The 72,089-nt window shown below is 39.5% G+C and overlaps 1 long non-coding RNA gene across 1 annotated transcript; it reads left to right on the top strand.

Moving 5' to 3' along the window:
- Positions 1-33,300: 33,300 nt before the first annotated feature.
- LOC114905281 lies at positions 33,301-45,513 on the top strand. The gene is made up of 3 exons (XR_003796141.1): positions 33,301-33,394; positions 44,648-44,722; positions 45,359-45,513. It is a non-coding gene; the product is annotated as an uncharacterized LOC114905281 (long non-coding RNA).
- Positions 45,514-72,089: the final 26,576 nt, after the last annotated feature.

Here is a 72,089-nt window from a genome sequence, read left to right as displayed (position 1 = left end):
GCTTGATGAATATTTCCTATTATTGTTTAATAATAATAATATAGCATTAATATTAGTAGGCTGTTTTCAATATAAGGTATATTTTTATATTTTCAACAAACAAAACTGATTTATTGAGTGTACATCAAGTAACTTTGGACAATGTCTGCAATTGTTGACTTCATTTGCAGTTTTTAATATTGACTAATATAATTTGATCATTATGGGTGATGTTGACACCAAAGTAGTAATTTTAAGTGTTTTTGATGGTAGATATTGATCTAATCATGTGAACAACACTGATAATAACCTGTCATTATGAGTACTGGATCGATATTTTAACCCATACTTAATAAGGAACAAATACTTTCTACTTCGCTTTTGTATCAATATCTGGAGTTCTTTTCTGTGTTTTCTAGGTTCTATAAAGGAGGCAAAGGTTTTGAAGACTATCAAAGACATCACAATGGTATCTTCCTAAGGGATTTAGAGGCTCTTCATCAACCAAAGGAAAAGCACCAGTGAGAGTCAGGATGTGATTCCAGGCAGGTGCCACTACTTATTTAAAATGTGTCAAGGTAAGATGCCTATATATGTTCAGATCTGTGCCAGCAACCATGAAGACGCAGAGACTGGAAAGAAGAAACACAGCAGTTTAGCGAGTACTAAGTGTTGTCACATAGGCCATAGCATTTAATCCTGACAATAACCCTGTAAGGCAAGGCTTATTAGGCCCAATAAATGCCAGAAATATGGGTCAAATCCAGGTTCAAAGTTGATACTCTTTTCACAATACATACTTCTCCTCATAACAGGCATACCAATGAGTGCCTTCCTGGAGGGTATTGTTGCTACATGACCTATTCTCTCAGACCTGCCAGATTTTCATCTACATGCATGTTATTTCTCACCAAAATAAACATGATTTACAGAGAACTGAGCCTAAGTAATTTTGCTCAGTTACTCTGTATCAGGAGTCGGCAAACTGTTTCTGTAGACAGATGGCCAGTAGGTTAAGCTTGGGGACCAAACAGTCTCTATTGCAACCACATAATTCTGACAGCCATAGATAATATGTAAATGATTGGGTGGGCATGGCTACATTCCATAAAACTTCATTTACAAAAACTGACAGTAAGCCATATTTGGCACATAGGCTGTAGTTTGGCCAATCCTTGCTCTATACCAAAGGTAGCCATTTTTTACATCATTCAGTCTATATAGTTTCAGAGTGTCAGAGTGTTCTGTCTCCTATACTCAAAATCTCCTTAGTACTATATGCAGCCATGATTCCCCAGTGTCCCTCACCATAGAAGCCCTCATGTTTTATTACAATTCATCCTTGGAGAAGGGTGTGAAACAAGGACCCAAGCCTGTGCCCATCACAGTGAAATTTGTGTCATTAGAAGAATATTTATAAAGGCTCTCAGAGAACTCAGAGTTGGTGCCCCACTGCCAGTATCAGAGCTGGCCCCGTGGTAGAAAATCTCATGCAGAGGGTGGGCTCTAATTTCAGAGGATAAGAACCTGGCCTCCCATGGATGTCTCCATTGGAACTATTGATTATGTAGTAGAACAAGATGAGATTGACAACACTTGAGCCACCAGCATCTAAATTCTGTGTAGGAAATTGTGTGCCAGTCAACTACACTGATATACCTTCCCATGCTAGCGTGTGTCTTTAACTTTTTTTTCAATTTTTTTGCGGTACGCGTCCCTCTCACTGTTGTGGCCTCTCCCGTTGCGGAGCACAGGCTCTGGATGCGTAGGTTCAGCAGCCATGGCTCACGGGCCTAGCCGCTCCGTGGCATGTGGGATCTCTCCGGACCAGGGCACGAACCCGTGTCCCCTGCATCGGCAGGCGGACTCTCAACCACTGCGCCACCAGGGAAGCCCTAGCATGTGTCTTTAAACACCCCACAACTCTACCAAATTATTCATGTTGACCTGATTTTTCCACTCTTCCTCCTTTTCTAGCACTTTTTTATTTTATATGTATGCCTAGTTGCTTTAGATATATTCTGCTATGTTTCTGAACTTGGCTTGATCAGGGGTAGTAGGCAGGCTGTGATTGGAATCTTAATAACCTGTCAAAACAGAGCATTTAAATCCTGTTCATGTTATTTTCTTTCCTTCCCATGGAGCACAGATAGCCAGAAAGACAAATAGGAGAGGCCCCTTGGTATTTTTCCCTTGTTTGTGTGATCCTAAGGGTTTTGATGAACTGGCCTTTGCAGGTGCGTTGAGACTGTTCAAGCCAGTTTCAGCTGGATGTGACTTGCTTAATGATTTGGCAAGGATCTGAGGCACTGGTAATCAAAACAAAACAAAAAAGAAAAAAAAACTCAGATCAGATCAGCATACATCATAACAATAGAATCATTCAGCATCTTATCTGGTTACTTATTATAGGTTGTGCAGTGATAGAAATGGAAATAATTTACTCTGGCCACTCTGTGTTACTGTTAAATCATTTATGTGCTATGAAAAGGTTTGCAAACTGCCAAGACTCAAAGATTCCTTAACTGCATTCTCCCGAGGAGTTCTCCAACACCATCCCTGGTTCTGTTTCATATTTTAAAGATTTTCTTAGAATGTGAGCTTTATCATCCGTGTTCAAGTTCAGCAAGGCCTACTTTTCCAGATAGATCACCATCAAGAGATACGGAAATATAAAATAAAGCTACTTCTGACGTTTTGATGGTGAATGATATATGATATAACATGATATATTATGCTCCTTGTAATAATTTTTAATTTTTGAAATAGCTAATTCTTTGGGGGCCATGTCATATATAATTCCAGAGATTTTAGTGATATCAGGTATCTTTCAAGTATCATTTTAATTGAGCTCTGGGGCTTTTTGTCCCCATCAACTGTGAATCAGACAGGAGTCCATTAAACCCTATTGAGTGACAAATCATAGGCCAGGGAAAAATTGGTTCAGAAGTCATGCCTGAAGACAAATAAGATTCAGTCCCTGCCTTCAAGAAGCATGTGGTTAAATAGAGAGAGAGAGAAAGTATACAGAAAACTACAAAGTAAAAATGTTATGAATTTAGTAAGAGGCAAAATGTCATAGGAGTTAGAGAATGAGTACTAACAATTATTATTATAGCAGCTACATTTAGTGAGCCGTATTTATTTACTTACTATGTGCTAAGCACTCTTTTTTAAACTTACATATTTTTTTTTAACTTTGAGATATAATCCATTGTACAGATGAGAAAAAGAGGTCCAGAGAAGTTAAGCAACTTGGGCAAGGTTTATAGCTATTACGTGGTAGTCCTGGGTTCACTAAGCAAGACAGTGAAATGATGAAAGTGCATTCCAATACTGGAGAGATTGTATCAGGAGAGATTTAGAGAGGGAGTCTAGTTAATGGAATATTGAAACAATCCATGAGAAATTAAAAAGACAAGACCAGAGTAGTGACAATGGGGACACCAAGGGGTAGAGGATAAAAGAGGGTGGGATTTCTATAAGATTTTTGGAAGAAAGGATCACAAATGGGATTTGGTAACTAGTTTCACAATACGGAATATAGGAAAAGTGAGTCAAAGATGACTAAAGTGAGGGCTTCCCTGGTGGCGCAGTGGTTGAGACTCCGCCTGTCGATGCAGGGGATATGGGTTCAAGCCCCGGTGCGGAAAGATCCCACATGCCGCGGAGCGGCTGGGCCCGTGAGCCATGGCCGCTGGGCCTGCACGTCCGGAGCCTGTGCTCCGCAATGGGAGAGGCCACAACAGTGAGAGGCCCGCGTACCGCAAAAAAAAAAAAAAAAAAGGTTACTAAAGTGTTTTGAGCTCCAATGATTAGAAGTAGGGAGGGGAGATTTTAGGGGATTAACCAGATCACATTGTGCTCATTTCTCTTTTCCCAGCCCTCTTTGCATTGTATCTGTAACTATTTGTTTCTGGGTCTCTCTCCTCCATTAATTTTGAGCTCCTTATGCCTCATGATTTATATAGGCCCAGCACTCAGAACAGTGCTCCAGGCATAGTTAAGTCTTCCATAAACATTCCTTTGCAATAAACTTTGAACATAGTATTTAGAAGTCCTCATTGAATAGACAAATATGAGTGTTTAGTACGCAGTTGGAAATAAAGAAAGGACATTTTAAAATGGTATCAGAGCTGTAGAAGTAGATTTTGATTATCAGAAAGAGATAATATTTGAAATCCTGAAAACAGGTTAATACTTTGGATGAGAATATGAAAGAGACAGCAAACTGAGTAGAACTGAGGGTTAAAGAAAACAATAAGAGGCAAGAGGAAGACAGGAATCAAAACAGGATTCAAAAAGAGATTTTATTTAAAGGAATGGCTAATCATTAATGTCAAATGCTAAAGCTTCTGATGGTCTGTAAGAATCCAGAGGAAATTTCTGTTTTCTTATTACCCATTTTATACTTGCTGTAATGGAATATTATATTTGAAGAGGTAGTACAGATGCTATACTAATTAGAAGGCTTATTAGAAGGCTTATTGCTCCCTTTTAATAGATGTGTGTATACTCCTCAGGGGAAAGGAAAACATTTGCATAGATAATCAGTCAGATGAAAAATAATTAATACATTACATGAGCTCATCATAAGCTATCCCATTTCAAACCACCCTCATTTAATCACCGGATGTGAAATAACCATTAACTTAAACTTACTTGAAGTTTACCATTGTGACTTTTGTACTGCCTACTATATTACAATGCCAGGTATTCTCCATTAGAGATCTCTGTGTCTGATCTCTTAGCACTTCCTATACATTTTCCCTTTTAGAGAAAAGGATTATATGTTTTGGATGAGTTCTGAAGTCATTTATTTGGAAGAAATTCAGCAGAGTGACTATTTAAGTCTTGTATTTGCATTTGAAATACTTAAAATGTACTCATCATCCAGCCCTCCTTACTGTACTGAATTATGAAAACTGACTCCAAACGTCCTGCATATGTTATTTTGAAAATACAGTTGTTTTGTTGCTGTTCTTTTCAAACAATCACAAAATACCTCATCTTCTTAGTCAGCTGTGAACTCAGACCATTAATGAAAAAGAATAAGTAAAGTTATTAGCATTATAAGTATATTATTCTTATAATATATCATAAGAATAAACAGTAGAGGACTTTATTAGGTAAGATGTGACATATCCACTCAGCTATGTCTTGTCAGATAATTGATACATTATAAGAAATTATCTCTATCCCTGCATCCTGGAGTATACATTTCTCCTCAGACTCAGAATAGAAACCCTAGAATGATTATCTTTTAAAAATCTATTCTGCATTATAACTAAAATAACATATTAATAGCTATAGATGGAAATTTTAACAACTCAGTAGGTGGAGCAAAATCTAGGTTACACACTTCAAAGAAATAATTAGTGATATGGAGGACAGTGGTGAGATATTCACAGAAAAACAAGGAAATAACATATAGGTAAAAACAGTTAAGATATAGAGGATATATTGAGAGGCTCCAAGCCACATCTAAAAATAGATCCACAGGAAATGAATAAGAGGAAAGAAGGAAAAAACTATATTTGAAGAGGTAATAACTTGTAAATTTCCAGAATTCAAAAATCAGTGGCCTTCACATTTAAATGTACCTTGAGGGACTTCCCTGGTGGTGCAGTGGTTAAGAATCTGCCTGCCAAAGCAGGGGACACAGGGTTCAGTCCCTGGTCTGGGAAGATCCATGTGCCACAGAGCAGCTAAGCCCTTGCCACAACTACTGAGCCGGCACTCTAGAGCCTGTGAGCCACAACTACTGAGCCCGCGCACCACAACTACTGAAGCCCACACACTCTAGGGCCCACGCACTGCAACTATTGAAGCCCGTGCACCTAGAGCCCGTGCTCTGCAACAAGAGAAGCCACCGCAATGAGAAGCCGTGCACTGCAATGATGAGTAGCCCCCGCTCACTGCAACTAGAGAAAGCCCGCATGCAGCAACAAAGACTCGACACAGCCAAAAATAAATGTAAAAATTTTTTTAAAAATGTACCTTGAATAGAGAGCAGGATAAATAAGTGTAAAATCACATCAAGTCACATTATAATGGATCTGTAGAGCATAAAGGATAAAGAAGAATCTTAAAAGCTACCACAGAGAAAAGGTAGATTACCCTAAAAAGGAAAATCAGTTTAGACTTCCAGAAATCTTCTCAACAGAAACAATAAATGCTAGAATATAATGGTGCTGGGGAGAAATAATGTTCAATTTAGAATTTTATACTCATCTGTATCAACATTCAAAAAGGAGAGCAAAAGTACAGACATTCACTACACAACCATAAAAAGATACAAGTATATAAAAAACAAAACCCAGAGGGAAACATGAGATATACGAAAGTACAGCAAGCATAAAAATTGATAAATGTTATTAATGGCCAATCATAGAAAGACTTAGTAATTTTTTAGTTTCAAAAAGCTTCATCCAAAATTATAGACAATAATAACAAGATGGTGGGTGGTTATTGTTTAATGGGTAATTAAAGTACAAAAAGATCTATGTCCAGGACTTCCCTGGTGGCGCAGTGGTTGAGAGTCCGCCTGCCGATGCAGGGGACACGGGTTCGTGCCCTGGTCTGGGAAGATCCCACATGCCGCGGAGCGGCTAGGCCCGTGAGCCATGGCCGCTGAGCCTGCGCGTCCGGAGCCTGTGCTCCGCAACGGGAGAGGCCACAACAGTGAGAGGCCCGCGTACTGCAAAAAAAAAAAAAAAAGATCTATGTCCTATACAAGAGGAAGAGAAACACATCTAAGAACTTGATATTTTAGACCTTAAGAAACTTTATTTATAAATTAATGTTATAGTTTTCAAACCTAAAATGGAAAAAGGAGAATGAGGAAAAATTTATCAATATTGTACACAGATAAAAAGGAGAGAAAAGCAAGGCAAATAGAAAACACAAAATACTGCTCAGAAATGAGGTCAGATATATCAGTAATCACAATAAATATGTAACAGGTTTATTGAACATGCTGGACTCAGTAAAATGAAATCAAGAAATAGTCTTGTTTTCCTTTCACTAATTCATTTCAGACTTCTGTCTGATCTGCTTTCTCCTAGATAGATCTCATAGCTTTTTGTCACTTTCAGATATTAATAGATATGCTTCATTTTCAGTAGTAAAAAAGCCTAGTCTACTCTAAATAGAAACTTCAGTCTCTCATTCAACTTAAAGCTTCTGTCCCTCCGCTATCCCTTCTGCAGCTCAGACCTAACCAAGACATAGGAACTTGCAGTGGGGGAGTAGTCTCATATTTTGTTCTTTTATGATTCCCCTCTGCTCTTGTTCCCCTTCCTTTTCTCTGGGCTACCTTAGCCCCTCCAAGGCTGAAGTGGAAAGATATGGGGAAAGGTAACAGAGAATTCTATTATAGGTGTCATATGCCTGAGCATAAGAGATGTCGGAAGGCTGGCTGGTTGGCTGTCATAGAGTGCAAAACAGAAAACAATTAACAAAATGGCAATGGAAAGTATTTTATCCATCAATAATTCCTTTAAATGTAAATGGATTAAACTCCCCACTCAAAAGGTATAAAGTGGCTGAAAGGATTAAAAAACAAGATCCAGTGATATGCTATCTACAAGAGACTCACTTTAGATATAAAGACACACATAACCTGAAAGGGAAGGGATAAAAAGAGATGATTAAAAGCAAAACTACAAAGGAAATTTTAAAATATTTAAATATGAATGCAAATTAAAGTACCATATGTTAAAATTCATGTACTATAGGGACTTCTCTGGTGATTCAGTGGCTAAGACTCCTGGCTCCCAAGGCAGTGGGCCTGGGTTGAATCCCTGGTCAGAGGACTAGATCCCACATGCTGCAACTAAGAGTTCACATGCCACAACTAAAGATCCTGCATGCCGCAACTAAAGATCCTGCATGCTGTAACAAAGATCCAGCATGCCGCCCAGCACAGCCAAATAAATAAAATAAATAAATAAATATATTTTTAAAATTCATATACTATAACTAAATGGTAGTCAGATGGAAATGTATGGCTTTAGATGGATTTGTGAATAACAAGACAGATTGAAACTAAATGATTTAAGTGTTCCACTCATGAAGCTAGAACAGAATAAACTGAAAGAAAGTAGAAGGAAATAATATAATACAGATAAAAGCAGAAGTTAATAACATTAAAAACAGAGAAATAATAAGAGGATCAACAAACCAAAAAATAGTCTTAAAAATACTAAAACAGAAAAACTTATAGCAAGAATAATCAAGAAACCAATATAAAAAACATAGATTAATAAAAGGATAAAAATAGAACAAACGTATGGATATACAGAGAATTTTAAAAGCACTTATGAATAACTTTATGCCAGTAAATTTGGAAATATTTTGAAATGGACTTTTTTAGAAAATACAAATTATAAAAATGATTCAAGAAGAAATTAAAGTTCGCATAGACCAATAATCATTAAAGAAATTGAATTGGTAATCAAGGACTCCCCTACAAAAGACTTCAAGCCCTGACAGTTTTACCAAATATTTAAGGACAGTTAGTTCCTATTTCATACAAACTTGTCCAGAAAATAGTCAAAATTTAAGGTATACTAAATTCATCTTATGAAGCTAGAATAATTTCGGTACATAAATGAAAAAGACTGTGTAAGAAAAGAAACTGTTAGTCCAATTGCATTTATGAATATGAATCCAAATCCTAAATAAAACAAAAACAAATCAAATTCAGACAGGCAAAGTAAAGTTTATACCAGGAATACAAGGATTGTATAATATTTGAAAATACAGTGGTGGTGTTTATCATGTAAACCAAATAAAGGATAAAAGCCATACAGTCATCAAAATAAATGCAGGAGAAATGTCTATTTAGGTCTTCTGCCCATTTTAGGATTGGGTTGTTTGTTTTTTTGATATTGAGCTGCATGAGCTGCTTGTAAATTTTGGAGATTAATCCTTTGTCAGTTGCTTCATTTGCAAATATTTTCTCCCATTCTGAGGGCTGTCTTTTTGTCTTGTTTATGTTTTCCTTTGCTGTGTAAAAGCTTTTAAGTTTCATTAGGTCCCATTTGTTTATTTTTGTTTCCATTTCTCTAGCAGGTGGGTCCAAAATGATCTTGCTGTGATTTATGTCATAGAGTGTTCTGCCTATGTTTTCCTCTAAGAGTTTGATAGTGTCTGGCCTTACATTTAGGTCTTTAATCCATTTTGAGTTTATTTTTGTGTATGGTGTTAGGGAGTGTTCTAATTGCATTCTTTTACATGTAGCTGTCCAGTTTTCCCAGCACCACTTATTGAAGAGGCTGTCTTTTCTCCATTGTATATTCTTGCCTCCTTTATCAAAGATAAGGTGACCATATGTGCGTGGGTTTATCTTTGGGCTTTCTATCCTGTTCCATTGATCTATACTTCTGTTTTTGTGCCAGTACCATACAGTCTTGATTACTGTAGCCTTGTAGTATAGTCTGAAGTCTGGGAGCCTGATTCCTCCAGCTCCTTTTTTCTTTCTCAAAGATGCTCAACATCACTAATCATTAGAGAAATGCAAATCAAAACTACAATGAGGTATCACCTCACACCAGTCATAATGGCCATCATCAGAAAATCTACAAACCATAAATGCTGGAGAGGGTGTGGAGAAAAGGGAACCCTCCTGCACTGTTGGTGGGAATGTAAATTGATACAGCCACTATGGAGAACAGTATGGAGGTTCCTTAAAAAACTAAAAATAGAACTACCATACCACCCAGCAACCCCACTACTGGGCATATACCTTGAGAAAACCATAATTCAAAAAGAGTCATGGGCCTTCCCTGGTGGCGCAGTGGTTGAGAATCTGCCTGCCAATGCAGGGGACACGAGTTTGAGCCCTGGTCTGGGAAGATCCCACATGCCACAGAGCAACTAGGCCCGTGAGCCACAACTACTGAGCCTGCACGTCTGGAGCTTGTGCTGCGCAACAAGAGAGGCCACGACAGTGAGGGGCCCGCGCACCACGATGAAGAGTGGCCCCCACTAGCTGCAACTAGAGAAAGCCCTCGCACAGAAATGAAGACACAACACAGCCAAAAATAATTAATTAATTAATAATTTTTTAAAAAGTCATGTACCACAATGTTCATCGCAGCTCTATTTACAATAGCCAGGACATGGAAGCAACCTAAGTGTCCATTGACAGATGACTGGATAAAGAAGATGTGGCAGATATATACAATGGAATATTACTCAGCCATAAAAGGAAACGAAATTGAGTTATTTGTAGTGAGGTGGATGGACCTGGAGTCTGTCATACAGAGTGAAGTAAGTCAGAAAGAGAAAAACAAATACCATATGCTAACACATACGTATGGAATCTAAAAAAAAAAAAAAATGGCTCTGAGGAACCTAGGGGCAGGACAGGAATAAAGACGCAGACATAGAGAATGGACTTGAGGACACTGGGAGGAGGAAGGGTAAGCTGGGAGTGAAGTGAAAGACCGGCATGGACTATATACACTACCAAATGTAAATTAGATAGGTAGAGGGAAGCAGCCACATAGCACAGGAAGACCAGCTCAGTGCTTTGTGACCACCTAGAGGGGTGGGATAGAGAGGGTGGGAGGCAGACGCAAGAGGGAGGAGATATGGGGATATATGTATATGTATAGCTGATTCACTTTGTTATAAAGCAGAAACTAACACACCATTGTAAAGCAATTATACTCCAATAAAGATGTTTAAATAAATAAATTAATAAATGCAGGAAAAGCATTAAACAAAAATAAAACCCATTCAAATTTTTTAAAAATTAGAAGAGGATTTCCAGGAACGTCCTGAACCTGATAGATTATCTGTCAAAACTGGCAGTCAATCACCATGTAAAACAGATCTCCCACCCAAAAAATTATCTCAATACATGAAGAAAAAGTATTTAACGAAATTCACCTCATTCGTGATTTTTTTTAAAAAGCTCAACAAGTTAGGAATAAAAGGGAATTTCTTCAAACTAATAAAGGGCTCAACTAAAAGTTACAGCTAACCCTATTCTTAATGCTGAAAAACGGTGCTGTCCTCTTAAGATCTGTAGCAGGATAAGATAGTGCTGGAGGGATAGAAGCTAGAAGCAGGATAGTGCTAGAAAAATTAGACATCCATATGCCAAAAACCCTCCTCAGTCCTTACTTCATACCATATACAAAAACTCTTAGATTAAAAAAAGATTTCTAGATAGAGCACCAAAAGCATGAACCACAAAGGAAAAAAGTGATACATTGAACTTCATCAAAATTTTTAAAATTCTACTCTTTGAAAGACACTTTTGAAAAATGAAGACAAGCCACAGGCTGGTAGAAAATGTTTGAAGAACTTATATCTGATAAAGGACTTGTAACCAGAACATGTAAAGAACTTTCAAAACTGAATAATTTAAAAATAAGATTAAAATGGGCATGATTTGGACAGCCACTTTACCAAAGAAGATATACAGGTGGTTGATAAGCACAGGAAAAGATGTTCGACATCTTTAGTCATTAGAGAAATGCAAATTAAAACCACAGTGAGATGCCACCATACTCCTATTAAAATAGCTAAAATTAAAAATTGATTATATCTAGTGTTGGCAAGGATTTGCAATAACTGGAACTCTCATAAACTACTGGTTTGGAATATCTACTGCAAGAGTCACTTTGGAAGACAATCTGGCAGTTTCTTAAAAAAATCAAACATATATCTACCCTATGACCCAACCATTTTAGTCCTAGGTATTTATTCAAGAGAATGAAATAAAAGCATATATCAATATAAAGACTTTTACATGAATGTTAATGGTGGCTTTATTCATAATAGCCTAAACCTGGAAACAACTCAAAAGTCTATCAACAGGTGAATGGATAAACAGATTGTGGTATGTCTGTACAATAGAATACTACTCAAAAATAAAAGGGAATGTGTTATTGAAATGCAACAACATGCATGAATCTCAAAATAATTATGTTAAGTGAAAAAAAGCCAGACACTAAAGACTACATATAGTATAATTACATTTATACAAAATTCTAGAAACCACAAACTAGTCTATAGTGATAGAAAGCAGAGCCATTGTTGCCAGGGGCTGGAAGTAGGGAGAATGAATATACCACAAAAGGTCATGAGAGGGACTTCCCTGGTGGCACAGTGGTTAAGAATCCACCTGCCAATGCAAGGGACACGGGTTCAGTTGTGGTCCGGGAAGATCCCACATGCCGCGGAGCAACTAAGCCCGTGCACCACAACTACTGAGCCTGTGTGCCACAACTACTGAAGCCCACGCGCCTAGAGCCCGTGCTCCGCAGCAAGAGACGCCACCACAATGAGAAGCCTGCACACTACACTGAAGAGTAGCCCCTGCTCGCCGCAACTAGAAAAAGCCCGCGGGCAGCAACGAAAACCAAGTGCTGCAAAAAAAAATTAATTAATTAAATAAATAACTTTTTTAAAAAAGAAAAAGGTCATGAGAGAATTTTTTGTATGATGGAAATGTTCTGTATTTGATTTTGGTGGTGTTTATACTATTGTATACACTTACCAAAAGTGTATACTTAAATAGTGAAGTTTACTGTATATAAATTACATCTCAGTAAATCTGATTTAGGAAAAAAAACTATTGCAGATATACTGAATGGTTAAGTTTTAGAAGCAATCATATTAAAATTAATCTTTAAAAAGATATCCACTATCACTCTTAATATTCACCATTTACTAACTGATATTAGGACTTACTATAAAGGAATAAGATCACCAATGGGGGAGAGAGAAAGAGAAAGGGAGACAGAGGGAGAGAAGACATAGAACAAGAGACTAAAAGTACTTCATTTGAAAATGATATAATTATTTTAAAGATCCTATAAAATTTACAGACAAAAATACTGAAACAAAAAAAATTCAACAAGTTTGCTGAATACATATACACACAAAAATTAAGAACATTCCCTTTCTTCAGTATTAACTTAAGAAACTGAAAATTAAAGTACTACTTTATCAAATAGAATCAAAAAGAAGCTCAAATTATAAGGTGTCTATGAATAATTCTAGCAAGAAATCTCAAAACCTTTATGTATAAAAATGGCAAAGCATTATTGAAGGACATGAGAAGATTTGGATACATAGAGGAATATATCATGTTTATGGATGGAAAGTCCCACTATTATAAAGGTTAAATTGTTCTCCATATTAATGTACCCATTTGATGCAATTCCAAGCCAATTATAAAAAGACCTTTTCATGAAAATTGTCAAGCTGAACTTAAAATCTATGTAGAAGAATGCAGAGTCAAGAACAGATAATACTGTTCTGATGAACAAAGTTGTGAGAGTCTTGTCCTAACAGGTATCAGAAATTATTATAAAGCCATATTAATCAACCCAATGTGGTATTTGTACAGGATCATGGGAACATAATAGAAAGTCCTAAAACAGATTTATCCATACATAGAGACTTGCTATACAGGGAAGGGAAAATCATGGACATTTACATTAATGGTGCTGGAGCAATTAGTAACTCATATGGAAAATAAAACTTGATCTCCACCTCAAATGACAACAACAACAAAAATAATACAGAAAGGGAGCTCCCCTGGTGGCACAGTGGTTAAGAATCCGCCTGCCAATGCAGGGGACATGGGTTCGAGCCCTGGTCCAGGGAGATCCCACATGCCGTGGAGCAACTAAACCCGTGAGCCACAACTACTGAGCCTGTGCTCTAGAGCCCGTGAGCCATAACTACTGAGCTCGCGTGCCACAACTACTGAAGCCCGCGCACCTAGAGCCTGTGCTGTGCAACAAGAGAAGCCACAACAATGAGAAGCCTACGCACCGCAATGAAGAGTAGCCCCCGCTCGCCACAACTAGAGAAAGCCCGTGCGCAACAGCGAAGACCCAATGCGGCCAAAACTTAATTAATTAATTAATTAATTTAAAAATCCAGAAAGATTGATGACCTATATGTGGAAAGTGGGGTAAGCAAAGCATTAAATTTTATGAAGAAAATATAGGAGGGTAGTGTGGTAAGAAAGAACTTAATAACTAAAATGGAAAAAGCACAAACCAGAAAAGATGTTAATAAACTTGTCCACACTGAAACTTTTTAAATGTCCTGTTCAGCGAAAGATGCCACAAACAAAATTCAAAGATAAGACACAGATGGGGCATTTACAACATATACCATTGATGTATAGTCACAATATACGCAAAAGGATTCATAACCACTAAATTTAAAATGTAGTGAACAGTTATTCTTATAGATAAATAAGAAAAAAGACAATTAACAGAAAAGTAAATAAAGGATAGGAATAGACATTTCACAGAAGACTAGACTTAACAGAAGACTGAACTCAAATAGCCACATTAAAATATGTTCAGCCTCAACAAGTAAACCCAGAATTGCAAATTAAGACAATAATGAGAAAATTTTTATTAGATTTTCAAAATATATATAATTTGATAATCACAAGTGTTGGCAAGGATATGGAGTTAACAAATAGTGAGCTTATAAATTGGTTACATCAAGTGGAGGAGCCATCTGGTAACATCTAATAAAGATGAGGATTTGCATATCCTATGATACAGTTTTGTTACAAATGGGAATATATTTAGAGTGGTGTTTCTAGGAGTGGACTTATTTGATTTGGGATGGGACAATTCTTTATGTGTTGCCACCCAACACATTGAAGGACATTGAGCATCTCTGGTCCCCAGTACTCGTCCTTGTAATTTGACAATCCAGAATGTTCCTAAACATTTCCAGGCACTTTTTGGGGTGAGAGGGATACAATATCCTACCTAAGCTGAGAATCACTGCTCCATCAAAACTCCCTCTCACGTGCAGAAGGGAACATGTACAAGACTGTTTGTCTCAACATTGTTTATAATGGTAAAAACTGGGGAATAAATCAACAACTAATTGACAATAGAAGAATGAGTAGAAAGCGTGGTTTATTCATGTAATTAAAAACTTTTCAACTACAGGTATCTATAAGGATAAATCTCAAAAACATCACGTTGCATGAAAAAAGAAAGTTGCATAATTATATAGCTACTGTTATTCCACTCACTTAAAACTTATAAAATGCATAACAGCCCTGTATATAGTTTATATATATGCACACATATGTGAGCTACATATATGTGTAAAAAGTATAAAAACATGCTTTGAATGGTACACACCAGGGCAGTGGTCACCAGTGGAGATGGAAGAGGAGATGAATGAGGTCATGGAAGGGTACAGAGAAGGCCTCAACAGTATCTGTAATGTATTATTTATGTAAAAGAAAAGAAAAAATGAAATATAACAAAATATTGATTTGTTACGGTTGAGTGCTGAGTGGGCTACAGTTTCCCTCTGATTTCCTTGAGAAGTTATTTTTCCATAAACACTCTTCATTTTCAGCTATACCCCTTTGTTCTTTCTCAGTAGGAGAGAAAGTTACCTGATTGGTGTGTTTGGAGAGGAACTGGACATTCCCAACTTAGCACCTCTCTCCTCCTCTCTGCAGAGAGCTTGTGCCCTGGTCTGCTGTTGGCTACAAGGTAAGCATAGTGTTGGAAACCGGGGAAAACTGTGTCCACGTGGCTACAGGTGCCTAAGCCGATTGCTACTCCATACCCAAGCCATGTTTTCCAAACTTACCAGAAAGAAGCTGCAATTTAGAGCCCTATCTGCCTGTCTTTGTCTCTCTTACTTGTCATTTAGAAGTTAGAAGGGAAGGTGTGTTGTGTGTTTCTGCACATACCTAGGTCATATCCTCCAACATAGACTTTATTGGTTGTACAGCATGCTTTATTTCCATTTGCCTGACTTCTTTGTCTCTCTCAATTGAGTCAGAACTTGGATAGGGAGGATGAGGGATGAAATTTACTTGTCCTCTCAAACCTCAACGGTAAGTACAAAGATGTTTCTTATATTATTCTCTATATTTTAAAATAATGAACAAGTTTTTTAAAACATATATGTCAAGGTTCTAAATAATTGTGGAGATATATATGTATGTGTATACACACAGAGACACATACTCAATAATACACACACACACACCTCTCAATAGCTTGCTTTTCAGAATAGATTTCTCACAGTTATTTAAAATCAAGTAGTAATAGTTAATGAATTGGAAAGACCTGGCTGAACAAGTACTGTACTTAAAGCAAAATCAGAAATTCCATGCTGGAGAAATAAGTAAGTTCTGCTTTTCTATCCACATGAATCAAATAAAAAGAACACTCTGGAAGCAAAGGCACCCATGTTTTGAGCCAACAAGGACTATGTCTGTATCATTTCTATTGTAAAAATATAAAAGAGGGACTTCCCTGGTGGCGCAGTGGTTGGGAATCTGCCTGCCAATGCAGGGGACACGAGTTCGAGCCCTGGTCCGGGAAGATGCCACATCCCGCGGAGCAGCTAAGCCCGTGCGCCACATCTACTGAGCCTGCGCTCTAGAGCCTGGGAGCCACAACTACTGAGCCCACGTGCCACAACTACTGAAGCCCACGTGCCTAGAGCCCGTGCTCCGCAACAAGAGAAGCCACTGCAATAAGAAGCCTGCGCACCGCAACGGAAGAGTAGCCCCCGCTCACCGCAACTAAGAAAGCCCGCACGTAGCAACAAAGACCCAAGGCAGCCAAAAAAAAGAAAAAAAAGAAAATATATATATATATATAAAATAAATGGAAAATGGGTTTTAGAGGTAAAGATTTTAACTTTTTACGCATCAGAATTATGAAGTGTAAGAAATTAGTACAACAGGTATCAAAAGAGGTGCTTGGTTAACATAACATTATACTGGTTAAATTCACCAAACTTATTATCCCTTCAGGTTTGCTAACTCCTTAGCTTCAAGTCTCCTACTTTGTTGTTTTCCTTTTGACCACATTTCTATACTTTCAGGACAAGGGCTTGCCCTGCAGAAAAAGAACTTAGCTGAAATTAGAAGGTTTAATCAAAGCTTTTCTAGACAGCATGAACAATCAACAAACCCTGAACTGGGCAAAATGAAAAGCCATTCAAATGGAAACAGCTAGAGCTTGCAGATTTCCCCAACAAAGAACATGATTCCAATCCTAACTCCCCCTCATCTCTTCATTACATAATTTTTCCAGTGTTAGATGTGAATGAAATGTGGTTTGTTGGGAGAAAGGGGGTTGTGAGGGATGGGGGCTGAATAGGGAAGAGTCACACAACATTGCTTCCTTGTTGCTGCACAGAATGCAAGTCATTATTTTTCAATGACAGTATACAGAGACAATTTGAATTTGTAGAGGTGCCTCTCTCTTGTGTCTTTTTTTCTTTTTTTTGGCAACAGTTTTCAGTTCCTAGAAATTGGCCCATACTTCTTCAGCCTGTAGACATGTCTCAATGTGTCATTTTTTAACCACTATGAGAGAAACAAAATGTGCTTCTGACTTTAGAAAGGAAGTCAGAGAAGTAAGAGCATATGTCAGGTGGGCCTCTACATCTAGATGAAGAAATGAGCACAAACAGCTTTCTTTCCCAGCAGCTTGGTGTATTGTGTCATATTCTCAGCACTGTGGATTTATTAATTATGATTCATGGATAGGCATTCTATAGATTAAAAAGGCTGAAATATAATCAATTAAGATGGCCCAATTATATTGCTTCTAGAATAAACTACTTTCAAATAGCTTCTCAAATTTTATGGCCAGCAATGGGAAATCCAACAAGAGTGTAATAGATGTCAGATTATTTCAATAGTAAAACCACTAATTCTTCTTTTGCAGACGAATTTAGAAGAATAAATCTATATCCTTCCACCTGGACTTTAATGCCTGAATGCTCATTAAAATAGAAAATAATCTTTACTCCTGAAAAGGTAGGATATTGTGTTTTTTAGGGGTTTTTTTTTTGTTGTTGTTGTTAAATGAACTTAAACTCACATTTGCTTCCTTCTCAATCAAATATATTTCACACCATCTTTACTAAGTACAGCAAGGGAACAGGGGTTTATCTTAAAATAATGTAATCAATAGATTAGATGGAGAGGTATGTGCAGGGTTAAAGGAAGCAAGGAGGAATGGTGAGGTACTCAGAAACTAATTACAGTGGAAGCCATTTCCACCCACCCCCAAGCCTGAAGGCATCAAGGGAAGAATGGCGTTTACCAGAGCCCCTTGAGCACTGAACACAGAAGAAGGGTTGTCAGATGGGAGCTTTAGCCATGAAGGACCTAGCCCCTGCCAGAACACCAGAATGATGGCAAACAAAGATAGAGTAGGAGGAATAAATACCCAGATCTCCTCTTGCCCTTCCACCTCCTGCTGGTGCCTCCATTGCACAAGGAAGTCCAGATGATGCAGTCAATAGAGGTCAGCTTCTCAGACATAGAGATAGAGAAGAACAAAGAATGGATCTGAGAGTTACCAGAATAACCAGCACACCACTCTTAGACGGTTACATTCATCCATCCATACATTCACATCTTTGTTCATGCCAGCGATTGTCTCAAATATTATATGAGAACATCATAAACATAAATCCCATTTCTCATTCATTCTAAACACTATACTTCAGCCACACAGTACATCCCAACATCATACATTTTGGCCTCGACCTACCCATCCAATCTAACCCCTGCTAACAATTTTGAACTTCATTCTCTAGATAATAGACAAAGTCTTTAAAGAGACTTAGGGTTGTTTTTTTGTTTGTTTGGGAAAATGAATCTGGAAACAGTTGAAATATGGACTTGAGTGGAAAGACATTGGCGGCAGGGAGAGTATAGCTGACACTCAGGCAAGAAAGTTCATGAATTCTTCACTAAAGTGGGCTTAGACAGGATGAATAGATTCAGGAGTTGTTGAAATAGATTCTGTATAATTTGGTGACAGATTTGAAATGATGAGGGAGGAAGAAGCAAGAACTGAGAATCAAGCTGATGTTTCTAATTTTGGAGGCTAGATCAATTGTTATAACATTCATCAAGTTAAAATAAATATAGAAGAACAGGTTTTGGTGAGAGAAGATAATGAATTTAGTCCTAGACATGTTAAATTTGAGATGCCCGAAGGAAACCTCTGAAGACAAATTCAGTGAGAAGAATTCTGGTCAAGATGGCTCTATAGGGATTCCCCTGGTGGCATAGTGGTTAAGAATCTGCCAGCCAATGCAGGGGGCATGGGTTTGATCCATGGTCTGGGAAGATCCCACATGCTGCAGAGCAACTAAGCCCGTGTGCCCCAACTACTGAGCCTGTGCTCTAGAGCCCGTGCTCTAGAGCCCGTGAGCCACAACTACTGAGCCCACGTGCCACAACTACTGAAGCCTGTGCACCTAGAGTCTGTGCTCTGCAACAAGAGAAGCCACCACAATTAGAAGCCTGAGCACCAAAACAAAGAGTAGCCCCTGCTCACCACAACTAGAGAAAGCCCGCACGCAGCAACGGAGACCCAAAACACAGCCAAAAATAAATAAAATTTAAAAAAAAAAGATGGCTCTATAGTTTCTTTTTTTGAGCACCGCCCCCCAACCCCACTGCACACAAAAACAGCAATTAATCAGATATTAAAAGAAAATTAGGAACTTCCCTGGTGATCCAGTGGTAAAGAATCCACCTTCCAATGCAGGGGACGCATGTTCATCCCTGGTTGGGGAACTAAGATCCCATCTCAGCCCATGCGCCACAACTACTGAGCTTGTGCCCCTCAACGAGAGAGCCTGCGTGCCGCAAACTACAGAGCCCACGTGCTCTGGAGCCCACGCGCCACAACTAGGGAGAGAAAAACCCTCACGCCACAACTAGAGAGAAGCCCGTGCACTGCAACTAGAGAGAAACCCGAGCAGACCGTGCTCTGTAACGAAAAAGATCCCTCGTGCCTCAACAAAGATCCCATGTGCCACAACTAAGACCCAATGCAGCCAAAAAAATAAGGAAAATAAATGAAATAAAATAAATATTAAAAAAGAAAAGAAAATTAAGAGATATGGTGTATTCATAAATGAGATAAATACCCTTGAGACCAAAAAATGAAACAGAAACTTAAATTAGTGAGTGGCAAGAAGGGTTTGAATGCATGGATGAGGAGGGCTCTGGGAATGGAGACAATGATGACTGGAAGGCCAGCCCCTAAAATAGTTGTTCCTTGTTGTGGGAGGGAGTGGGAAACAGGAGCCAAACTGGATTTCTGAAACCAGGGACTAAGGTGGGGACTCCCCACAGCCCAAACTGAAGGAAGAGCTGCTGCCAAGTCTTGCCAGGGGCTTCAGGAGAAGCCAGACAACCTCAGTACCAGAAAATAAATGTCTTCTCACTAGCTCAGTGACTATATGGTGATGTGCCCAATACTGCGGTGGCACAGGGGTCCTCAATCCCAAATTTAAGTCTTGGTTTTGGACTTGGGGCCCTGAGAGCTTGCCTGAAGTCAATTACAAACCATTAGACAGGAAGGAGGGAGGGGAGAGAGAGAGAAGGAAAATAAAGCAGTTAAAACCCTCCCCACTGAAAGACCTGGCAAACTGAAGTTCAAAAACAAATCTGTGATAAAAAAAATAGAAATAAAATTTAATCAGAACACAAATTAATTCTAAATGATATTGATGTAATAGCCTAGTTGGACAAAGACTTTAAAATACCACTACGTTTATATATATATCCCACCCCCATAGGAAAATGTCCTTTAACGCATGACATAATACATCCATTCTTCTCCTGGTCAGGAATAAAAGGGTTTCCCTTTCTCAGGAGTTTGAAATCTGTTCAATCTAGTGACCTGTTGGAAGGGCCCTTTGGGAGGGGTATAACTGGGGTCCTGGATTTTTTTCTATGAGTCATAATTGTTGAACCCCTTAGGAGTAGGAGTCTGCTTCTTCATCTGTTGTTCTTTCCACCTTTGTTCCTGGCAAAGGAACTTCTGGGTCTCCAGCATCACCCTGGCGTTGAAGCCATGTACCATTGAAGCCAGGTAGCCATTTCTGGAGCTGGAGAACCTGGGGTTTCCTGTGACATTCTGGAAGCCTTCCCCAGGGGACTAATTGTGCTCCCAAGAATCCTGGGAGACAGAGCTGGCATTTCTCCTGCTTTGCTGAGGAAGAAAATGGATAAATTCCCTTATCCATTTATTGACTGTGTGGCCTTGGACAAGTTGTTTAATCTCTCTGATAATCCAGTTTTCTTAACTCTAAAATGGGAATACTACTACTTACTGTGGCTACTGCCTTCTGGCACATAGTAGGTTTTTCCTTAAAGCCTGCACCACATTTTTAAATTTCATCAGTGTTAAGGTTTTCTTTGAGGGAGGATTTGATATTTTTTAAATTGGTAAAATCCACTCATAGAGAAGTCTTGTAACATGGTGAGTGATTAAACTGAGTAATACTGTCTAGGATTTTAAAAAATGGGGTGTTAAGAGGCTTATTTTCTCATATATCTTGTGTGCTGACACTGAGAGCAATTCTGTAAGAGAAATTTCAAAAATGCTTTAGCAGTGATTAGTGCCGGTAAAGTTAGTGTATAATCTCCCAAGGTGACAACTTTGCCTTGTGGTGTGTAAATTCTGATCTCTTGTTCTACATCATGTATTTCACCAAATTTGTATATAGCCTCTAAGTTTATGCATGCCTACTTCTTTCTTTCTCTTACCAAATATTTTCCCTAATGGATTTTCGTTTGAGGTGGTAATTTTTTTTTCTAGCCTAGAAAAGCCACTATACCACTAAACCCAAGAGATAGGGATAGAGCAGCTATGTGCTCCTACACTCAGATTCGAAAAGTGTCAGTGGAGAAGGGAGGGGCAGGTCAGAAGACAGGTTGTTATTTCCATTGCTGGCAATTTAGATTCAGAGGCGTTTCATCTGCAGTCCCCTCAAGTGTTGAATTGAATAAAAGTAGTAGCAGAAACAGTGGGAAGGGTGGTTGGGGGAGGGGCTGTGAACACTTCTAGCTAAACGCAAGAGACAGGCAGCTCGTAAGCATGCATCCTCAGCTTGGAATAAGAGCCACAAGAAGCCTGAGAGCCAGCTTTTATTGAAACAAGATGCTGCTGTAGTGAAACAAAACACAGACTGAAATCCATCTACACTGGCAGAGTAGTATGGTTATTGAGTATTTGCTTCTCCAGCCAGAAGGGGCTGTGTAGACGACTGTGTGAATGAGAGGAAGAATAAAGCACTGAAGCATTTGCATCTTGCCTAACATGAATGATTTAAGAATAGACATATATCACATGCGTCTTTACTAAGAATATATGTGCCTATGAAGATTTACTGCTTATTTTACATTCAACTCAACCAGCGTTCTCATTCGCATTGAGCTAGACACCATGCAATACAGATTGTGTATGAGAAGCTTATTGTTTACAAAGATGTGATATCCCACATTCCATTTTTAAGCCAGTTTTAGAAATATTGTTAAGGATGGTGGGAAGCATCATAAGCTAGCCCTCAATTGTGTTTTTGACAAATAATATACCTAAAGTAAAAGACCAATACAAGGAAAATGAATTAAAAATAATGCTGCAGGAAAAGTAGAAATTTAAACAGGAAAAGAATAATTGGATATTGATTTATTTTTCTTGTTTGTAATCTTGAGAAAATGACTTAATTAGTAAAATGAGGAAAAAGATGAAGACTTGTAAGTCTATGAAGGACATTTTAATGTACTTCAGGGATTGTAGAGTTTCAATGCACTGATGCTTTATTATACCTAATTTACCTCAAAAATATGACTTTCTTTTTCATTGATATAAATTTCAGAGTCATATAATAGATATTGATTAAGCCTGTTATATACAAAAGCTACTGTATTATGTGCTGTAAGAGATACAAGAATTGTCCAAGACAAGTAACCCTTTATCAAGGTGCTGGCAGTTTATTTGGGGAGATAAAACATACATGGTACAAAAGTGTATATAATCAATACCATGTGCAGAAATACAGACCAACAGGGAGATACGTCATAGAAGCATGAACCTCAAAGACATAGAGCCTTGGTTTTTAATACAGACTCCACTGCCTCCAGCTAAATAACCATGAGCAAATTTCTTAATTTCTTAGAGCTTTGGTTTTCTTACCTATAGAAAGGGGACAAAGTGATTAGGAATGTTAAATGATATAAGGCAAATGGCATACCTAATAAAGACACAAGGTCAGTACTTAATTGGTGTTGGTTCTCACCCTTCCTGTGGTTAACAGAGGAGTGAAAAGACTCACTCTACCTCTACCTGATGGATTAGTGAGGAGTAGATATTTGAATAGGACCTTAAAAACCTGGTGGAATTACAGTTTATTTTATTTTATATTTATTTTATTTTTTAACTACCCAACACCTAAACTCCCTTCTGATAACTGGAGCATTCTCTTCCTTATGAGTTTTGTGGAAAACACCACACACTCATTTTTCAAATCTCTTTCCAGGTAGAGTTGGTCAATCAGCCATTGCAATTATTAACAACATTCTCATATTTCGATACTAATGTTTCAACTCTAGGTGATACCTAATAGACTCCAGGCTGAGGTTCTTTATCCATTCCCGCTATATTCCATCTTGTTATGTACGCCTCGTTCCCTACCCACAATTTTCTTTAGCTATATGTCTTAAATTCTTCTGGTGTTTGCCTTTATGATTTTAAATGATTATTTTTTAAAACTTATTCCTTGATTTATTATCCTATGAAAGTATTTAAAAAAAAGTTGTGAAAATACTGCATCAACCCCTTCTTCCACCACTTCTCTCCATTGTCCCATCAAATTTTTGGTAGTTGTGTAATTTTTATTTTGTCAATGTTTTAACATTTATAATCTTAGTCTTACAGGCATTGTGCATAAGGTGACTCTAAAGACACCGGATAAAATGCAGTTTTTACGTGATGATTGTATAGTCACCGTAGAACCATGCAGCATGATTGAATCAATAGAGAAAGACATTTAATCCTAGATCATTGAAAGTTTGTTATTCGAACGAGAAATATCTCAAGCACCAAGATCCCTACTCAGTATTTTTCACATATCTTTCTATCTCCCTTTACTTCTCACTGTCATACTTAGTTTCCATTGTGTGTGGCAGGGGTTTTATTGTATATAATCCTCCTCTTTGGGTTCCTTTGTCATTTACTCAGAATAATCTACTTAAGTAATTTTTAAATATAGGATATGTTGGTGTTAAACTCTCTGAGTGCTTACATGTCCAAAAATTTAATTCCACATTCATACTTAATTGATAGTTTGGCTAAGTACAGATTTTTTTTTCCTGCTAAGGACTTTGAAGGCTTTGCTTCAAAGTCTACTAACATCCAGTGTTGCTGCTGAGATATTTTATATCAGTCTGCTTTTCATTCTATTATAGCTAACCTTTCCTCCTTCACCAAAAGCTATCAGAGTTTTCTCTTAATTCTTCAAGTTCTGAAATTTTACAAGGATATGTCTAGGAAACAGAAAATAGCTCTGTTTCCTCTAGGATAAGGAGGAATATTTAGATATTTGCTACTTTCTCTTTTGTTAGATATTTGCTACTTTCTCTTTTGTTTTGTTGATTTTTTCAAATAGCTGTGTTGCTTTCTTGTCCATGCATCATTATGAATCAGGATCGTGGTTTCCTCTGTGGTTGATATATACGTTTGCCTGGTAGGCCTCACCAATGGAGAAAAAAAAAAAAAAGGCTGATTTCCAGTTTCATGTAAATGGCTGACTAGGTTTTGACTGACAGGTAGGGAGCAGGCAGGCTGGTTGGAAATTCCAGTGATTGTAAAAGGCAGGGAACCTTTCTACTGGAGGTAAGGCACTTTTGCATGCACCATTTCTGAGTGGAACTGTCCTTTTTTGTTTCCATGTCTTGCTTGGTAATACAGAGGTGCTCAGTCTCTGCTCTGCTTCTCTCTTAATCCCCAGTACCCTCCAAGGAATCATCTCTGAGCAGACAAATAACTTTATTCAGAGAGTAGATCTCAGGCTTTGACCACAGAGCAAAAACTTCTGCTAACAATTACTTGATTTGGACAGAGAAAAGAGAAAGGGCCCAACCAAGCTCAGAATGCTTTCTTTAGTAAATTATCCATCTCCTACTATCTGTAAATGTTCAAAAGAAGCCCACATGTCTCTGGAACTGTGGGACTTTTTTTTAATCTACCTATCCATCTATTTCTTTTTCTATTTACTTCCATATCTATCTATGTATATGTATATATATGTATATTCATATATATTTATAACTATTAGCATTGTGTACCTTTTTATTGTAAAATAAAGCTGAAATACAGAAAACTATATGGAACAAATGTATACCTTAGTGAATTATTCTAAGGCAAACACCACCTTTATCAAGAAATAGTACTTTTCCAGCCTCCCAGATGTCCCTCCATGTGCAATCACAATTGAAGCTTTCTTCCTCCCTCCTGACTGTGATATTAGACATTTGCATTTCTTTATGTTTTTATGACCCATGTATGCATCTCTAGACACTATTGTTTAGTCTGCTCCTTTTTTTACCTTGATATGTCATTGAAGTCTCTATAGATTACCCCTTCTTTCTTTAAAATCTATTTGTTGAAGAACCCGGGCTATTTGATCCATAAAATTTCTTCTTAGTCTGGATTTTGCTGATTTCAGACTCATGGTACAGCTCAATGTGTTCCTCTGTCCCTTGTATTTTCTGCAAGTTGGCAGTTGGATCCAGAGGCTGACCTCTGGAGATTCAAACCCTTTGACAAGAATTGTGTTCTTCCATCAGTAGACACATATGGCTGGCTATTTTTGCTTTTGTTTTTGTTTTGTTTTGTTTATAAATTTATTTATTTATTTGTTTTTGGCTGCATTGGGTCCTTGTTGCTGCATGCAGGCTTTCTCTAGTTGTGGTGAGCGGGTGCTACTCTTCGTTGCAGTGTGCGGACTTCTCATTGTGATGGCTTCTCTTTTTGCGGAGCACAGGCTGTAGGCACACGGGCTTCAGTAGTTGTGGTGCATGGGCTCAGTAGTTGTGGCTCGCAGGCTTTAGAGAGCAGGCTCAGTAGTTGTGGCACACGGGCTTAGTTGCTCTGTGGCATGTGGTATCTTCCCAGACCAGGGATCGAACCCGTGTACCCTGCATTGCAGGCAGATTCTTCACCACTGTGCCACCAGAGAAGTCCCCTTACTGTTTCTTAAATATGTCAAGCATGCTCCCATCTTTGGGCTTTGTATTTGCTGTTCTTTTAGCTAGTAATTTTTATTCTGTGAACTGTCTGGCCATGCACTTTGCCTAATTTTCTATTAGGTTGATGGTATTTTTCTTCTGAGTGTTCTATTATAATTGAAACTGCTATTCCAAAAGAAACATCATGAGTGGTGTGCTGGTAATCGACACTGGTGTGCTTTCACTTCTAACACTGGTAGAGAAAGGAGACAGTGAAAGGGACAAGGGCTTAAAGGAGAGATAGAAGAGCTCTCCAATTGCAATATCTTTGGGGACTTTTTTTTTTGCATCACTGATTTTCCTTATCCAGATCATTCTTTCAAGCCATTTTCCTGCCAATTCTAAAAGGCTTTGAATTTGTTGAGCAACTATTATGTGACCACCACTAGGACTTGATACATGTCTGACCTCATCTTCTGCTATTCTTTGTTGTTTTCCCACTCCAGTCACCTGACCTCCTTCTGTTCAATGAATAGAACTGTCCTCCCACAGAATCTTTGCATTTGCTGTTTCCTGTGCCTGGAATGCTCTTCCTCCGCCTATCTACATGGCTGTCCTCCATTTAGTCATCTTCCAGTGACATCTTCCCTGACCACCCTACCTAAAATTTCAGTACTTGTCCCCGAAGTTGTCTATTCTCCCTTGATTTATTTCTTCTCCTTAGCCCTTGTCATTATCTAACATTCTAAAATCTTAACCTACTTATTGTTATATCTTTTGTCACCTCCTTTAGAGTATAAGCTCAAAGGGGACAGGTATTTTTGTCTGTTATATTCACTGCTCTATCCCTGAAGCCAAGAACAGTGACTGATGCATACTTGGTACAAAAACTCTTTGTTGAATTAATTAATGAATCTAAAAGTGAAGGACAGAGTCTTTGACCTTCTATGAGTTTGTACTCTCACTGAAGAGAACACAAACACTAATCCATAAATAAAACACCTAAAGATATAAGTGTCTAGTGATGATGGAATGGAGTACCTAGAGTAATGTAAGAAGAGATCGCTAATTTTGCTTTGGAATTAGTAATGGGCAGGGGGAAGTGATGCCTGAGTTGTGTCATAAGATATTGATAAACCTGGATTGGAAGAGAGACATATGAAGGCATTCCAGAAAGAAAGAGTAATATGAGTTGGGTTAGGTATACAACCAGTTACGCTGTTCTGATTAGAAAGAGGAACCAGGTAGAAAGTAGTAAGAATTAAGTTTAGCTAATACCTGAGTATATCAGTCAGGGTCCCAGCAAGAAACAGCTGTTATACTCAGAGTGAGAATTCGAGAAGGGCGTACTGAAACAGCTACTTATAAAGGTTTAGGCAGGAGTGCAGGAAATAGCAAGGAATATTGCAGTATTCTGGAACTGGAGCTAGTAACAGAACAGGGTAGCTGTCACCACCCTAACGTTGAAGGTGAGGAAGGAGAGAGTTGTGTAGACAGGACATCTTGGGAGGTGTTGTGACATTCCATCAAAGGACATAGCTGCCCTCAAGTGATCTACAGAAAGGGAGCAGATCTCCTCCCTCCCACTGATGCCTTAATTGAACCAAGTGGAAGCCAGAGCAAGGGGCCAGTTGATGCATTCAGTTCACAGAAGTCAGGCTCCACAGCATGCAGCCGAGTGAAGAAGGACGCAGAGTAGATCTGGAGGGGCAAGTGGAAAGTATCCAGCACCCCGAGGTTAAGGTAACCTAAAAACCCTTGCTAGGAAGCCTTGAGAACCACTCACAGAGGTCATCATCCCTTTGGTTGAGAAATGTTGCAATTTTTTTCCTGACTGTATACAAATTATATCCTTCTTACAAGACTGTTTTAACCACATCTTCATAATGAAAACATTGCTCAATCTGGCATTTGATTAGTACAATACATAACACAAAATTACAGAAGTTCAAAGCATATGAATAGAGAAATGTTTTTAAAAAAAGAAATCAAAGCACCAGCCAATATATAGGTGACTCAATGACCAGTGAAACTCTATGAGGCAAAGCCATTTTTAAAAATTGAGTAATAGCCTCAGTAAAAATGAACTATATTCTCTTTTTTGAGCTCTGTTGTTTATATTCTACCTTCTAACGCTCTTCTATTCCAGTAGTCAGCTCTGCCTTTTCTTGTTTTACTTTTATTTCTTCAAATCTTCACCTATATTAGCCATTGGTATTTACCTATTTCTGTGTATATATTTATAGTTATATAAAATAAATATTGATTATGTACATGAAGAAAAAGTAGACTTTAGCTTTACCAAAAGAAACAGACCAGATACCTATAACTCCTTCCAGCCCATACCTATTGTGGAATTCTATGCCAGTTCTTGGTAACTGTTCCTTGACAAAACATTGTGTCACAGCTTCACTATCAGGGAACAGAGAAAAAAAAATTGGATACATGTGCAGACAACCACTGTCTTTGGCTCCATAGCTGTCTACCTTGAGTACTTGGAACAGGGTCTCTTTTCTAGCTACACGTCTATTATGACCTAGGCAATTGTTCAAAATTTATCTGTACTGAAAACATAATTAGGTTATTCACAATAGCAGCTGTAAGCCCTCTCATTATTTAGTGATTCTTAAATTGGCTTAATTCTTATTTTCAGTTTCTTTACTCCTGCAATATTATTTTATTCGTACTGTAGTGCAGGTTAGCCTCAAATAGTTCGGGACCTTAGTACAAATAGTAAATCTTACAGTTATTATATAATAACTGTAAGAATTCAAAATTCTTTCAGAATTCTGGCTCTACCCAGGACAGTATTCCGAACTTTCTAGGAGATACAGGTAATTCATGTAACCTTCAGCTCCTTTTTGAGATAAGCCATTTTCTATGGTTGTTTTATTTAAATTAATTTGAAGCTATTTATTGATGCCTCCGTATGCAAGCATCTGAATGTATCCAAAGATGAACTGTACCCACCCTCTACCCTTAAGGAGCTTACAGTCTAATAGACAGAAAAAATATCTTTAATACAAATAGTGAATTAGGTTACTCAGAGCTGAAACAGAGTGATGTGGAATTTCAAAGCCTGGGGAGATCACGTGGTTCAAGATTAGCTAAAGCGGTGAGTAGGATTTTAATAGGTAAGGACCAGCTATAGGCAAGAAAGTAACTGCTTTAAGCTCCTGTTTATTCATCTGTAAAACAAAAATAATATTATTTACCTCATTGAGTTTTTGTGAGGATTAAATGAAAGAATGAATATAAGGTACTTTGCAAAGCTCATGAAAAGAGCACAATAAATGTTAGCTTTAAAAATACCCCTCTCATAAAATAGCTAGCTAATGAGAAGCAGCTACATAGCACAGGGAGATCAACTCAGTGCTTTGTGACCACCTAGAGGGGTGGGATAGGGAGGGTGGGAGGGAGTTGCAAGAGGGAGGAGATATGTGGATATATGTATATGTATAGCTGATTCACTTTGTTTTAAAGCAGAAACTAACACACCATTGTAAAACAATTATACTCCAATAAAGATGTTAAAAAAGAATACGCCTCTCAAAGTTCTAGCAGCAGGAATAGACAGGTGGTGTTGGGAGAGTCTGACACTACACCTGAGCATAGGGTTAGTGGAGAGGAGTAAGGAGAGATAAGGCAGCAGAAGAAATTTGAGTGAGAACTCTCATTCAGCAAACATTTATTAAATACATTTTGCTTCCTGGAAAAATAGGGGGAAATGGGAAAATGGTATTAGAAACTAAAGCCGACCTGTTAGGGTGAAGACTCTCTTCGCTTGTTTCCCACTGTGTCCCCAGTGCCTACAAAACAGAGCCAGGCACACATTTGATGTGGAATGACTATTTGTGGGATAACTTTACCTTGTTGGAGAGATGATGAGAAGAGATTCCATAATCCTCAGCATGAGGAAATGAGACTCCACAGAGACAAGTGGAGGAAGAAGAAGGAACATACTCAAATCTCAAAGCCTCTGCTAGGAGAGAGAGAGAGTGAGAGAGAGAGAGAGAGAGAGAGAGAGAGAGAGAGAGAGTGTGTGTGTGTGTGTGTGTGTGTGTGTACATATGTAAGTGCATTTCTAAGGACGGTAGATGTGCACAATGGGTATGTGGAGGCCGGCTGGAGCAGTGGAGGGGGTAGAGAATGCTATTGCTTTCCGTAATGAAGTAAGCGGAGCTAAGTTGATAGGGGAGCCAGATGAGTGGGGGAGCTGCAGAAATGATAGGGAAGGAATTTTGGAAAACCGAGAAAGGGCCAGGAATATGGTGATGTAAAACCCCTATCTCTCCAAAATTCAAGGTGTTCACACGCACACCCTGTGTGGGTGTTTCATACAAACCAAGTGCCAAGTACTTGTGTAGTACCAAGTACCACACCTGGATTGGTACAGACCAGGGGGAACGGACAGGCCAAAAGAAGTTCAATACCAGTGATGTGTGGTAGGAGCTGGACTTCAAGCCCCTCGAACCCAGGAATTTACAAAAATCTGGAGGAGGGCATTGGACTTCCCATCAAATGAGGGTTAGGGAGATCAAATCATTTGAAAAATTAATGTCAAATGTAAGGTAACTTTGGCTGCTTTGGTCATTGTAACTGATAACCTGCTGGCTAATTTTGGCCCAGGAATCATCAGCTCCAGAACAGGATCCATGTGATTTCCTCCCAGGTTTTGTGCTCCTCCTGGGTATTCCTCCGTCACCTTTATTATGGTCTTTCTCCTGTATTGTAATTATTTATGTTTCTGCCTCCCCTATTAGATTGAACATTCAAGACTGGGCAGTGTCCAAGCTCATCAGCATCAGTGCAGCTGGGAGGCTACAGCTGGAGTTACACATGTTTGTAAAGAGACACTGAGGCCCATTAGAGAAGGGAGTCAGAAATATAAAATCCAAGCCCAGAATCCACCAGTTAGGAACCAGAACAACCAAAACAAATAAACAAAAACATCAGAGACAAGGCTTCCCTGGTGGCACAATGGTTGAGAGTCTGCCTGCCGATGTGGGGGACGCGGGTTCGTGCCCCGGTCCAGGAAGATCCCACATGCGTGGAGCGGCTAGGCCCATGAGCCATGGCCACTGAGCCTGCGCGTCCGGAGCCTGTGCTCCGCAACCGGAGAGGCCACAACAGTGAGAGGCCCACATACTGCAAAAAAAAAAAAAAAAAAAAAACCATCAGAGACATTATCAGGGGCTCAGTTGTAAAATTTTGACATAGCCATCCACGTAGCCACTTTTATCTCCAAATCTTTTTTTTTCATTCAATCATTTATTCAACAATATGTAGGTTAAAATTTTCTTTCAAGTCATGAAGGATTCCCCCACCCTTCCCCAATAAGTATTTATAGAGCAAAAAAAAAAAAAACATGAAGGATTCACTTTTATAAGAATTGTCCTCCCACTGTAAACAACTAGAAAATAAGATAAAACATATAAAACAACTGTTTTCAGACATTCTACTTAGGTAGTACAGGAATGTGATCTCTGAGAGACAAAAAACAAAAGAGGTGAGCCCTGTGATTGGTCCAGATAACTGGCTGGAGTCAGTTTCCAAGACACAGTCTGGGAAAAGAGAACCCACAGAGAGGATGGTAGTCTTGCTGAGCTGAGAAGCCTGAGATTGATCTCTCCAAATCTTTAAAATAAGGTGCTTTGGGATCTTTTTTGGTTTGCACTTGGTTTATCTACCACCACCATTTTCTGAAATTTTCAGAAAAAAAAATTTTTTTAATTTCAACAATCACAACAGTGGAAAAAATTGGTATTCCTTTTTCTGAAAGGCTGTATTTATTCTTAACTGTCCTAGAAAGGATGGATGTGAGCTTCATGCACACAGTTAACTACTTAATCCACAAAAAGAAAAAGAAAAACTTCTAGTGATTGTTAACACAAAGCCAAGTGTCTGTGCTCTGCCTTTGTGTGGATGACAGGGTTTGTGAGGGTATTTTTCCCTGTCTTTACTCTCTTGCCATCAAAGGAGGAACCAATTAGGCCAAATAATAATATTTAAAATCTGACAGCCCTTGGGAGCCTGAAATGAAAACCTGAATCTGCCATGTGGATGCTTTAGAGCCTGTGTTCTAAGTGTGACCAGGGACTCACCCCAGCCTGAAGCCACACATACTCCCAGTGCCTGGACATAGCAGAACTAATTAGAGAGCTAGGATTCTCTGCATCTGAATGTCACTCTTTATATTTGTTGATGCAAGTTAGAATCCCTCTTCATGTCATATAAGAACAAAAACAGAATAGCCTAGAACACAGTGAATAGTATAGAATACTCAACTTGTCCTTGTGCCTACAACAAAGCAAAAAGGGCTTGAGAGGGATTTTTAACATGTGAAGTGTTTGTGCAGAGACTTAGGACTTCTGTGACTGCGTGTACAGAAGAATTAAACAACAAAAGCACAAGTTGAAGAATTTGTGTATTTTGCTGCTGTGACTTCTCCCTGTATCCTCTTCTCTTTTTTTTTTAACTTTAGATGTCTCTTTTGATAAAGGAATAAAAATTAAGTCTTTTATAAAGGAAGGTAAAAACATAGTTTTTAATGTAAGCCAGATACTATACATTGCTTTTATTGAATTAGCCAGAGAGTACAGTATTTTGTGTGTGTGTCACAGGCAACTCTGTGTACCTGTACAGGCATCAGGACTAGAGGGTGCATGCATGTTTTTCTGCATTGCCATCATGTGTCCTAGCACAACCATGTGTGTAAGTTTGTGTGTGTCTAAGTGTGGCCGTGTGCAAAGGAAAGGGACTCCTGCTCCATTATTCCAAGCAATTAAATTCCGACAGCACTAGGATGAACGGGAGGCCCTGATTTTCTTTTCCTCTGCAGTAATTGCCTCAGCAATCATCTTTGATCAGGGAAGAGCAGAGGAGGAGAGTCCTGAAAGTTGACATCCCTGGTATAAATATATACATTTACATACACAGGGGCAGCACAGCTCCACAGCTTTTTACTGACGTCTCTGACCTGAAACCATTGTAGCTCCATTGACACTTCATTTAATTGAATCCTTCCCTAGCAGTGCAGAAGCCAGAAGACTTGAAAGGGGGAGGGGAGAGGAAGGATGGGTAATCAAGGCAGACTGTTCTGCTTGAATGTCTAGAAATGACAGGGAAGTAATTGCTTTTGAAAAGCAAAAAAACCGAAGTAGCACAATTTGTTCTATTTAGCAAGATGATAAAAGGGGATAAAGATATAGGGGTTTTGCCCCAAACATACCAAAATCCCTATTCCTGAAAATAAAACTGATTTATATTTCTGTGCAAATAGGAATGAAATGGTGTTTTTTAAAAGAAGAAGAAAGAAAATACAATCCTAAGAAAGAAAAATCCAGAGACTTTCCTCATTCAAAATGGCCAGAGACAACGGTAAGTTCATTCGGAGCCCAGAGCGACAGCACAGCCCCTTTTGTCAGCTTCAAATCAGTGAGCCGGAGGGTCAAATCAGTTTAACCTGCCTCCGTGAAACATCACCCACCCGCCTGACCCCAGAGCGGCCTCATTTTTATGGATGCAGAAGCTCATGGTGTAATTCATTCCCCTGCACACCCTGCTCGTTCAGTCGTCTGCTTTTACCACAAAGGTACACTGCATATTCTCTGCCGGCTGAACAGATGAGATATCAGTCTGCTTCCTGCTTAATGCAGGAGTTACCCTGCCTTACAGCTGAAGAGTAATGTCCCTTACCCGACATCAATCTGGGGACCTAGATCAGCCATGCAAATTAGCGCATGTCCACAAACTCAGGGTTTTAAAGAAATCAATCTGGATCTGGAGGAATCAGGAAGCAGGTTTAGGAAAAATAAAACGTGAAGGATATTTAATAAGCTTTGCTTCCTTTGTCATGAGCTCTCCATATTTTCTTTTTTGGTCATACGTTAATGAGAACATGAGAGTGTGTGCACAGCAAGCAGCTGCTTTGCCCTCTGGTTTAGTACAGGGTCCGAAAACCCCAACATAATAACAATATGTTTCTAGTATATAGCACCTTTACAAAGCACTCTCACGTACATTGTTAAATTTATCTAGACTTTTCAACAACCTTGAGTAGTAGCAATAGCATCAGCTTTATGACCCCTTATACAGTTCAGGAAACCAAGGCCCACATAGTTTAAAAAACTCACGCAATTTTTCACTGTTGACAAGGAGGACAGAAGAGATTTCTGAGGTGCAGCAAGAGGAGCCCACTTCTGGACCCCATATCAGAGGGCTCTGCTCTGGCCCTTCTCTGGCTACATCTCATTCCTTCCCATTGCTTGAGGATGGGATGAAGGGAGGGTACCCACTCCACTTACCAGTCCTCCCCACCTCCAGATCACACTCCACTACGCAGGACTCTCGAATTTCAAGTGTGCTTCCAAGACCTGTATGGGACTCTTCCCTAGGGCCTTCCTCTTGGTCTGCACCACTAGGCCCAAGGAGTAGCCAAGGGACGACTGTTTGCAGGAGCAGGGAATGAATGTTGGATGTGCAGGGAGAGTGTTCACACACATGTTCATGAAATCATTCATAGCAAGGAGCAAAAGCAGGGTAGAAAGAGGAGGGAAATGGGTTGGAGTCTGGGGACTGTGAGCTAATCACAGCTGTGATCTAAAGTCCAAGGATTCCTAACTAGTACCTGGCCTTCCAGAGTGTTATGAAGATATATATATATATATATATGTGTGTGTGTGTGTGTGTGTGTGTGTGTGTGTACATGTATATACATATGTACACAAATATACAAGTAGGAAGATAGAACATATTTTATGCAACCATTTGATATATAACTTTTAAATATTTAGATATATGGTATGTACACTTCCATTTAATCTTTCACCCCAGATTCTGCAAATGTTAGAGGTAGGCCAGTTGAAGTAGCATTGGTGTATATGGTAGAGATAAATGAAAATTTGGAAGAGATTATGTAATCTAGATTGGCATAAATTTCCATTAACTCTCTTTAAATGCTCAAAACAATTTATTGGCCTTCATAATTCCAGCAGTTTTTCCAACAATTCATTAAAATCTGAAGTATCAATGTCTTCAATAATTAAGGGTACTAATGATGGATCTGATGACAAAGTAAACAAGAATTTTATGGGGTTTTTTGGTGGTTTTTTTTTGAGGTACGCGGGCCTCTCACTGCTGTGGCCTCTCCCATTGCGGAGCACAGGCTCCGGACGCACAGGCTCAGCAGCCATGGCCCACGGGCCCAGCTGCTCCGCGGCATGTGGGATCTTCCCGGACCGGGGCACGAACGCGTGTCCCCTGCATCGGCAGGCGGACTCTCAACCACTGCGCCACCAGGGAAGCTTGGATTTTATGTTTTATAAGTGTATTAACACAAGCTTTGGGTTAATTACTTTGCCAAGTTCCTAAATAATACTATATTGCCCTGAAAATGTTAATAATATCTTGGATAAAAGTGAAACATTTCCTCCAGGCAATTACTAATTCATCAGCGAGAGCAGGATTAAAACTTTGCCCCAGATTCTTGACTAAGTTGATCAGCTAGAGAGCAAGAGAGTCAATTCTGAGAGAAGGAAGGTAGCCCAAAGCAGATGAGAAAATGTATTCATGTGTCTCCCTTCAGGAGTTCACATTTGGTTTCTATAGAGATCCTCCTGCTAACCTAAGGGACAAGCTAAATCTCATCTCTTCCGTGAAGTTCTCTCTCCTAACACTGAACTTCCATAACACTTTGTATGGAGATTACATGAGGTCACATGTGTAGGCAGAGTCATGAAGCCTCTAGTATGGAATTTGGGTTTTCTTCTGGTTGCAGTGATGAGTTCCTGGAGGGTTTTCATCATTGGAAAGATGCTATCCAGTTTACATTTTGTTCATTTCCCCATCTACCTCTTTATGCCAAACCATGAGACCCTTCAAGGGATAAACTGTCTTACCTACCCTCATATCTTCCACTGTCTGAGCAAAGGACCTGTTTCTTAGCAGGCAGTTAATAAATAGTTATTGAATGAATGAGCCTCTAATGAATGTCTGCACCTAAGCCTAAGCAAACTGCTTCAAAAAGAGACACAAAAAGTTCATCAAACAGCTAGATATAGAATTAACTGTATAAGCCAGAAATCCCACTCCTAGGTATATATCCAAAATAATTGAAAAACAGATATTCACACATATATGTGTACACGAATGTTCATAGCAGAACTATTCACAAAGCCAAAAGGTGGAGACAACCCAAATGTCTACCAACTGATGAATGGTTAAAGAAAATGTGGTATAGCCATACAATGGAATATTATTCAGCCATAAGAAATGAAGCACTGATATATGCTACAACATGGATGAACCTTGAAAAAATTATGCTAAGTAAAAGAGACCGGACATCAAAGGTTACACAGGTCACATTCCATTCATATGAAATATCCAGAATAGGTAAATCCATAGAGACATAAAGATAGAAAATGGTTGCCAGAGGCTGATGAGAGGAGGGAATGGGGAGTGACTGCTTAATGGGTACAACGTCTGCTTTGAGGGTGATGAAAATATTTTATTTATATGTTTTTAATTTATTTTATTTATTTATTTTTGGCTGCATTGGGTCTTTGTTGCTGTGCACGGGCTTTCTCTAGTTGCGGCAAGCGGGGGCTACTCTTCGTTGTGGTGCGCAGGCTTCTCATTGCGGTGGCTTCCCTTGTTGTGGAGCACGGGCTCCAGGCATGCGGGCTTCAGTAGTTGTAGAACGCAGGCTCAGTAGTTGTGGCTCATGGGCCCTAGAGCACAGGCTCAGTTGTGGTGCATGGGCTTAATTGCTCCACGGCATGTGGGATCTTCCCGGACCAGGGCTCAAACCCGTGTTCCTTGCATTGGTAGGCGGATTCTTAACCACTGCACCGCCAGGGAAGCCCTGAAAGTATTTTAGAACTAGATAGAGGTGATAGTTGGACAACATTGTGAATGCACTAAATGCCACTAAATTGTACACTTTAAATGGTTAATTTAATGCAATGTGAATTTCATAAGAGACAGACACACAAACAGACTTTAAATCATTTAAGAAATTTGTCAGATAAAGGAAAGAGAGAAATGGGAGGAAGAGGGAGTTAAATAAATTAGTGGCTCAGAAGGTTTTTGGATAACAGGAAGACTTTTGTGTATTTTAAAGCAAAAAGGAAAAGACTGAGAGCAGGGTAACTCTGGGGTCTTCCCAGGTCTGGGAAGCTGGAGACTCAGACATAACGTGACAGTAAAGAGTTTGATCATACACTCTGGTAAAGAGCGTTGCAACTGGGATAACTTCAAGGAGAAATGCAACTGGAAGGAGCATTAGAAATGATCTAGTCCACACTCCCTATTTACTAGTTACTCCCATTCAAGTGACTTTACCAAGCCCACAGCTGTGTAGTGGAAACCAAGTCTCCAGACTTACTGGGTATAACAACTATGTTTATTTTTACTATATTAATAGTTGGGATTATCCACAAAGACCATTTGCTGTTTAATCTGTTGTTTATCCTTCAGTTTTCATTTTTTATTCAACAAGTGTATGTGGTAAAGTGCTAGGAATTCAGGAGGCAGACATGTTTGGCAGATGAGTCCCACTTAACCCTAATTATAACATGTGTGCCATTAACTCCCAAGGCCCGGTAGCCTAATACTATTGCCAAGAAGCTAGCACGCTGGGGATTTATTTATCTTTGTAGCTCTGAAGTCTGATAGCAAATGAAGTGTGTTCTGTGTGTGTGTGGTTATGGGTGTGCCTATGTATGAGAGGTATCTTTTATTAATTAATTAACTTTTTAAATAGGAAATCATTCTTAGAATGCAAAAAGTACAAAAGGTACACAGTGAAAATTCTCTTTTTCTGTGTCTCCCACCTACCCAATTCCTTTATCTAATGGCAATCCATGTTATCCAGTTTTTGTGTGTCCTTCTAGAGTTATTTTATGCATATGACAAACAAATACATGTATGCATATACTCCTCTCCCCATTTTTACACAAATAGCATGCTGTATACCCTGGTCTGTACTTTTTTATAACATCATGTTTATAGATATTTATGTTTTTTTCTGGACCTCTCCTGTTATCTATTTTATTTTCCTGAAATGGATACAGAGAAGGAATTTCTATGTAGGAGAGTCCTCAGTCATTTCTATAGCTTCATGATACCCTATTGTTAGATAAGCCATTATTTTTTTAACTAGTCTCCTACTGAGAGACATTTAGGTAATTTCTAATCTTTTGCTATTACAAAGCTGCAATACATAGCCTTTTACATGTGCCATCTTACATGTGTGTGCAGGTATATCTGTAGGATAAATTATAGAACTGGACTAGCTAGGTCAAAAGGTATATACATGTAATTTTAACGTATTTTGGAAAATTGCATCCCATAGAGCTTGGTGCTTGTTTCCACTCCCATTAGCAATATCTGAAAAAATTTGTTTTGCCACATCTTCACCAGTACATTGTGTTGTCAATAATTTTGGAGTTTTGCCAGTATATTAAGTATAAAATGGTGTCTCAGTGAGGATTTAATTTGCGTTTCTCTTGCTTTGAGTGAGATTGTTTTTAATATGTGTAAAAGTCATTTTATTTCTTTTCCTATGAAATGTTTGCTTGTTTTCCATTAGGTTATTGGACTTTTCTACATTGATTTATAGCAGGTTTTTGTATACTATAGAAATTAGCAATTTGTTTATGATATGAATTATAGAACTTCCCAGTCTATCTCTCTTTTTACTTTGATTATGATGATTTTTGCCATATAAAAATTTGTTTTATTTTTGTTACAGTGACCTTATGTATCCTTATATTATGACTTATGGGTTTTGTCTCATATTTTGCAAGGACTTCTCTCACTCCAATATTATTCTTTTTAATTCTCTCCTTATTTTTTCTAGTAATTTTGTGGTTTTATTTGTATGCTTTTAATTTATCTGAAATTTATTTTGATGCATTTGGTACATTGTTGGGTGTTGTCCCAACACCATTTTTCCATCACTGAGCATACAGTAAACACAAATGCAATTTGTGTTTTTCCCTCCAGTACAACTTGAATCAAAATATGGCTTTGGATTTCCTAATGAATCAATATTGATTGAATTCCTATTATGTGCAAGGCATAATTTCAAAATGTTTTCTTTCTAATTTTCCCTTCGAGAAGAAATGTAGACAGGATTTTAAGCCTTGATATCCAGAAACTTCTCTTAGTAGGTAAAAAAAAAAAAATCTTCAACAACAAAGGGTCTCTTGCTATCAGTAGGAACTAGTTATAACTCTCCAGTGAGACAGTGTGCTAGTTCAAGCTGCAAGCAAAGAAAACACAAATGGTTCTTTGTAGGTATGAGTCCTCCTCTGTAACTAGGGCAAGAAAATTAAATAGATGACAGGACAGATCTTTAAAACCACAATATCTATGAACATGAGATCCTGCTATGTATATAAAGACAGTGATGATAGACATTATGTAAATATTCACTTGAAATAGGGCTTGTGGGCTCAAAATGCACCAGTACCAAGAGATTCTAAAATAAGGCATTGTCTTTTTTTTTTTAAGTGAATCACGCTGTATGGACACAGCAGGGGTTTTTTGGTTTTTTTTTAAGAAAATGTTGGGGGTAGGAGTTTATTAATTTATTTATTTGTATTTGCTGTATTGGGTCTTCATTTCTGTGCGAGGGCTTTCTCTAGTTGTGGTAAGCGGGGGCCACTCTTCATCGCGGTGCACGGACCTCTCACTATTGCGGCCTCTCTTGTTGCAGAGCATAGGCTCCAGACGCGCAGGCTCAGTAGTTGTGGCTCACGAGCCTAGTTTCTCCGCGGCATGTGGGATCCTCCCAGACCAGGGCTCGAACCTATGTCCCCTGCATTAGCAGGCAGACTCTCAACCACTGCGCCACCAGGGAAGCCCCAAGGCATTGTCTTTTAAGTAAACTTTGCTTTAATATAAGAAAGAATACCATGAAGACTGAAAACCTCAAATCCTGTATTGAAACAATTCTAGTTACATAAACTATTAATAGGAACTCTATGATTTGTTACAGCTATTGATGAACTGTTCCTCCAGCCTTACTTTACTACAGTCTGTAATCACTGGCTATTTACTCTTTGACCTAATAGCCATCATGCGTCTAGCCCAAATCTACTAATTATCTGACATTGGAAACATCATACCCTAGAAAAGATTCTAATAAAAACCAAGTTGAACTCTGTATTGCACAGATTCATAATGTGCACATGTGTATGTGTGATTTATCCACATACAATGTTAAAGAAATATCTGTGGGGAGGGTGCAGGAATAAGAGCCAGGGCGTATGAGTCACAGGCAGAGGAGAGAGCAAAATGCAAGGAGCAAATACAGGGACACCCACTCTTTTAAAGAACATACAGAAACAGAGTGTGAACAGGAAGGAGAGGCATTTACAGTTTGATATTGCCCATCTATATCATAAATAGCCCTGATTGAAAGCAGCTCCAATAATACATCAAATTCTATAAATCATTAATTTTCAAATCTCTCTCTCCCATTGGGGTAAATCTACATTTGCTACAAGGCGAGAGACAGTTTTATTTTGGCTGCTCAGAGCACAACCTTCTCTGAAAGCACGTGAAGAAAGAAATTCCCTATCGGCCCCTGTTCTTCTTAGGGCTATGAATGACTTTGCCTCTATCTAAACCTGCTAAGGAAAGGCTAAGGGCATTTATCTTATGCTGATTCTAATATAAAATGAGAAATTTTGGATGATTTCATTTTTTTGTATCTGTCATCAGAGAAGTGGGGATGTTAATGCCCACCCTACAGAGGTTTTCTTATGGTACATCAAATAACATGTGGTCTAGCAGGTAGCTAAACTTCAGTAAAAGGTAATGATGATAGTGATAATGATCAGTGTCTCACGAGACAGAGGTGAGTGAAAATGACCTGATTCCATCATGCTTGGAATCATCTAGTTCCATCTAAGTCTCTCTACTACCAAAAACCCTTACTGCAGATCGAGCCTGGGTCCATCTGGGGATTTGTGAAGCAACATTGGCTCCTCCAGAGCACCAGCTCAGGCTGACCTGGTGACCTCTTGATGTTACCACATTACTTATTCCTACTTCTTTTGTGAGGCCTAGGAATAATTTTTGAAACAGTAGTGATAAAAAAAAGTTTCTGATGAAATAATGAGCCTTCCTTATTTTGAGCTTTCCTTTGATGCTTGCGACCTCCCTCCCATTGTGGCTCTTTGTCCACCATTGAAAAGGCCAGTGTCCTCAATTTGTGCCCAGCTGGAAAGAGAACACTGAGCTGAAGAGTGCAAAGAAGCAAAGAAGTCACACTGAGATGATATTTTCCTTTATGAGACATTGCAGCAGTAATAACAGAGAGAATGTCTTATGAGCTGACCATCAGTTTCAAATACGGAAAATGTTTCCTGGCTTTGGGGCAGTCATTATGCCCTTACATTTTAGATGTCACTAACAAAGCAAGTGAGAGGTTTGTCCTATATAAATAACATATTTAACATAAAGAGAGAAAAGAAAATGATAAAAAGGACTGCTTCCTAAATCCTGATATGTACCAAGAGTCCTGCACATTTGGTAAGAGAGTCGCATTCTTGATCCTGATGCTTTATTCTTATCCCTCTCCAGTTCACTTTCTTTTTTTCATAATGTCTTGCTATTTTTGTATGATTTTGATACCTTCTTTTATGTCTTTAATTACTTTCAGTATACTTATTTTGCAGTCCAGATTGTTCTATCACCTGAAGTTCTCAGAGGTCTAAATCTGCTGTTTGCTTTGTCTACTACTCTCACTCATGGCTTTTAGTTTTGTAACATGTCAGTACATCTTTGGCAGGGCTTTCTCTACAAGAAACCTAGGTGACCTATATGAAGCTGTGGCCCGCCAGAGTATTTCTCGATTTGCTCCTGCCAAATGCCACAAGAATATTACCAGCTTGAGACCAAGTTTGATTTTCATTCTTCAGCTTACAGGTCACTGAACTTGGTGGGTAGTAAATATGATAAATTTCCAAACCTGTAAAACATAGTCACAAATTCTCAGGGGAGACTTTCTGAGAATTTCCCACCCATGCACCAAGAAAAGACAAGCACCCTGTGATAACAGATAGATTTATTTTCCCTAGGCCATCCTTTTAAGGGTCACAATTTTACATGGGAATTATCCGTTCCAAATTCCTGACTTTCATGGGCCCTGTCCCCATAGGGGGTTAAAACCTAATCCCTGCGGTCACTGAGACTGGGAAGTGCTCCTCAAGGCAGATACATTTTCCATGGCTTACTCCTCTCATTTCAGTTCCCTCTTTGTACCTGAAACTTGGGGAGTTCTGTACTTGCAATCTTAGCCATTTTTTTTGGCCACGTAACATGGCTTACAGTATCCCAGTTCCCCGACTAGGGATTGAACCCGGGCCCCGGCAGTAAAAGAGCCAAATCCCAACCACTGGACCATCAGGGAATTCTCCTTAGCCATTTATTTAAAAGACTGTATGTTCTATTTTATTCGGAACATCTGAACATTTTTGGTGGAAGCGTTTTTCAGATACCTGTTCCACCGTATGGCTGGAAATAGAACTATCAATTCATTCTTCGTGCTGCAGCCAGAGAGAATATTTCAGCATACAAATTTGATTCTGTTATCAGTCTTACTTAAAACTGGAGTTGCTTCCCAATGATCTTAGGGTGGAAACTAAAATTCATAACCTACAAGACCCTAAATGGACATTACCTACTTCCCCATCCTCATGTTGCACCATATCCCTTCTCATTCTCTGTGTTCTACTTACACTAGGGTTCTTTCCAGTTCTAGAATGTACCTCACTTCTTCTTACCCTAGCAACTTTGCACATTCTGTTCCCCCTTTCTTGAACACCCTCACATTCCTCCAGTTCACTCACCCTTTAGATCTCAACATAAATGTGTAATTGCTATTGTCTAGGTAAGTTGTCTAGTTGTCTAATATATGTGTATATTGACCCAGGTACCCTCTCCTTTATTACACCTATCAGAGTTGTGCTTTTTCATTTATTTTTGTAATTATTTATTTAATGTCTTTCTCACCCACTGGACTTCAAGCTCTGTGAAGGCAGGTGCCATGTCTGTTCTTATTCACCATTTTTATTAGTCAGTAAAAGTAACACTAGCTTCTACCTTCACGCTAACACAAAAAAGTCCTGAAATCTCAATAATTTCATAACATAAAATTTTATTTCTAATGCCATAGTCAGATACAGATTAGCCAACTCTTCTCCAGCTGGACCCCAAAGACCCAGATTGTACCACCATCTTCAGCATGTTGCCATCAAGGTCACAGTGGAAGGAAAAGAGAACACAGGATCTTGTGGGAGATTTTTATGAGCCAGACCAGGCATGCATCACTTCCACCCACATTCCATTGGAGGGAACTCAGTCATAAGGCCCTATTACAAAAGAGCTGGGAAATATAGATTACCTATGTATCCAGGAAGAAGAGGAGAAAATGGTTATCAGTGAGCACTCAAGGCTCTGCCACACCATTGTATTTTCAACAAAGAGCAGTTCCTGACAATAGGAAATTCTCAATAAACACAGATTGAATGAATCAACAAATGGATGAATGAATGGATGGAGGGACGGATAGGTGATAGAGGGTGGAGGATGGATGGATGATTTTGTTGTCAATGATTCAGCTAGTCTGTGAGTTCTTGAAGCGTAGAGACCATATCTGTATTGTTCATCATGATAGAGAAGTTTAGGGCATATATTAGGAGCTCACACAAGAATAAATGATCCCCACTACTTGGGAGATTTCGTGGAAGAGATGGACTCCTAGTGGATCTTTAAAGAGTATGGAAAAAATTGGAAAAGCAATTTAAGAAGTGAATTTATGAAGGAATAGATAGGGGAAAATGTAGAAGAAAGGTTAGTGTGAATATGGTTGAGAGTAAAAAAGGAAGGAATCAGTGGAGAATGGAGAACCTTAGAGGGTAATGCCTCACCAGGCTAGTGTCATCTAAATACTGTGTCTGCCAAGTCCCAGACTCCATCATTTTCTCTTTTGATGTATTATAACCTTACACCTAGGAATAAGGGTGCCTCTTTAGTGAAATAGCACCTTTTCCCCTCCCATTTTGACCCTTAGTGTTTAAAATGAGTAAAATGTGCTCAGGAAGTATGTATTTGGATTAGTCATAAGTTGGTACTACAGAAGACAGTTTGCCCCTAACCATGCAGAATGGTAAACCACACTAGTTCCAGCCCCAGCTGTCAGGCCAGGATTTCGCCCTAGCCCTTCTCCAATCAATACATAGGACTGCCTGGTGCCATCGGGAAGGAGCTGTATTTTAAAAACTGAATGAAGTAGGACAGCCAAAATCTTTCCATTCTTTATGTTCTCCTCTGCTTCCTGCCCAGGAATGGGGACCCCTGAGATCTGCAGGTGAGCTGTATGAGGGTGCCACCCTCCCCTGGCCCGAGAAGGGGCCAGGGCTACAAAAGTAGCCAGCCCTACATTACAGCTTCTGAAATGCACTGTCAGAGTTAGTGACAGGGGAGCCGCTCTACCTCTGGGGCTACAGCAGTGCAGTGAGCTCTAGTGGATCAATACTTTAGTCTTGTCATGCTAATTGCTCATTGGTTGACATTCATGATCCTTCCTTGCTCCCTCCCTATGTAAACTCTTTACAGCTGGAACAGCGAGATGCAAAAATCCTGAGCCTTCAAAGCCAGCTCCTGAAGAAGAGAGAGGGCCTGGCAGCTGAGGTATGGTGCTCCCCCATTTTCTTGCCCCCCCCTTATAAAAGCTTCATGTGTTTCTGCATGTGATGGTGTGATAGGGAGACGCACGAAAAAATGCCTAGGGTTAACACGCCTGCAACAAGTAAATGGTATTACCTTTTTAGAACAAAACAGTATCTCCCCTCCTTCCCCTCCTCTTTCACACCCGCCCCCCCAAAAAAACCCAGAAAATAGAAAAATACCCACCCTTTCTATGAGTTTGGTTTTGGTCCTTCTTCTGTTTTGGTGAATCATTCACATTCCACCAGCTCACAATGAACATGTATCTGTACTGTCCTCTTTGCTCCCTGACTAGGGCATGTCAGACTGAGCTGCCATGTGTGTGTGTGTGTGTGTGCATGTGTTTGTGTGTGTGTGTGTGTGTGTGTGTGTGTGTGTGTGTGTGTGTGTGATCACGCCTACCATATTGGCTTCCTGTCCCTGGAACATCAGCTTTTCTAGCTGGCTGAGCCTGTCCCCACAACGACTGTGGCCACTGAGACCACACCAACTCGTACCCTGTAAGCTTCAGGCCTGTGCTATGCAGGGTTTTGTTAAGCCGTTTAGTATTAATTGATTTTTTTTCCATTTTTTTCTTTCTTTCCCTGGGCGGGTCAATAGCTGGATGCTTCAGGAGCAGAGGATCTATCAACTGCAGACCAAGCATAGGGAGACGCAGGCAGACCTGGAACAGAAACCCGGCCAGCTCCAGCCGCTCCAACAGTTCTTGGTAGCCAGACAGTCGGCAGCAGGAAGCATGCCACGGGCCACGAGGCAAGAAATGACCCAATCCTCGAGGTCTGGTAAGTTCCCTCACTTTTGGAAAGTAAGGCAAATGATAACCAAGCTTGTTTTTCCTTCCTTGAAAGGGTCAGCAGCATTTCTGCTGATTTCAGTTAATGAGTTAAAGATCAAAATCAGGATGCCCCCCACAGATCTGCGAGGATGGAGGGGTTGTGAGGGAAGAATGGGAGTTTGCGGGATAGAGGAGGGCTAAACAAACTCTGATCCTATGCTGAGCCACTGCAGCCAAGCAGATGTCCTGAGTATCGATCCCTGCATCTTATTGATTTCCTCTTGGGGCCAAGAATGGGGTGGACCTACGGAGGACAAGAGGAGAACCGACACCCTCCCAGAGGGCCATGCAACCATAATCAGTGATAACAGTGTTAAGTGGTCAGCCTGGAGATGAGGTTTGCTCAGATCTATTGATCTGCACTCCCCTGAGATATAAATCCTTCTGAATTCGCTTCCGTGGATATAAGTATTTATAATTAAAATAGCCTAGGAGCCTCTTACAGGCACAGGGAGAGTGGCCCATCCCAGGGTGGGGTTTGATATCAGTCTCTTCCCTCTCCCTACTTTGTGCACTCTTCCCACTCTCTTGCATCTGTTTTTCATCTCGTTCTCTCTTTTGAACCCTATTTTGCTCACCCTCTGAGTGACAGGCACAATGTCTCAGGCTATCAGAAACTGGGAAAAATCCATTCTTTCTGAATGCAGCCTCCAGCTGAGGAAGGAGTGCCGCTCTCCCCAGTCAAGGCTATAGTTTCTGCATTCAGGAGCCTGGACTCAGAAAGGAATGGGCTGTTTGGGGAGTGGGGACAGTGAGGGGAAGACTTCTTTAGTTGTTGCTTTGTTTTTACTTTCATTGGGGCATCAGATTGGTTTCGGTAACAAACAGCTTTATCGCCCAAATGTGTTAACCAGTGCCAAGACCCTGCATTGCCTTGCTCGCTATGTTAAATCTGGGAGGATAATTTGAAGGGTACCACACTCCCGTTTCTCAGCACCTCATAAATCTAAGCTCACATGAAGTGAACAGAGCATCCCTTACCCAAGGGAAAAAGGAAGGATGCTGAGGACTTATTTAGGAGCAAAGCCCTTGAAGCCAGCCAGCAAGAACAAAACCATTGACCAAATCTTTGTCCACTGAAAGATCAACCTTATAGAGGATTGGAACTATTCAGCTTTAATGTTTAAAAATTTGGGTGGCAAGGAGAATGGTCTTTCAAATCATTTGCTGTGCTCCCTAAACCTACCATCTGCTTTGGTATCCAGGATACAATCTTTTCAGTTTTGGAACTTCTGACTACTTCCATCAGGTGTCTGCCTTGCTTCAGTGCTTAAACCTTGAACTGTGTGTCTTTGTGCTTCTGCCTCAGCACGTTTCATTAATTTGTAATTGATGCCTACAGAATTGTTTAAGGACTTCTAGATTTTATGCTCGTCAAGGATGTGTGTTAGGGTGTGTATGCACTGTCTAGGATGTGGGGAGAATTCACTGGGTTTTGCTTCTCCTTATTTTAGAATGTTTAGTCACTCTGGTCCATCTGTGTGAGCTAATAAATGTATGTCTGTGTATCTCTTTGCTGGTGTCTGTACTTCGGAAGCAGTGAACGTAAGCAGGTTAGAGCAATGCCCCACATTCCTCTACCATTTGCATTAACTGTGTCTTCCCCAGATGCATATTAAGCTTTGCTATTTTTTTCTTTTTATTCAGAGGTGGTAGTTTCAGAACTCAAATCTAGCTCATTTGTCTCTTTTAGCAAATGATTGAAGGTTAGGGATTATTCCAATTGGCAGTCAAGGGTCAGTATTTTGGACTCCACTTGGCTTAGATAATTTATATAGAATAAAAGTCTAATAGGCGTAATTACAGTAGCCTTGGCTTAAGAATGTTTCTAAGCATACTTGAGACTGATAAACACTTCAAGCTAAAAATGCAAGAATGTTCCGGTTAGTGACTTGTATGCTTCTGTGGTAATGGAGAGAATGGGAATGCAGTTCTCTTTCTTTGATTTATATGGCGACACCCAGAACGTGAAAGGTGTATTTTACTGTAGAAATAAACTTTTGACATTGACCTAGAGAACAGAAGACCCAGGCTGGAACTTAAATCCTTCTCTGCTAGGTTATAATGAAAAGCATAATTTAAAAGAATAGATTTTTTTTTAGGAAGAAAAACCCTGACATTGGTGTCTTTCTCCCATTGTTTGTAATATTTGTCAACATGTGCTTGCATGATTTCTCTGAAGAACAAGCTTATTTGGAGAAAATGATCTAAATTTTAGAATTGAATACACTTCACTAATTAAATGTGTTTTCTTGTGCTGTTAGTGCCACTAAATCTAAATAGCACATAAATTAATTCATTGCTGTCTTGTGCTACTGTTTCTACAGGTCATATTTGAAAGCTTGTTGCCAGCCATAGGGAAATGGAATCTTGGATGGGGAAAAAAAATCACACCTTTTATTATGGAATCATCTAGTGGCTTAGGATAACAATCTTCAGTGTCTACTCTTGTAGGAATTTAGCCCCTTTGTTATAGATATAGTCATATGCTATATTTGCCTTTTATGTTTTACTACATAATGATATATTTTTCAGTCCCATTTTCCTAGTAGGTTTTACATTCAACATATTTTATAATGCAAGGATAGAAATATTTCACTGTTGTTTCTATATTCATAGTGTAGAATATAATGATATCAATATTTCACTGTTATTTCCACGAAACCATATATGTATTACGTTTCAAGCCTTTCTGAACATCTTGACATACTCATTTGATCCTTAGAGCAAACTTAGGAGACAAGCTAGAGCAAGAGTCATTATCTCCATTTCACCAATAATAAACATGCACAATGTGAGGCAGATATCTGTGTCAGACTTGGGCCTATGACCTGAGGCTATGGGCTCCTGGTCAAGTGCTCTTTCTAAAACTGCCTGCTGCTGCCATTAATGTTTAATAAAATTTTAGCATATTCTGTATTTCCAGCACCTATTACAACCACTGGCATGCATATAAGGCAAATGTTGGTCAATCTTATTTGATAATTAGTATTCTACTCATGCAAGAAAAGGTTACAAGTAAGTATTTCAGGCATCTTTCTTCGGCCTTTATCATACCACAAGTAGCTGCAGAATCCAATGTCATGACAAATCATTTTTGTTAGCCTCAGAAATTCTGTGAATTATTAATATGCCTAATCAATAAGTTTGCTCCCCAGAAACATGCCCCTGTCAAAACATAGTGACTATATATTATTTACTATAAGTCACTGTATTTTGCAAAACCCTTGCACACATATTTAGTCTTCATACTTACCAACGTTTGCTTTTAAAGAAACATTATGTAAAATTTGAAGCATCTAGATGAAGTGCTTAAAGTCAAGCATAAACTTTTCCTCTCCCTGAAACAAACACTGCTCCTTCCCTCAACCTTCTCACCAGTTCAGGGATTCTTAACCTTCTCTGTGCCATGAATCCTACTGCCAGTCTGCCATAGACCTGAAGCCTATGGACCTCTTCTCAGAATAATGCCCTTAAATATATGAAATAAACTATATAGAATTACAAAGGAAATTAATTTATATTTAAATTCAGTTATCAAAATATTAAAATCAATTAAATATTTAAAACAATTTTTATGTTATATGTGTACTTTCTATTAACATGTTGACAGTTCCAGTGATGGATCTACAACTATAATTTTAAGGTGGTGATAAGGATAAGAGATATTCTGAGATTACCTACAACAATACATGATATGGCTGTAATATGAAAATAGCTGTAACCATTACTGTGGTTTGTTTTCTACAGTCATAATTGAAGGAAATGGTAAATTGTTGTTCAATATTAGTGAAAATAAAGGTGTGATTTTTTTTTTCCCCATCCAAGTTCACAGACCCACTGAATTCTATCCATGAACTCTTTAGGAATCAGTGGATGCCAGGGTAGGAACCCCTACTCTAGCTAGTTCCTACTCATTTTTCAAAACTCAACTGAAGCATCATCTTGTCTAATGAACTTCACTAACCCTCTCCCAGATGGAGTTAGCTGCCACTCTTCTGTGCCCCAAGAGAACCCACAACCTCTCTAACCCAACATTTAGCACAGCACAGGGTCTGCATCAATTTACTTGTCTGTCCCTCCCAAAGAGTACACATTCTTGAAGCCATGGGTCATGGCTTATATTAACACTACCCAGCACAACGTCTGGCACATGGCAGCGGTTCACTCGATATTGAAAAGGAAGAGGAAGGAAAATTCAATGAGGAGGAAGCCATAAGTCACAGAAAGTTAAAATTAACAAAAAATTAAAGTCAGTAGCTTAAATGTCTGCTTGAGTCAAATTTTCCATTAATGGCAAATATCCCAGGCAATAAAGATGTGGATGATGTTCTGCTTCCCTTTTAGTGCAACTCGTAATTTATAGCCTCCTAAAAAATCATAATCCCATATTGAGGGACTAATAATAATAATATCCCAGTTTCAGACCTGTTTTTTTCCTTTTAGGTTCTCATTAATACAGACAAGGGAAAGAGTCCGTAGGGACATTGAGAGAAAGGACTTTCTTCATACCTTGAGCTTTTAGGGATTTTCAGTCAAATTTAAAAAGCCAAGAAAAGTGATTTTGATTTTAAGGCACATATACAAATGTGTAAATTCTCCCTAAAACCATATGTACTTGAAAATGATTGTTAAGATTTCCTTGAAAAATAGAATACTACTAATAAAAGCCTCAATTCTTAGCACAAATGCTTTGTGTAGGATAAGCATAGATGCTTATTCACAGGAACTTACCCTTTTAGACATGCACTCAACTTCTTAATATTAATGTCACATAAAAATCAGCATTTATTCATGCATAGTAATGTTGTATGCACCTCTTCTTTCCCAATAATAAGTACTTGCCGTCCCTACCCAAATGAATGGACGTTTACATATCAATGTGAGGCTGCATATTTCTTGGGTACAAGTTGATTTTGATCTACAATGGACTTGTTTATTATAGGAAGAAGAGGATAGAGATCTAAATGGAGATAAAATTGGAAAAGATTTATAGCCATTTTTATTGTCTAGTAGATGTTTTCCATTCAATATTTTTGTGCACAAATGCATATTGAACCTGAGTCTTTGATTACCACTTCAATAGCTTTCAATACACCTCTCTCTATAGAATATCTTATTGAAATATACTAGTCAACCCAAAATTTAGATTACAGAATTGAATCTGAGTTAATATAGAGTCCTAAGATCTTGACTCGGATAAAGCTCATTTCACACCATCATTTAAAAAGACACTGACCCATGTGCACTGCATGTATTCTACAAGTGGTATCTTCTCAAGGTCATTGGTGACTGTCCACAGAGCAGACGCCTAAATATCCTTGTGGACCTGACTCCTATTACAGCATTCACCTACTTTCTCCCACTGAAGCAGAAAGTTGAAAAAGTAGTATTCAAAGTCCTTTATTCCTAAACAGAGTGTTGGTGGAGCAAAGGAAAAAGATTAGACAATGACTATAACGATAGATAGGGAGAAGTAGATCGCAGTGGAACTAGGGCTCGGAGAATTAGTCTCAAAGCATCAATCCATATTTGAGCCTCTTCATCTTTTGAAAGGAAGTTCCCACCTAGCCTTAACTGATATTCTTGTCTCTAGGTTTCGAAAGATACATTGCTTATTGCATGCTCTTTTAACCTTTACCTACCTGCTCCTCTCTGATGTTATCATTCTCCTCTTTCATTATTATTTCTCTCATTTCTGCTCTCCTTACTCTTTTGAAACATTTTATATTTTGAGTTAACTGTTACTTTAAATTTACCAATTTGGCATATAACCCTTGAGCTCTTCAGGAGAAAAGCCTACCCAAATCTAAAAGGTGAGAAATATTTTTAGCAGACAGATAAATTGCTCGAAATACACAGAAAAACATTTGCTAAGACTCGTTTTGCAAATAAATATAGGCATTCATAGTTGATATGATTGTTAGAATTACAGCAAGAATTTTATATTTATAATCACCCTTAATTTATGCAATGCCGTCTTCCAGGCAGGAAGGAAAATATGGCTCTGGAAACACAAGTCAAACAAGCAGACTGGGAAAGAAAGCTTAAATAATATACTGTATAACAAAAATTTATTTAAAAGAAACAAAGAAAGACCTGGACAAATAGACTGTTAACAGAATCATAGCTTGAAATAAAGAGATTGCATAAAGCAATTGGCTTATGAATTTAATAATCAATAGAAGTTATTTTCAATCATCCACATTTTAAATACTATTTGAAAATTATAAATATTTTAAAAATAGGAAAATATTTTCAAAACAGAAAATTGTAAATATTTTCAAAACTATTCTCAGTAATTATCATCTATTAAAATGTAAGCTCTGTGTCTAATAGTATAATGAATCAGATGTGAAGAGAGAAAAACTGAGAGTATGTAAAGGATAATGGAGTCAAGAGCAGGAAGCAGCTTTGGGGATGGATAAAGGACAAATCATTCCAGACAAATGTGATCACTTTTTTAAATCGCATTACGAGATTAATGGATGAAGGGAATGCACTAGAGGTAATATATATGGATTTTACTAAAGCATTTGATACACTGCTCCATGAATTTCCACTTGCAAAATTAATTCAAATTGGGTAGAATATGTGCATGGTCACATAGACTGAAAATTGGCTGAAGGACCATAAACAAAGAGCAACAACAAATGGTGGTCCCTCACATTTAGGTGGGAGACAGTGTCCAGGACAACCCTGAGGACTGATGCCCACTTTAGTATCATATAACCACCTCACTAATGATCTGGGGAAAGGGAAGGAAATTAAAGAATTCGCAGAGTTTGACATAGGAAGTGTCACAAACCATGATACAATTAGAGCACAAAAATGAGTTAAAAATAAAAGTGGAGAGTAAAGTTAAACATAGGTGATACTTAACCTCTTCTCACAACTGAAAGAAGAACAAAGGATTACTAGGAATATAGTTATATACAATTTTCATTTTAATTGTTAAAACACTGATTAGGGAAAGTCCATTTAAAACCATACTGTCATTAAATAGGGTGGTTCTTTATTCAGTTAGAATCTGAAATGTTATGCTCCTGGTTGCTCCAAATTTGAATTCATATAAAGAATTCTTAGATAGGCTGAAGGGACAAGAGATTGATTTCTGAGAAAAGAATTTAATTATATCCACTTAAGTGCATAACTACTAGGGTATCAGGAATTTCCCCAAATACCTGGTGAGTTCAGGGCAAATAAGCACCTTGAATGAACTTTGGCTCACTATAAGAATTTTTCTGATATAAATGTCTCCAAATACCATTTTGCTAACTTCCAGGACAACTTTACTATTATTTCTGATGTTGTAGTTGGAATTGTTGAAACCATATAAAATGTCATTGTTTAGAAACAGAATGAACTCTTAAAAAGTGGACTGGATGAAACTTGATTTTCCTTTAACACAGAGCAGGATCTTATTTATAATCAAAGCCCTTTCACATTCACCATCTCATCAAATCCTCTTAGCCACACTGAGAAGGAGGTATTATCATCCCCAAATTACAGATGTGGAAATTGAGGCTCAGAAAGGATAACTGACTTGTCCAAGACTACACTATTAATAAATGACAGAATCATTTCTAAAGCCCACATTTTATGGACACCTAGCATTGGGATCTTTCCACTAAACAACACTGTTTCCCACGCGTATACCATGAAAGAGACCATCTCAGAAGCCATATATACCAGGATATATACCAGGATCTGACCTTGACTTTGTTCATCCTGTGCTGAGTTAGAAAACACAATGTAAAGGACCTAGCATGGAATCTGTGACATGGAAGTCAATAATGTTTAGCTCCTTTTCTTTGCTTTTTACCCTATTTACAACTTCTTCATTCAGCAAAGAGTTATCAAGTTCATAATGGGTGCTGGACACTGTCCAGCTGTGCACATCTTAGTTTTTCTTCTCAATCATCTTGGTCTTCCTCTTAAGCTCAGGTCTCCCAAGTTCACCAGAAACTCCATGAGAGAAGACCCTGTGTCTACCTGTTTACTGCAGTGTCCCCAACACCTAGCAAATACTCAAAATATACTTCCTGAGTTAGAGAGAAAACATTCAGCCTCCCGCCTCCAAAGCTCCCCTGAGCTTTGGCGAGGCTTGTGTGCCTGCTTAGTTCCTTCCCACAGCATCAAATAAAATCGCCCACAAGCCACTGCACACACTGAAAGAGTGGGGAAAAAGTCCTGGATAGGGGCATGAGGAAACTAGATAATGCATGCATTTGTCAAGTTACTTTAACTTCTCTTGCACCAAATCACCCCAAGGGCCTATATTGCCATGTCTGATAACAAGCAAACCACCATGCTAAAGTAGTTGGCTACTGGGACATCCTTTGCTGAATAGTAAGAGACAGACATTCTGTTTCTTCTATGCCCATAGCCCAGCTGCTCCACAGAAAGCCCTGCAGAGGCATGGCAGGAGCCCACTGCTTTGCAGCTTCTGGATAATCTTCTTTCCTGCATATTTGGAAGGAAAGCCCACATTATAGAAACACTTGGCACTTCTTCGGTGAATAGGCCAAGCCAAGGACACAGCAAGGGACACATAGCTCAGGTAGAGATGCACAACATGGGGACCCCCATGCATAAAGCCACAGCCAGGGTAAGGACCTGACCAGGGTCACCTCTCCTGCTGTGTCTGAAGTCAGTTCACATTCCCACTAAACAAAGGCAAAAGATGCACATCTGCTCAATTCCTGCCCTTTACCCAACGCTGCCTGGGAATGTATTACATCACAGATATTTCCACCCACAATTGAATTAGTTATATTATTTTCAAAAAGAATACCTTTGTCATTTCTAACCCTCTTCTTCTGCATTAGGCGTATTACAGTTGGGTGAGTGCACCTGAAGTCTTCAGTGAAGTGTCAGGTGTAATTTAGCACTGGGAGATTAATTATGGGATTGCCCTTTAGGAAAAGGCTGGGAGCTCAGCCCTGCCTGTCAAATAGGTCCCTGCCTTCTAGCGGACTCTGCAGGTGAATGAATCAGTATTTGGCATATCAGCATTTCATAGAGCCTCCATGCTAATGTCTTTTTGAAATGAAACCGAGAAAGCTGTTAACCTCAGTTAGCCGAGTGTCCCCTCTGTGACCGGGATAAATCATCAATGTAGAGGCAGAGAACTCTGTTCTTATGCTTTGGGCAATGAGAGCCAGGGCTGTGGAGAAACGGGTGGAAATGACCTCCAACTCTCAGAAAACTGAGGATTTTTATCTCCCTTAAAAGGAAAAATGAATATTACTTCTCCTTGCCTCCTGATTTAGCTGTTCTAAAAGGATTTTGAATAATTTGATTCAGTTAGATAGCATATCCTTACTTTCCAAGCCTTTGATCCCTCCTCAGTGAACCCCCCCAAATATTTATATTATACTGTATATAATTACATTACAATATATGTGTGTATATGTATGTGTGTATATACATATTTATATATATATGTGTATTAATCATATAATAGAAAATAATATGAATAATGTGTTTTATCATAATATATAATAACATATTATATAATTGATATATAAATATTATATGTATATAGGAACTCCTGGAATCTCTCACAACTGAAAATCTGGTCTTAACTGCCAGAGTAGCTATGGTCAGGTGACTAGGGATTCTCTATTCCCTGCTAATTCTTGACTATTTTTCCATGATTCAGGTTCAAACAACATCCATACAGAATCCTTATATCAAACTTGTGAGGCAGGAGTCGTTTCTGTTTTTACATTTGAAGAAACTAGGGTGCAGAGAAGTTAAGGGAGGCAAAACTTAGGGTCAAACCCAGGCCTTCTGTCATCTGTTCCTCAGTCAGTAGATGCCGTGCAACCATCAGTGGCCACCTTCCCTCGTGGTCTAGTGGTTAGGATTCAGTGCTCTCTAACCATCAGTGGCCAGATGTGGTACTGGAATTCTTTCCCCACAAACAGATACAAACAGATATGACCTAGGCTTGCAGCCTCCTTTTTATCTTGAAGGCTCTTGACTGCTTCCTTCTCCAGGTGTCCCTAAAGGAAGGCTATTTGATTAGTGCATATGTCTTCAGCCCTTGGTATTTACAATCAACTGTACAATTACTTTTATTAGTTCCACAGTGCATTATTCCCCTTCTCACTTCACCTGCCTGAGCTATGTGAGCTAGACGAGGGGGAGATGACTGAAGTTAAGGCCCATGACATTGAGTGTTCCAGAGGAGCATGGAGCAAAATGCTAAGAGGTTTCTCAATCAGCAGAGAAACAAAATAGGTTAAGTGGGCTGGAAGGTTTTTAGAATATTTACAGATTCATGATAAGATTTACTCTCCAAAATTTCTTACACCCTAGAAAAAAATTTAAAGCATAAATTATAAAAATGGTAATAGAATGTTCATAAGCATTCAAGTGTTGTGCTTGGAAAAGAAGCTTTCTTGCGTGCTCCCATCAGTCTTTGGTTGGAGAGAGGAGGGATCAGGATGTGAAGGAAACTGGCTTGTGTGGACAGAGTTCAAACATTGATGGGACACGAGATAAAAAAAATGTTTCAAGTCCACCATAGGGTGCAACTGCATCATTTTACAAAAGTGAAAACTGAGGATCTGAAGGGTTAACCAGTTTGCCCAAGGTCACAAAACTTAAGTTGAAGAATTAGGACTTGAATGCAGGTCTTCTGGTGGGAAGCCAGCAGAGGTGGTCTAGAGGCTTGCTTTCCTTTGTTGAAAATCTCACGTGACAGTCCCAAAGGAAAGATGAGACAATGACCATCCAGTGTTACTTATTCTCAAAAGAAGACAGCCTTTATTTCCAGGCCTGTTTTTCACTTTTGTTTACCCAGGCCCAGGCCCTGCCCACCCACTACCATGCCACACCCCCACTAGCCTTCCCTGACCTCCCCAGATAAATTTAACCATGCCTTTCCCCACGCTACATTTCTAACTTTGAACAAACCTCTGTAGTTGCACATATCCCCAGATTATAATTTATTTATTTGTTTCTTCTACAGGCTGTTAAGTTCATATGAACTTATTTACCTCTGCATCCCTTTATAGCTGAAAAATGACAGGGACTTCATAAATGTTAGTTATGTTGAATATCATTTTCTTTCTATCAAACTGAAGTGGTCAGGTAATTTCCATCTGAGTTTCACATAATCTGGCAACGACAAAGATTGATTTCCTGGGCTCTCGTGCTGAAGTTTGAAGGTTCATAACAGCTTCTGCTCATTCCCTTGGCCTCTGTTTAAAGACTGATCAGGATAGAAAATAATTTACAAGTTTTTCTTGTACTTATGACTAAATAGTATTGCCAGTGATTCAGAGACCACCAAAGTGTGTTTTTTTCCTCAAAATTGAGATTACATTAATTTTTATTTCACATTGAGCTACATCTCCTTGAATTTCCTTGGCATCACTTGAACAATAAAGGGCCAAAGGAAAATATGAGAAAATTCACCATTTGTTTAGAACCTGAATTGCTGACAGCTGATTATATTCACAAGATTAACACAGGTCTCTCCCCATCACTAATGATGTAGGGAAGTGTATGTTCTCCTAGCCTGCATCCTTGATCCAATAAGAAAACCTATGTTGAGGGAGAACTCTCATACCAACCTCTTCATTCTCCATATAATACATTCTGGGGAAACTTTTCTCCCAAAGGAACTCTACATCCCTTCTCCTTTGGTTTCAGCAGAGGGACCGCATTCAGTCTTTTTAAGAATCCCTCGGCAGAGGGGCTGCACTCAGTCTTTTTTTTTTTTTTTTTTTTTTTTGCGGTACGCGAGCCACTCACTGTTGTGGCCTCTCCCGTTGCGGAGCACAGGCTCCGGACGCGCAGGCTCAGCAGCCATGGCTCATGGGCCCAGCCGCTCCACAGCATGTGGGATCTTCCCAGACCAAGGCTCGAACCCGTGTCCCCTGCATCGGCAGGCGGACTCTCAACCACTGCGCCACCAGGGAAGCCCCTGCACTCAGTCTTTTTAAGGATCCCTCAGGTGAAGGATGCAAGAAGAAAAAGAAATTTGAGTAACGCTGTTGGAGGCTGGGAACCTGCAGAAATTTGGAACTGTTTTTACTTTCTCAGTTGGGCTTTACTAACATCAAAGGTTGGCAAACTACAGCACATGGGCCAACCACCTTTTTTTGGTAAAGTTTTGTTGCAGCCCAGCCATACCCTCTCATTCACATAATGTCTGTGGCTGCTTTCATGATACAATGGCAGAGCTGAGTAGTTGTGAGAGAGACATTCTGACCAACAAAGGCTAAAATATTTACTATTTGACGCTTTACAGAAAAAAAGTCTGTTGGTCCCTGCCAAGATTATCAGCCCTGAGCAGAGAAAAGAGGTAAGAAATCTAAATGAAAGCATAATCTGAATAAGGAGTTTATTAAAAATTGGACCTAAAGCCAGCATTATAAAACAGTTCAACTAGTAGTCAGGACTCTATTCAGCTGCAGGTGATAGAAACAACAGTGGCCTAAAAGAAATAGGTTTTATTTCCCTCAAATAAGAAGTCTAGGTGGTTGCTGGCATTGATTCAGCACCCAAAGCTATCATCAAAAAACTGGGCCTTTTCTATCTACTTCATCAGAACTAAAGATGCTGAGATCTTGGCTGTTCTTCATATTGGTTGCAAGATGGGTGCTATGGCATCAACCATCATGTCCATGTTCAAAGAAGAGGCAAAAAGGAAGAAGGATCATGCCTATTCCTTTCCACCTGGAAATGAGAGGGTTTCCCAGAAGCCCCTCTCCCACCCTTTCAGCAGATATCTGCTTATACCCCACAGCCAGACAAGTCACATATGCACCCTTTCTGTCTGGAAGTTTGGGAAAACAAGTACTATCAACCCCTCCAGGTTCTGTGTTGGGAGGTTGCAAGAGACAGGGGATTGGGAATGGCTTTGGGGTAGCCAATCAACAGTGCCTTCCATAGACAGTTTTTCTCACTTTAGGTCTGTAGGCATGGAAGGGATGATCAATGAATATTTATTAAGTGACTGAACATACAGAAAGTTAAGTTGATTTCCTTTCCTCCATATTAAAGAAGCTATATCCAGACAGGAATTGCAAAGCCTTGTCTAAAGATACTCCCAAGGGGGAATTCCCTGGTGGCTCAGTGGTTAAGAACCTGCCTGCCAATGCAGGGGACACGAGTTCGAGCCCTGGTCCAGGAAGATCCCACGTGCTGCGGAGCAACTAAGCCCGTGCGCCACAACTACTGAGCCTGCGCTCTAGAGCCTGCAAGCCACAACTACTGAAGCCCACATGCCTAGTGCCCGTGCTCTGCAACAAGAGAAGCCACCACAATGAGAAGCCCACGCACTGCAACGAAAAGTAGCCCCCACTCACCGCAACTAGAGAAAGACCGCATGCAGCAACGAAGACCCAACGAAGACCCAACGCAGCCAAAAATAAATAAATAAAATTTAAAAATAAAATGAAATTTAAAAAATAAAGATACTCCCAAGGATCCCTCATGATGACAGAAAGAGAGCTGAAAAAAGGGCAGGTGGATGCTATTGGTGAATGGCGGGACAGATGACACCTTTTGTGTTTGCTCACCACATGGTTCTAATTGAACTGGAACAGGGTAATTTATGGCTCATCTTAGGCACAAGCTGTACCTTGGAATTTGTGTTGGGGTTAAAAAGTGTTTGCCCCATTTCCTATAACAATGTGAACATACCTGCTTGTTGATAAACATTATACTAGTTCCTTTAAATATACCAATAAAATAATGAGATAAGGTCAAAATCTTTAGATTGGCTTAGTCTTATCTAACTATGAAATTGTAAGGAAATCTCTCCTGTTTTTTTAAGCTTACTACTTACAAAGCTATGTATTTGTGGTATATACTCAAATTTTATTTATAATAGATAATCTCAAGAGTGGAAGAGTTATAAGTTTGAAACACATTGCATCGATACTATCTTAGAGACTTTTGTCATTGTTATAGCCATGTCAGTTTCATCTCTTCATCTATAAACTTACGAAATGTTGCCAGATCTCACCTCCTACACAAACAACCAGAGGACAGACATTACTCATAGCTCTGCAGGGATTTAGTTTTACCAGGTGAGTTTTTCTGTGATTCTATTAGGGTAATAATTAAAAAAACAAACTAGGTTGCTTGCTTTTTCAGGGTCTAACCAGGAAAATGAAGCACTTCAAGTATTTACAACAGAGGGAATTTAATGCAGGGAATTACATGGGGGAGCTGAGCAGCTGGTATGGGTGGTGAAGTTAACAACAGTAGGAAGCCACTACCCTCCCACAGAGACAAGGGGGGAAGGTGGTGCTACCAGAATCCAGGGGCCAGGGTCCCCTCACAGAAACTGGAATCCTGTTAGGCCTACGGGTAGAGCCAGAGCTGCAGAGGAGATACAGTTGCTGCTGGAATGTATCTCAAAGCAGAGGGAAGCGGGGAAATGTGCCTGGTTTCTCCCTCCCTCTCTCCATTCTCCTTCCAGCTCCTCCCATCGGACAAACCTCGCTGTTAGCCAGTTAACTTTGGAGTCTAGAAATGCAGCCTCCAGGACTTCCCTGGTGGTCCAGCAGTTAAGAATCTGTCTTGCAGTGCAGGGACGCCAGTTCAACGCCTGGTCGAGGGACTAAGATCCCACGTGCCGTGGGGCAACTAAGCTCACACGCCGCAACTACTGAGTATGCGTGCCACAACTAGAGAGCCCACGTGCCGCAACTACAGAGCCCACATGCTCTGGAGCCTGCACGCCACAACTAGAGGGAAACGCGCACACAGCAACAAAGAGCCCACGCGCCACAACGAAAGATCCCATGTGCTGCAACTAAGACCCAACACAGCCAAAAAACAAATAAATAAAAAAGAAATGCAGCCTGCAGGAGTTCAGCTCCCAGCCCTACAGAGCAGAACAGGGAAAGAATGAGGAATGGAATTGAAAACAAACACTCCCAGAAACAGCACAGAAGCCTCCCCACAGGTGAAGACCTACACTTTGGCCTCTAGCAATTATTAAGTTGTACCTCTCGGTTATCCAACTTGAGTTCTTTCCAGTGTTGTTTAGAATGGTTATGTCAGTACTGTAACCATCTTTATGGCATATCAATGGATGATAAACATTACTAGACTTTGTAGGAAATGTAATGAAATCAAAAACAGAATCCCTGATTAGATGTAGTTTACCCTTACATTTATTTTTTTAAGTAATTTTATTTATTTTTTAATTTTTATTTATTTTTGGCTGCGTCGGGTCTTAGTTGCGGCACACGGGATCTTCGCTGTGGCATGTGGGATCTTTCATTTCGGCGTGTGGACTCTTCATTGCAGCGTAAGGGCTTCTCTTTAGCTGTGGCACATGGGCTCCAGGGTGTGTGGGCTCTGTAGTTGTGGAGGGCAGGCTCCAGAGCGCATATGTTCTGTAGTTTGTGGCACATGGGCTCTCTAGTTGAGGTGCGTGGACTCAGTAGTTGCAGCTCGCAGGCTTAGTTGCCCCGTGGCACGTGGGATCTTAGTTGCCCCACCAGGGATTGAACCTGCGTCCCCTGCTTTGGAAGGCAGATTCTTTACCACTGGACCACCAGGGAAGTCCCTACCCTTACATTTATAATTAATTGGAGAAGACTTCCTGAAAGAGGTAAATCCTAAAAAAGGAGGTAAAAAGTTTCCCAGAAAGGAAGTAGGAAGTGGGAGTAGCCTAAAGAAGTGGGAAGAACATTTTGCGTGGCACACAATATCTTTAACTGCAATAGATCCTGGGTGGACTTGGGTAACAAAGAAGTTGGTGGAAAACTTTGGAGGACTGACAGAGAACTTTAAATTTGATCAATGGAGAACACAGTAAACTTTGCATGTGAAAAATGGTGTTGAGTTCATCTGATCCTAGAAAGAGTACTAGGAAGCTGTTGGAATGATCTAGTTACAAGGTAGAGAACCAGGTGGTTAACTGTGAAGGGGAATCATAGTGGGGTGGATAAGAGCATAGGTGCTGCAGCAAGATTTCCCGGGTTCAAATCTCTATTCTACCACTTACTAGCTCCTTCTCTGGGAGACAATAACAGTACTTACCTTGTAATGTTCCAAGCTTCAGTTTTGTGCCTGACACATGATAAATGTTAGCTATTATTGAAATCATATTAGTGGATGAGCTTACCAAGGAAGGAAGGGGGAAAGAATAAAATACCCTTCAGGCAGCTCCAATGAATATTTGGAACCTTTTGTAATCTAAATTGTAGTTGAAATCACTGTGAATGCATAAACTGCCCGAGTGAGTTCAGAGGAAGGAAAAACAGGAAGCCCAGGACAGACAGAGGAGACAATAGAAAAAGTAGTCAGAGAAATAATAAGAGAACTCCGTGGACCAGCATATTAAAACCTCAGAGAGTAATAAAGTCTTATAAAACAATGGTCGCTTAGCAGGATATTGAAAATCCTGGATGGATGTCTTCTTTTCAGTTTGCTGAGTTGGTTCTCTGCTTGCTCTGGCCCAGGCATTACCATCATTTTTGCACATTGCAGCATTTTAAATGGTATTACTGGAGTAAGAGCCAATCACAATGTTGTATAAATGCCTGTCATCAATGGGCATTAGAACTAAGTGATACATTATTCTTTCATAGGGAGTTGAGTGTACATCTCTAAATCTTCCAAGGGGACTAATTTGGTGATGACAAGAGCACATTTTTTCATGTGCTCATGTGATCAAGGGTACCAGATCCACCTTGGCTGGTACGAATTTCCTTCCTTCCACCTGAAGGCTAAAGACATAAGGAGAGGGAACTCAGGAGATGAAGCCACTACCGACAGCCACGAAGTAGCCAACATTGCTGCAAATGGTCTAGCATTAGCCTGATGCCTGCTCCAGCTGAGGCTGCATTCCTGGATGACATGTAGTTATAATGGCTGAGGTTTGGAGTGAATAGTGGAGTGCTGGCCTGGGGTGGAGATAAGGAAGAGAGAGATGGGAGGACAGACTCACTCTAGGATTTTGTGTGTTCATTTTCCATTACTGCCCAAAGAATGGATGTGTAGAACTTCAGTTAGTGGCAGCTTGGAGAAAGTACCTTTCTGTGTTTCTCCTTTAATTGAAAGTAGTAGGATCAAAGTGCTTAGGGGGACAGAGGCCAGCAGGGATGGGAAAGAAGCTGTGATCTTACCAAGGGGATCAAATAAGCAGGGTTTTGCAGGTCTTGAGGCTGTGTATCATAGCAAGGGAGAACCATTTCATTTATTTTCCTTAAATGCCTTACAGTTCTTTGTCTCTATTCATCACATGAGCCAACAATTAATTGTTTAAAGAAAAACGCCAGCAACTGTTTAGTTTCTCTTATAATTAGGGTAACCATATAATTTATCCTTCAAGCTTTCTGTTGATACAATGAATACTTCCACTGGGACAGCAACCATAAAGTGGGTCTGTCCCAGACTGATTGGAATACATAATCATCCTACTTACAACCCATTTCAAAATCTTTTTAGTTCATGTAGCATAGTGGTTAAGGTACAGACTCTGGAGCCAGACCAAGTTCAAATCCCACTTCTACTGGCAACTAGCTGTGTGACCTTGACAAGTCACTTAGCTTCTCTGCAGTTCAGTATCTTCAGCAGTGAAATGAGGCATAATGATTGTTCCTACATCTGAGGGTTAAAGTACTAAGTGAGTTAGTATGCGGACAGGCACTTAGGACAATTCCTGGTAGATAGTGTAAGCTGAGTTCTTGTTGTTCTTGTTATTTCAGACTCTCTAAGATAAGGAACCTAATCTTACAGAACTGACACCTGACTTCTTGCCCCATGCCCTGACATGGATTTACATTCAGCAAAGGTTTGCTGAGTGAATAAATGAGAAGAAAGAAGAAATGAATAAAGGAAGAAAGGAACACAATTTTTATCCTTTACTTTCATTTTTTTCTTGATTCTTTATTCCTTCACTATTTTTAGGTTACTTTGAAGCACAAGGACACTGAAAGCTACTCAAAAAATCGTTCAAATGCCTGTCCTAACCTAGTCTTTACTATACCCTGGGATCCCTTGGTTTTGACATTTCCTGTCATCACCTGGCCTATAACCAACACTGGCCTGTTCTCACAGTCTGCTCTTCCATCTGCCTGACACTGCCGAGCTCTTAGACCTTTCTCTAGAAACTTACATCTTGTCCAATAAAATTAATTTTGTCAATTAGCACTATTTCTACCACCTCAACGAGGCTTATCAGCAATCCTTTTATTCGCACTCTACATATTCCCCTAAGATATCATCTTTCCCATCCCTTCAAGCTCACAACCCACTCAGCTACACCTCTCTCTCAAGAGTTGACCTGCTTTCTGCTTTATTGAGATGATACTCTCCAACATGAACTCCTTCAACTAGCACAACTAAGTAATGTATAACCCCTCCTATTATCTTTTTGCCTGTCTCAGAGGGGAAAGTGCCTCCAACTCCTTTCCAGAGCTAATTCTTCTCTATCTGCCTTGATCTAAATCCATCCCTCTTCCTTCCAGAGCTCTGTTCCATCAGTTATCCCACTCTGGTTTTTTTTTTCGTTTTTTTTTTTGTTTTGCAGTACGCGGGCCTCTCACTGTTGCGGCCTCTCCCGTCGCGGAGCACAGGCTCCAGACGCGCAGGCTCAGCGGCCATGGTTCACAGGCCTAGCCGCTCCGCAGCATGTGGGATCTTCCTAGACCGGGACACGAACCTGTGTCCCCTGCATCGGCAGGCAGACTCTCAACCACTGCGCCACCAGGGAAGCCCCCAACTCTGTTTTGATTTTTTACAATTCTCCCAAATCCTTGATTCCTTCCCTTTTACATATTAATATGCTCATGTATTTTTCTACCTTAAAACAGCAAGAACAACCAAAATCCTCTCCTTTTTCCTTCTATTCATTACCAAACCTGACAAAATAATCTCTACACATTAGCCTCTTTCACACCTTAGTCATTACTAAAGCTTTTAAAATGACCTCTCATACCACTAATTTGAAATTGCCTTCTCTTAAGTTACTATTGACACTTTAACCCCTATATCCAGTGACTTATTCTGAGTCCTTGTCTTCCTCAGTCTCCATATAACATTTTATGTTGCTGATCACCCTGGCTTTCATGAAATATGTTCCTTGGCTTCCTTGACTTGGGTTCATCTTGGTTACCCTCTTGCCTCTTTAATTTGTCTTGCCTCTTCTTTCTGCCAAAATAGAGGTGCTCCTCCAAAGTTCAACTCTTCCGTTATGCTCTCTCGATTCCTTTGATGATCTCAACCATTTCCAAGCCCCTGACTATCTCCTCAGTGCAGATGGCCCCAAATCTATAACCCTAGCCCAATAAATCTCCCATGCTTCAAGTCTACATTTCTAGCATTCTGCTGGACTTCTTCATTTACTACAAGCTAGACTCTTCTTCTTGACACATACTCCCAAACCAATTCTACCCTCTGGGTTTCCTGTCTCTGATAATAGCATCTTCATCCTCCCATCCCGTCCCCCAGACTTCAAAGTTCAAATTACTTTTATGCATCCTTCACCTAATTAGTCTCCAGATTCCGTCAATTCTACCTCTGCCTCTCTCAAATCCATAGCTTGCTTTCCATAACCACTGCTGCTAGCCAGGATGCCACCTCTCATCTCACATATCACAACAGCCTGCTAACTGCTCCCGTTTCTTCCGACTTATCCTGAATCTTCCACCACTCCCTTTCCTAATAATGTTTCATAGACTACAGGTAAAGGCACAAAGTCCTCCATCTGGGCACTCTGATTTTCCCAGAAGTAATTCCTACTGTTGGTCTTTACATACACTGCTCTCCAGCTGATCGAAACTTCACCTCTCAGAATAAGTTCCATACTTCCCACCTCTGAACCACATCTTCTTTCTTCTTGTATTAGTTTACTAGGGCTTCCATAACAAAACACCACAAAGTGGGTGGTTTAAGACAACAGAAATGTATACGTTCATAGCACTGGAGGCCAGAAGACTGAAATCAAGGTATCAGCAGAGCCGTGTTCTCTATGAAGGCTCTAGGGGAAGAATCCTTCCTTGCCTCTTCTAACTTCTGATGGTTGCTGGCAATCCTTCATATTCCTTTAGCTTGTAAATACTTCACTCCAATCTCTGCCTCCATCTTCATGTGGCCTCCTCCCCTACCCAGGAGAGGGTCCAAATTTCCCTACCCAATGTGTCCAAATTTTCTGCTTCTTATAAGGACACCAGTCATCAAATTAGGGCCAGCTCTAATCCAGTTCAATCTCATCTTAACTTGATTACATCTGTAAACTCTCTTTCCAAATGAGGTCATACTCACAGCTTTTGGGGAATAGAATTTCAACATGCTTTCTGAGGAGACACAATTCAACCCATAACACTTCCCCTCAGAGATGGATTTCTCCCTCCATCCAACTCCATCTGTCAAAATCCTTCTACTGCTTCAGAGTCTGGTTGATTTTCACCTCTGTCATCCAGTTGCTCATAATTCCCCCTCACTCCCTCCCTCAAAATAACGTAGTATTTTTCCCCTTTTATAGCATAGCTATTTCTCCACATCTTCTCTCTGCTGCTAAATTCTAAACCTTTTAAAACATAGGACACATACATCGTTCATCTTTGTATCCCTCAAAATGCCTAGCAGAGGGCCTTTTGCTCATGAACTCACCTAGTTAAATCAAAGTAAAATAAATTTCCTTCTAGATACGATATTTTGACCATTCTCTATTTTTGCCACTTAAAGTAATTTTTCACTTATATCATTAAATCTAAATGTTGGCCAGGCACAAAGAATTTCTACCTAGACTTACTTTTGCACTGAAATGTTTCAACATTAATAACATCTCTTTTTAAAAAAAAAAAATCTATAAATTGTTTTCTATAGGTCATTTTTCTATGCATCGATTTCTTCCTCAGATTATTTTGAAGTTAGTATTGCAGGTGCCCTGAATTCTGTTGGAATCTAATCATCTGACATTCAGAAGATATATCAGGGAGTGGTCCAGGGAGCCTGGATTGAACATTAGACCTCAGCCTTATAGGTAGTACATTGAGAATTGAACCAGCAGAGTCAAACACATGTTCCTTCTTGCCAAATTTTTATGTTTTAAATATGTAAATAATTCTTTATTGTAAGGTTGTTAAAAAATATGTCGTGGGCTTCCCTGGTGGCGCAGTGGTTGAGAGTCTGCCTGCCGATGCAGGGGACACGGTTTTGTGCCCCGGTCCGGGAAGATCCCACATGCCGCAGAGCGGCTGGGCCCGTGAGCCATGGCCGCTGAGCCTGCGCGTCTGGAGCCTGTGCTCCGCAGCGGGAGAGGCCACAACAGTGAGAGGCCCGCGTACCGTAAAAAAAAAAAAAAAAAAAAGTCATATTCCCAATCCCATATTAGTTTATTTTTGATTCCTGAAAATTTTAACTTGGAAAAAGATGGAATAACTCATGAGTACTCATATCTTAATTAGAGTAGGTATGTATTCTAGTTTTTAATCTAGAGTTGCCAAATATATATTTGTGTGTGTGTGTGTCTGTGTGTGCATGTATATGTATTCATGCAATGGCTGAAATCTGATTAATCCCCTAAATAGATTGAGCACATGCTCAGTGGGAGCATCCTGACCCTGGGCTTTTAGTCAAGGATATGGTTCTCTTTTTAATGCATATTTGGGACTGACAGACAGAATCACTAAGGATCAGCAGTCATGGGGAGAAAAGGAAAAACAAGTGAAATGGTAGACTGAAGTGGTGTTTAAGGGCCAGTTTCTCTGCATGCGCTTGCTAGGCAGAAAAGGTCCTAGGGGCTGTGGGGAAGTAGGTGGCCTCGGGTCTGTAAGCTAATGCAGCACCGGCTGCTGTTTGCATAGCTGCACAGCCCTAGGAGAGACCTGGGAAAGCTAGCTTGAATTCCAATGAATATTTACAATTACACTTCTCCGGAGCCGAATGCAATCACAGCGCTCCAGTCTACAGGTTTTATGCATCAAAAGAAAATGAGAGGAGAGCAGCAAAAATGGAGTTGCCTTTGGAGAGACCTATAAACACAGATCTCAGCCCTTGTGGCAGAACTAAAATGCTATATTTCTGATAGGAGCAATTTATTCTTCGGGCACCCTCCTTGATACTGGGTTTTGAAATGAGAAAGTCTTCAGTAGATGGTTTTTAATTCTGAGCAAGGGAAACGTGTGGAAGGAATTGTATTACATAATTTTGATTTTGTTTTCTAACAGAAGACCCCAAAGGGGGTGAGAAAATTCCTAAGCCCATCACAAACTCCCTCTTCTTTCAGTCTGTGTTTTTATCCTGGTCTCATAGATTGTCCTTTCTTCCCAGGGCAGCCCTGGGAAAAGTTTCCACCATTTTGTGTCCCCAGTTTAAAGCCTTTGGATATTGACTACCAGGAATGCATGCAATCCCCTCACTCGTTTTTTCCCATGAGCTGTTGATCCACACCAAAAATCTGGGGAAAACTGGATGGGAAAAATTAGTCAGAGCCTCTTGGACCCAATGAGGCAATTTTAATTTTCAGAGGTGCCAGACTGGATGAAATTGAATGTTTTAAAAGGACTCTTATCAGAACCTGGTCTTGTGGTTCAGCTGACTAATCCCTTGGACTATCGAGATTTATATTGGATTATTTGCTAGCAGGTTGGGTTGCTGCACTAAGCAGAAGTCCTCTCTACTACCCATCCATACTTTTACCTACTTAGCCCATTTTTTCCCATCAACTTACTACTGTCTCTCATCATTCACCTTCTTGCTGACCCCTTCTACCACTAATCCACACATCCTTTCACATATCTATCTATCCACTTGCTTGTATATATACAAGCTTGAAGCTAAGGGAGAACAGTCATGTGCCTGTATTTGTGTGACTAGCCATTGGTAAATCTGAGAAAGCATGTTTCCTTCTCAGATTATAATTCCTCAGATTCTTAGTTGGTTCTAGACACAGTGGAATTGCCAAACCACTGCGGGGGAAAAAAAGAAGTTTTAGGTTCCCATGGTGTCCATCAGCCTTCCCCTATTCTTTGTTGTAGATAAATCATACTTTGTCATTCATACATAAGTGCTATGCAAACACAGCTTCAGGGAACTCCTCCTTTCAACTAGATTGCTGCCTCTAAACTTTCCTTCAAAGAAATTCTGTAGCCACTATAGTTATCATTTAGTAAGTCCCTACTGTATACAAAGCAGCATATGGTCAATGAATGTGCAGTACATGTGTAAATATTTGTTGTAAAAATCCATGAATCCAGAATAGGGAAATCTATAGAAACAGAAAGTAGATAAGTGGTTGCTTAGGGCTGGGGAGAATGCGGTGGGGTGGGAGGAAGTAGAGGAGTGATGGGTAAAGTGTACAGGGTTTCTCTTTGTGTTAATGAAAATATTTTTAAATTACCTGTGATGATGGTTACACATATCTGTGCATATACTAAAAATCATTGAATTGTACACTTTAAATGAATAAATTTATGGTATGTGAATTATTGCCCAATAAATCTGCTTACAAAAAAAGAAAAGCAATTTATAAGCCATACTAAAAAACTATTAACTCAGTACTCTATGACTGTACCCAATATTTTTAGATAAAGAATAGTGTCATCCATTGTGTTGACTTTTCAGAAGTTTGGTTCCAACTGACTTTTAGCTATTTTTAGTAGTCCAACCAACTGTTAAGTGGCGAACATTGGCCAACAATGTTAATATCCAAAATAATGGCCAGAGGTCATGAAAGAACTGCCCAGAGAAGAGTTCCCAACATTTTTACTTGCATCTGTGAAATAAATGGATTTTCTCTTTAAATGACTTCAGAAAGGGCAATACTCATTTAGAGATATAAATTCTGGTGTGTACGTTTTTTTAAAAAGTCATTCTTCACATATCTATGTATGTATTGGTATATACATATAATTGGGAATACGTAAAGTATACAGTGTGTGCACACGTGTGTGTATTTGTATGTTCAATCTTTGATTTGTAACAGGACAAGTAGAAGGAAATGGAAATAATTTTTTTTCTACTTATTCGTTCAACAGACATTTATTAGGCTCCTAATATATGGCACAAAAATCATATGACAAATTTTTCAAGATAATCCCTTATCTGATTCCATGGGGATAATCCAGATTTTTTGTAAATTCCAGAATTTAGACCAGAGACCAAATAATACATCAATGCTTAAGAGCAAACTTTGTAAGATAACCAGCAGAGACTGGAGAAGTTCTTTGGCAAATATTTTTTAAAGCTCCTAAAAGAGCCTTTGACCAGGAGAATATCCAAAGGTGGTATAACTAATTGTCTTGGCAATAACTTATGTATGGTTTCCATTGACCTACAAAGAGGAATCCATCTTCAATTCTTCCATTAGTTTCAGGTCCTCCAACCCTAGGTACTATGTAACTTTTACCAAAATGCTTCCCGTTGGCCCTATTAACTGATGAAAACTGCATAATAATACAACAGGAGAGGATGTTGTAGGTATTGGTGGTACCTTTGAAATCCTGTCCACTGTGCTAATGATCTTTGGATAAAAGAAGTCACTTGTATATTTCTATAGAATTATTTTAAGTTTTTGTCATTTTTCCTTCTGCTAAAAATGTACTAAGTAAAGTCATAATAACTAGCTAACTAATTGCCTCCCCCACTGATGTTCAACTTCTATAGCAACTGGGTTTGAGTGGAAATTTAGCCAGAAAATGATTTCTGTGAACTCAAGTGAAACTAATGATACCACCACATAAGAGTAAAACTGCCACCATCGTATAAAAAAAGCGCAGAGCAGATTGATATCTAAGAGAGGCCCTTTCAACCCTGCAGGCAGTGGTGTTTTCAAAAGTTTGCAAGCCGACTATTTTATCTGGTATTGTTTGAATGTTCAGATGTCCCCCAGAAGGACAGCTACATATTTTTCTAACCTTGAAATAGACATTCAACAGAAATGGGAAATAATGAGATTTGCCTGTACATTTCTGCTAATATATCAGTTCTCATTAATGGTTCATACAACCAAGATTTAGTTCCTTGGTCAACTTGAATCTCCAACCCACCTTCCAAAACTATTAGTTTGTACTGGTAATATATGACTTTTATTATCGTGGGAAAAAATGTTATTTTTTATATACAAAGCTATAATCTACTTGGATTCCTACCTCTGGGTAACTATTGGTCAGTCACACCACCCTTTTATGTTTATGAGTACATTTATAAAATACACAAAATGATACCCAGAGGAATAAAGGAACCAACATTTGTTGCAAATATACTACATACCAGCTGTTGTACTTGATATTTCATTGTAATCCTCAAAATAACTTTACAGTCAATGAGATTCCCATTTTATAGACAAGAAAATGGAAGTTCAGAGTCCTTCAGCCTGTGACCTTTGACGAACAGTGGTACAAGGCTTCAAACCCAAGTGGAAAGTCAAAATCTTTTAAAATGTTCAAGGTCCTACATGTACATACACACCCCTCCCCACCCCTTTTATCTCAGATCTCATTGTCTCGTCTCCTTCACTGTCCTCCAACCCTGCAAGCCTGTTCCCACCTCAAGGCCTTTTCACTGGCTGTTCTGCGGCCTAAAACCCCCTCCCCCTATATCTAAATGGCTCATCCCCTCACGTTCTCACGTCTTGACTCAAATGTTACCTAATAGGTGAGGTTTCTCCTGATCATCCTATTTAAAAACACCACCCACTCCCCAGTCACAATCTTTCTTACCCTGCTATTTTCTTTTCCTGTAGCGGTTTTCTACCCTCTAATGTTATCTTTATTGTTTGCTCCCCTCACTAGAATGTATGCTCCACTAAGACATAGATTGTTGTCTGTGTTGTTCTTTGATGCCTCCTCAGCAACCAGAGCTGTGCCTAGCATATAGTGGGGGCTCATTACGTATTTGTTACAGTAAATGAGAGACCTGATGACCTCAAAGCCTGTGCTCCTTCCTCAAATGACCCCAGTAATGAGCATCTGGGTATATTTTTAAATATTATTAGTCTAAATCTCTCTTTCTGCTCCCCAGTTTCTCCATCTCATCAAATAATGAGGAACAAACCCTCCCCTCAACTACCTGGCTTGTGTTTATGTGACTGAGGAACGGGAGGGGCAAGACATTGTTTCCCTCATAACATTGGGCCTTTCTGTTATATGTGGGGCTGTGGGAAGATGACCTGTGTTCTCTCTGTCTCTGTGTGTGTGTGTGTGTGTGTGTGTAAGGGCCGAGATTGTCATCTTTATAATTCATTCCCCCAGAAGGGGATTGATAACTCTCTCTGCTAGCTACCCCACAAGCTTGGTGAGTGTGCCATGGTGCTGGGCAAGCATGGAGACCAAACACCCAGAGGGAAGGAAAGGAGCTCTTTCCCCTCTGCCTGCTTGTAGCCTCCTAGGTCCGAAGAAGAGGTCTGTGCTCTGTTTGGCATTTGCAGTCTTGTTTTTGTTTTTTTTATAAATTTATTTATTTATTTATCTTTGGCTGCGTTGGGTCTTCATTGTTGCACACTGGCTTTCTCTAGTTGCAGCGAGTTGGGGCTACTCCATTGCAGTACATGGGCTTCTCACTGCG

This window comes from Monodon monoceros, unplaced genomic scaffold, assembly GCF_005190385.1.
Source record: "Monodon monoceros isolate NGI ecotype Baffin Bay Population unplaced genomic scaffold, NGI_Narwhal_1 Super_Scaffold_10, whole genome shotgun sequence".
NCBI classification, from domain to species: Eukaryota; Metazoa; Chordata; class Mammalia; order Artiodactyla; family Monodontidae; genus Monodon; species Monodon monoceros.
This window is presented reverse-complemented; position numbering and strand designations above follow the sequence as displayed.